Below are 71,617 nucleotides of genomic sequence, written 5' to 3'. Positions count from 1 at the left end.
AGATGGAGGAGGAATCTGCAGATGAAGAGAGGTTTTAAAACATATCAACCCATTTTAGTACAGATCTCATTTGGATCCTGACTCAAATAAATAATATGTAAAATATGAAATGATAAGATAGTTGACCCTTTCAACACAGATTAGTTATTTGGTGACCATAAAGGATTGTTGACTTTTCTAGGTGTGGTCAGGGAACTGTAGAAATGTTTTTGAACTCTCCTAGTATTTTAGGAATCAATACGGAAGAGTTTTTAAGTGAAGTGATACAAAGTCTAGGATTCGCTTCCCATTAATAAGGAAGGGGGAAGTAGTAGGGGTGTGAGTGGGGCAGGAGCTCCTGATTATTGGGGTTCGGTGCTGAGTGTATGGAGACAGTCATTATCCTGTCAACTGCAGTGCGCGGTTTAAATGTTCTGTAGTTGGAGTTTTTAATAGTCTAAGCTTCCCTGTGCTTCTGAAAGCCCACTGCTGTCACAGAGCAAGCCACCCATCTCCAAGTTCCCATATATCTCCTGTACCATCAACCATTTACACGTGTGTAGAATACATGTTCCTGGGGTAACACCAGCCTCAAGAATGACAGCTACCAAAGTGAGTTTGTTTGCTCTGCCTCTGCCTGTTCTGCGGGACCTCCAGCCCCTCCAGTGCCTGCTGACCTCTGACCTAGGATGATGGCTGTGTTGCCAGCTCTGTTTGGTTGGAGTGATGTGGATGTATGTTACAACCTGTTATGGCCTTCCCCACTGTGCCACCACTACTCTGCCTATAGACTGCCTTTCTCCATAACCACAGAGGAGAGCAGTGCCAGCCACCACTGCCAAAACCCTAGCAGGCTTCCATGTTTCCTAGGCCTGTCTTGATTACACCACACAATCTTCTCTAGATGGGTCCATGGCCATAGTGCTGCTGCAGCACAACCCTTCCACTTGGACACAGATTAGTAGCCCAGGGTAGGTCCCAGAGCTCACCTGAGCCCAAGATGTCCAAGCAAATGTAGGATTGGGCAAAAGACAGTCAGTGAGGCTGGATTCATACCATACAACCTCAGCTACATGGAGGGAGTGGCAGAAATATCCAGTTTTCTGAGAAACAGTGCTGACAGCTGAGAGGAGAGAAGGACAGACAGCACTCTTGGACTCCCGCTAGATCTGCAATCCTATGTAGATCATCCTGATCTGCAGCTGCATTCTTAGCCTTAGGTGCTGAGAGTCAAAGGCTATCCTTAAACTAAGTCTTCATTTCTTGTTTAACCAACGTCAGCTGGTTTCTGTTACTTGCAACCAAAGAATTCTAATGTGGGAAAACTCTCTTAATCACATTTTTTAAATATTTCATTTATTTATTTGAGAGGTAGTGTTATAGACAGAGAGAGGGAGAGACAGAGAGAAAGGTCTTCCATCTGTTGGTTTACTCCTCAAATGGCTGCAATGGCTGCAATGGCTGGAGCCGGGCCAGTCTAAAGCCAGGAGCCAGGAGCTTCTTCCAGGTCTCTTCCAGGGGCCCAAGGACTTGGGGCATCTTCTTCTGTTTTCCCAGGCCGTAAGAAGAGTGCTAGATTGGAAAAGGAACAGCCAGGACTTGAAGCAGTGCCCTATATATGCCAGCGCCATAGGCAGAGGTTTCACCTACTATGCCACAGCTCTGACCTCAATTACTTCTTTATTTTTATTTTTTTTTAAATGAGAGGGAGAGCAAGAGCAACAGAGAGTGAGAGTCTCTCACCCATTGGTTCATTCCCCCAAGTGCTCACAATAGCCAGGGCTGGACCCAGCCAAAGCCAGGAGCCCAGAATTCCATTTGAAGTTTCCCGTGTGGGTGGCAGGGATCCAGCTATGAGCCATCGCCTGCTGTCTCCCAGGGTGCTCATTAACAGGAAGCTGGATTGGAAGTGGAGCTATAACTCAAATATGTTGGCATCCCAAGAAGCATCTTAGCTACTTGGCCAAACCCCGCTTCCTCCTTTAAGTTATACCTTTCTTCCTCTTGCAGTCCCCCTGCCCAGGCATCTGAGTGGGTTCGCCCCATAAAAGGAATTAGATGGTGGAACCAGGCTGGGCTCACAATTACTCACCAACCCTTCCAGCACCAATGTGGCTCTCTGTCCCTGAGAGCACTGACTCACTCTATATTTTGGGTGGATTATTTCCCAGGAGGCACCCCAGGGCCCTCACATAAACGTGCACCTGCTGGGTACAGCACGGCTATATTGCTGACAAATTTCAGGAAAAATCTGAGCCTATTTTAGGATAGAGGTGTGGCCCTTCCAGTTCCTGTCTCCTGAGTTCTACGTAACCCCCGGATGTACAGGGCTGAGCCAACCTGTGCCTAACCTCTCCGAGGGCCCAGCCTAGAGGAAATGCTTACACCTGTGCTTAGAGACTGATGGGATGATTGACAACCTCCCATTTGAGATTTCTCATGGCACTATGTTCCTTTACAAAGCGGATCCCTTGACATGATACATTATATTAGTTTAAAGTAATTGCTTGCATTGTTCAAATTGCACTGCTTAATTGCTTCTAAAAGTGAGTAGAACCCAAGATGAGCAGAGTCGTAAAATCCGAGTCTGTTCTGCAGTGGATTCGTATTATGTGCAGATAGGAGTGGCTTCTAGTTTACAGGCATATGCTGGAGCCCGTCAGGGACCCCAAGGTGATGGGGAAAGGGAGACATCTGTTCTGAACCAAAGACAAACTCCTGTTGCTCAATCCCTTGTGATGAAACCAAGCCAGGGAACACACTAGGCACCCTCCTCCCCTGGAAACAAAAGTCCGACTTGTGTTTCACCCACCCTGTTCTGCTGTTTCTTTACATTTGCCCAGAGCTGGAGTCGAAGCAAAACTGGTCCTGGTGAAAGTCCTCTCTCCCTCTCTTCTCTTGTTCTTTTCTCTCTCATCATCTACCTGTGCGTCTATCCATCCAGGATGTGTGGATATGAGTGGGTGTGCCTGCATGTATGGCTCTGTCTGTGTATCTATACTTACCTATCCATCCATCATCTTTGGTGTTTGATCAGCGGAAGTGAATTGAGCATTTCCACTAAGTGGATGAGGCATGGGGCTCTCTAGACGGGGGCAGGTATGCATGGTAGGAAAAGAATCTGGTGAATTTTTGTTTGTTGAATCCGATAAGTCTTGATTTCGAGATGTGATCAAGGGGAGTGGTGTATTTAGGAACGGATGAGGAAACAGTGATTACCTGCCTTGAACTGCCAGGAGGGAGCTGGGGCAGACGCAAGATCCCCCAGAGAGCACCTCTATGGCTTTTTGATGTCATATTAGGAAAATAGGAGGAAGCTGGGGGAGTGCTGGGGGAGGGGGAGGGAAGTCACGCTTCAGAGGTGCATTAGGACGGAGAGGACTATTTGCAGGCTTTGCCGTGTGGTTGGAACAGCACCTCACATTTTCTCTGCAAAATGATCAAAGACAAGATTCAAGACAGAAAAGGCCGAAAGCTCCATCAGCTCCAGCAAGGGCTCTGGGCTGGGGAAAAAGGACCCCACGGAGGGAGGTGGCTGTGCCTGCCCCAGTCCTCCTCAAAGCCACCGCACAGACACACCACAGAGGAGGAGAGGGCCCCACCGCGGGTCATGGAGGTGCTTCCCCACTCAGAGAGGGCCCAGGTGGGGGTGGTCACCAGCAGGCCTCCCTTCTCCTCGGCTGATGGGACGGCCGCAGAGCACCTGCAGCCGCACGTGCAGAGGGTCCAGTGGGTTTGTAGTTCAGGGGGTCCCTAACACATGTACAGGTGCCAGTGGACAAACCAAGTGGGACAACAGGAGGAGAGCTTGATGGGTGGGGAGGGGGACAGGTGAGGTTTATCTGTCTCCCCAGAGCTAGAATCACTGGAGAAGAGCAACCATTGCTACCGTCCCTTACTGAGACCCACTGGAGGAAATGTGAGACACCCAGAATTCTGCACTCCCCTCCCACCTGCTTTCCTCTAGTGTCTCCCAGTGCCTGCCCTCCCGGCAGAGCATGATGGGATGCGTAGTTCTCTGCCGGGAGGGAGACATGCAGGAGCCCAGCATCTTCATGAAGCTGAGCTCCTCCGAGGGTGGTGGGTTTGCTCTTCAGTCTTCCCAGCCTTTACCACCTGGGGTCTGCCCTCCACCGAGTACTGCCTGCTCATCTCGCCCACTCAAGCCTGCTCTCAGAGAAGTCTTCCCTCTCCGGGGTCACTGGTTGGCAGAGTTTCAGGCGCTGCCTCCTGGGGCATTCAGGCCACGGCCTGGGCCAAGCCCACGAGGTAAGGGAAGACGTTCTGGCAGTGACAGGTCACATCTCAGGCTCTGGATGCCTGGGGGTTGGTGTGCACGTGGGGACCTTCCTTCCCGACAGCTACAACACAGCAGCGCTGGTTTTATCAACATGTGGTTCCACTTGTCATCACAACCCCACGAGGCAGAGGGAATGGGACTGCCGTCCCCCTGGCTAAGAGCGAGCGCTGAAGACACGTGCTCAGCATGGCATGGCCTCCGGTTTCTGTGACTCCGAAAGCCGGGCCCTTCTCTCACTGTGCGTTATGGCTTTCTCGGGGGAGAAAGGACGGGTTCCGGGACAAGGTTGTTCATTGGCGTGATTCCCTCTCTCTGCAGTGAAAAACCTCTTCCTCACACAGGAAGCACCTCCACGCACATGGAGTCTGTTTAGGAAACATTTTATCCTTCTCAATTTAACCAATGTATCTAGTTCTACCTGAATTTTATGCTGTTTTAATTTAGCTTTAATGTCTATATTAATATATGTTACAGTCTGTTCACTCTCCCTTCTATTTTTCCTTAGTTTTACTCTTTTCCCCAAGATTTTCTTGGTTTTTCTCATATATTTTCTTTTCCATAATAAACTTGGAGTCTACTTATACAATTCGAGGAAGGATCTGCTGGCCTCCTGATTGGGACTGCACTGCATAGCAAATTAATTTGAGAATTCTCATCTTTGCAATACTGAATCTCTCTATGTAACAATGTGGGGTATCTTTTCATTTATTCAATTACTTTTTATGTCTTTGATAAAGTTTTATGGCTTTATTCAAGCAGGTTGTGCACATTTCTTTGAGATTTCTTCCCAGACTTATTATAGTTTTGGTTGCAAATATGTACAAGGTATTGCCTCCCATGGCACCTTGTAATTGGCTGCCGTGATGTGGAGCGAACTCGTGATTCCCGCCTGCTCCGGTATCCAATCACCTGCCCAGACTCACTTGTTGGCTTAATAGCTCTTCAGTGCACTGGCCTGAGTTGTCTAGGTGAGGAACCAGATTGCCTTACCTACCATATTTAAGCTGTTTTCCCTTTTATGCCTTTATTCCCTCACAAGCACTCTAAGATTTTATCTCACTGCCTTCACACCCTGTCTTGAATTTAGTCACGTCTGCATTTCATTGCCTTTAGTAGATTGTCTGAGAGCAGAAATCATCTTGTTTATCATTGTACCATCTCTCCTTACTGACCAAGACCCCAGGATATTACATGGCATAGAGCATATAGTAGGTGTTCAATAATTGTTTCTGCAATAATTAGTCATACCCTTTAGTGCACTGAATTTTGCATATTAAACCCAGAATAGGCTGTGCAGTAAAAATACTATTTTGCTTTAACTAATATACTCCAAGCTGTCTTTCTTGTATCCTGAGACTTTTCCCCAGACTAAGCAAATAAATTGGAACACATTGCCCTGGGGTACAACAGGGAACAAAGATGTTAAATTCTTGGCTTTGAAAATAAAATTTCAGGCCAAGACAAAAAGGCAAACTTTGTGGTTCAAGGGAATTTCGCTTTTCTTCCCATCCAACCCACTGTGTACATGCATGAGCGTGCACACACACACACACACACACACATCCCCAGACAACACAAAGATTCCATGGGAGTAACAGGAGGTCCTGGGGTGCAGGACCCAAGCCAGCAGGAGAAGTCCCAGGCCGGGAGTTCTGCACAGGGCCCGCTAGTGACTCCACGGATGCTGTCAGTCTTTCTGTGTGTGAACAGAGGACGCAGCATCAGCTAAAGATCCTGGTATATATGTATGATTTATTGAAAGGCTGTGTGGGGGGGAGCAGAGAGAGTGAGAGAGAGAGAGAACCCATGCAATGGTTTGTCCCTCAAATGCCTACAACAGTGGGGGCTGGGCCATGCTGAAGCCAGGAGCTCCAACTGGGCCTCCCAATGGGTGGCAGGGACCCAAGTACTTGAGCGTCACCCACGATCTCCCAGGCACATTAGCAGGAAGCTAGATCAGAAGCTGAGGAGCCCGGACTTGAAGTGGTGCTGTGATTCAGAATGCCAGTATCTGAGTGGCAGCTTAACCTGCGGCTCCACAACGCTGGCCCCTGTTAGTTATGTGTTACGATGCAACTGATAGTGGATCCAAAAGGCTTCTACAGCTGAGGCAGCTCATGTCAAGAGCCTCAGGTGATCCTGACATCATACATTAGAGTGTTCATTGTTAAATAAACAACAGAAGTCACTGTGCACCAGCTTCCCACGCAGGACCCCTGTCCCCAAAGAGTTGGATTATGAGACTTGCTAGTAAAACTTGTTTTCAAGAATCCCTTCCTGGACGGCGCCGCCATAGCTCAATAAGCTAATCCTCTGCCTGCAGCGCCGGCACCCTGGGTTCTAGTCCCGGTCGGGGCGCCAGATTCTGTCCTGGTGGCCCCTCTTCCAGGCCAGCTCTCTGCTGTGGCCCGGTAGTGCAGTGGAGGATGGCCCAAGTGCTTGGGCCCTGCACCCCATGGGAGACCAGGAGAAGCACCTGGCTTCGGATCAGCACGGTGCGCTGGCCGCAGCAGCCATTGGGGGTTGAACCAACGGAAAAAGAAGACCTTTCTCTCTGTCTCTCTCTCTCTGCCTGTCAAAAAATTAAAAAAAAAAAAAAGAATCCCTTCCTTTTAGTGTATTAAATGGAGGGTATTATCATGTTATGTCCAAGAGCCCACAAAAGATGTATCATCCATGGGTTCTTCTCCAAAGACAATTAAGTTTCTAAAAGGAAAGAAGTGGGGGAGGAAGGAAGGGAAAGAAGTGAAATCACCTTCGAGAAGCAATAACAGAACAGCCCTTGACTAGACTGTTGAGGAACAGTCCTCTTAGGTTTTTTATTTCCATTCTTTTATTTTCTTTCTTTTTCTTTTTCGGGCTCAACAGGAGAGGGAGGAAGAAGGGGGGAGGAGAGGGTGGGGAGAATGACTGTGTTCCTAATGTTGGATTTATGAGACACATACAAATAATAATAAAACAAAGATGCAGCTGAAGAGGATTCCTCAGGCTTGCCAGTCGGCGGGTGGATGTGGACGTGCTGGCAGCAGTCGGGGTCCCGGCTCTGAAGCCTTGCTAAGTGCCCTCCCCTGGCACAGGCCAACACTGCTCTCCCCAGGCCGGGGAGTCCCCCTGACGCCTCTGAGTGTTGGTGGTGGCCTCCCTCCTGGCACCCACCTGACCCCGGGCATGGGCATGGGCAGCCGAGAAGGACCCTGCTGCAGGCCCCCCATTGCTGGAGGTAGAGGAGCCACCTGTTCACAACACACCCACTGAGAGCAGGCTTGGCTGAGACGATAGCAACTCTTGCTCTGGGCCCCTTACCTCCCCTGTGGCCTGGGGAAGGGCCTGGCATGGGGGAGACCTGCAGTCGATGGAGTCTGCCAGATAAAGGGGTGGACTCAGCCCTGGGCTGCCCTGGGCTGCTCCAGAGGCGCAGATGGGGGACTGCTGGGAGCAGCGGGACTGGAGGAGGTGCCTTCCTCTCCTTCAGAGTGGCCCCCAGCCCACCTCTCCCAGCCACGAGGAACAGCCGGGGATGGAGGCTGCCTGCTGGTTCCAGAAGCTCAGGCTGCTCAGCTCCTCCCACAATGAAAGTGCTTCCAGTCTGAGTTCCGACGGCCATGGAGCAGCCACATCAGGACTCAGAAGCAGGGGAAACACAGCACTGTTCAGTGAGTAGGAGTAGAGCACCATTAGGGTGTTTCAGGCTGATCCAAAGAGTGTCTACACTGGCAGGGCTCCAGGGATGCTAAGTCCAACTTGATTCTTGCAGTGCTGGGGCCCTGAGAGGTGCGTGGCAGGAGCATGGTGGGCCTGGGGTCTGACAGCCCATCAACGTGGCCCCTTGTGCCACACCCAGGCACTAAAGGCATTCTCCCCTCTGAGGACAAAGCAGTTTGAGCCACCTTGAGCCATCCCTGAGACAGGGATGTTTATGCTTACATTTGCAAGGCTGCCTTCCCTGGCATTCAGGACAGCAGGGATGTTTCTCTCTCTCTTTCTCCCCCCCACCCCACTGTAAGCTGGTGAACAGCAGGCAGCTCACATGCATTTGTTGAGTGACTACATGCACACTACTCCCGCCCTGCTGTATCCAAACAGGGGGCTGGAGGATGAAAACGGCCACCCCCCCCCCACCCTGCACAGTCGTGAGCCCAGCAGCCAGCCAGGTGGTCTCCCCGCTTCCTTTACAAAATGGGAGGGACCGTGGTGCTGCAAGGGCCGGAGCATCCCAGGTGGTGGAGGTGTTGCAGGATCGGTTAAGTCGTCCATGCTGTCGTCACTGCTCTCCCTGCCCCTGAAGTGCTTGGCTCTCTCAGATCCTGCAGGCTCGCTGAGGTCAACAGTGGCAAGCACCACCCACTGGAGCAGCGTTGGTACCTCCTGGGGGCTCTTCTGTCTCTAGCGGTTTCCAACCATCTTCTAGGTTCCTGGCTCTGGGTCCCTCATCCCAGTCTCTGCCTCCATGGTCATGTCGGCTTCCTCTCTGGGTCTCTGTGTGTCTTTTTCTTTCTCTGATAAAGACATTGGCTTTGTCTGCTTTATGCCAGTGCCCAGAGCCGCCAGGAGGCCCTCGATTTATTTAATCTTCCCAGCAGCCCTCGGGCCTCAGCAGAACACCACAGACTGGGTCATCTGTTTTGGGTCACAGTTCTGGAGGCTGGGACATCCAAGAGCCTGGTGTGGCCTGCAGTGAGGGCCTTTGGGTTGTATCATCCCATGGCGGAAGGTGGAAAGGCAAGAGAGTACCAAGACCCCTTGTGTGGTAACTACCCCACCCATGCCATCAGCCCCTCGTTAAATGCATTGCCCCAAGTGGACATTGATCAGCCTTTCGTTAGGCCCCACCTCCCTTTGCTGTTGCCCTGGGCACTAAGTTGCTGACAAATCAACTTCGGGGTCATGTTCAAACCCCTGCAGATACTCTGCACTACACGCTCACCCTATTCGAATACAGTATCATTTTGTGTCGCTCCCCCTCTTCATGGAGGAACGACACTAAACCCTGCCTAGGCTTCATATCCGAGTCACGGCACCATTATGTTGTTCCCCCTCTTCGTGGAGGAACGACACAGGACCCTGCGCTGTTCTTTCGTCTGCTCGGCCCTCCCCGGGTTTGCTGCTGGTTCTTCCTGGGTTGGCTACCGACCCTTCCACCTCCGTGGAAGGGCGGTTCCCCCTAGCCACATTCCCCACTTCCGCGGGGGAGCGGCACACCGCCGGCTGGCTCTCTCGGGGGCTGCACAGGCGTTCCTTCGGATAGATGTTCCCCTTAGATGTTCCTGGTACATGTTGTCTCTCTCCTCCTTTATAGTCCTCTTCCACCAATCCCAACTCTGCTACCCACACGCCGAGTACGCTGCTCTCCTCCAATCAGGAGCAGGTCCTACAGTTTATTGGTTGAACTGGAGGCAGCTGTGTAGAAGCTGTTTCTCCCTTCTCAGCGCCATATTGTGGGAGAGCAGATGCATAGAATAAGTCTTAATTCCAGTAACTTAGTCTAGTCCGAGTTGCTCCCAGTTGCTCCCCACAATTTGAGCCTTTAGTTACATCTGCAGAGACCCTATTCCCAAATAAGATCACATTCTGAGGTTCCACGTGGACTTGAATTTTAGTAGGACACTGTTCCATCCGTTATACCGCTGTGATGCCATTCACCACATTGCATTCTCTGCTCCAGTTCATAAAGGCATCTTCTGGTGATAACTTGGTTTGCAGATCCCATGTCCTACAAAGGAGGAGGGGGGAGAGAAGGAGAGAGGGCAGCTTGGGCAACAGCAATGAAATAGGCCACACAAGGCGCGCCTCGAGTTCAGGTGGGGAGACAGGCAATCACTCAGGGATTGTCGTAGGACATCATGAGTGCTCTGACGACAGCGGAGTGGGGTGAGAGGCAGGAGCTCAACAAGAGCGCTGTTCAGCACAGACCTCTGGGGAGAGACTCCTGAAATAGACTCTGCATCAGGAAGGAGCCAGCCACGGGTGCAGCCCAGCAGGGGGAGTGGGAAGCGCAAAGGCTCAGAGATGAGAATGAACTTCGCAAGATGAAAAGAACGGGAAAATTCCGAGTGGGGCTGGGCTGAGATGCAGGTGGAGGGTGCTGTGAGATGAGAGGGGGCCGGGGCCGGATAAAGCAAGGCCTTGTAAGCAGGGACTGGGGTGAACTGGAAGCCTTGGGAAGGCTTCGACCAGGAGGTGGCAGGTGCTTTAACTTGGGTCACCTGCACAGCTGTGTAGAGTAGCAGTTACTCCAGGTCGGGGGAAGGAGAAGGGTTCGGCCATTATTCATGAGTTGTCCAGGTGAGGATGAGAGATGGTGGAGGCCTGGATCAGGGGGAGGGGTGAATATGGAGAGAAGGCTGCAGGGTGAGGCAGTTTAGGGACAGAGCCAGGTTGGGTGATAGAGTAGCTGTCGGCTATGATTTGAAGACAGATGTAGGACGGTTCCTCGGCTTTGCCTTGAGTAACTGGGTGGGAAGAGGCGCTGGGTCCCCAGAAGGGGTATCTGGTGAAGGTGAGAACTTACTGGGCGGGTGTCAGGGTGGGGGAGGGGTAGGGACCGAATTAGGAGCCCTCCTACCATCCCTCCCTTCTTCCCCACTTCACTCCAGGGAGCATGAGAAGCTGCGAGCCATCACCCAACTCCTGAGCTGAGCTTCACAGTCACAGGGCCGCCCTTTGCCAGTGGCCCATGGGTAGAGCGGACGGGATCCCCAAGGTGGTGTGGGTGGTGTCAGGGGGGGGGGGTGAAGAGAGAATCTGGAGCTGGACGCAGCTCGGAAGGGCAGGTAGTGGTGGGTGGGGCGGCACTGCTGGGGCTTCTATGGGCAGAAAAACTGCAGGCATAGAGGAGAGGGGCCAGGACAGGGAAACTCAGATGGGGAGAGCAAAGGTCACGCAGCCCCCAGTGGCAGGAAAGGCAGCCTGTGCAGTGAGGTCAGATGCTGGGCAGGGCAGGAGCAGGCAGGAGGAGCTGCTGGAGGAAGAGCTGGGAGCTGACACTGAGGCTGGGAGAGAAGCAAGCTGGCGCCCCACACAGCCCTCCCGGTGGCCCCATCCCTGTCTGCTGTGCCCCCGCGAAAGCTGTGGATTAAGAAGGGGCACCGAGATGGCCATGTCTGAAACCAGCCAACTGGACACTACCTCGTTTCCGCCTCCACGTTTCCTGAGGGGGCTCAAGGAGAAGAGGGAGTGATGACCTTCAGCTGCAGGGTGAAACGCGCAGTGTGGTAATCAGGTGTCAGCCTGGGGGACAGCTTCATCTCAGGTGCACCAGGCTCCCGTGCTCCCCTCAGAGCACACTGCGTGCGCTGCCAGCTTCCCACTCCACCTGTGAACGGAGCCCGCCCGTCTCTCCAGCTGGCAGGACGCTGGTAATCAGAACTCCTCACCCACCCACCCACCCGAGCCCACGTGTGTACCAGGGGGCCTTGCAGACACCAAGTTGAAATGCAAATGTTTCAAAATCAGTGTTCACTCTCCCGCTATTCCGAAAAGGATCTGAGACCCCTTGCCCAGGAATTAGAGGAGATAAGACAGAGATTTTTTTTTTCTAAAAGAGCTTTGCTGAGAGCCCACAAAAGAGGAGAAGGGGAAATTGCATCAGGAAATCAGGAGAAGAGGTAGTGATCTCTAAATTTAGCTCGCAGCTCATCGCGTCTCTAGAAAAAAAAGGCCAGTGCGCACTTGTGCTTAGTCCTCCATGCTTGCGAGAGGCAGGCAGCGCCGAGGCAAACATTGGCAAGGTGAGTGCTGTGTCGTGCCGTCCTGGAGGGGAGCAAAGCACCCTGGAGGCAGGCAGCGGTGACACCGGGCCAGACATCAAGCTCTTTGAGCACAAGATGTCTTTTCTGCGCAGTGAAGCAATTATTGTAAGCAGGGTGCCTTGTAGGCACGAGGCAGAGATGTGTCATGGGGACCTTACATAAGAGGAGACACAATGCCATCTGGCCACATCCGCCTCCTCTCTGGCCTCACGGCCAAACTGCCTCTTGAAAGAGCACTCTCACCCAAAGGGAAGAACAACAGCCCATGCCCTCGGCTCGGGACCGACCCTGCAGGCACCCCGCGCCTGCTGAACTGGGCTACTCTTGTCTGGGTGTGCAGCGTGTCTTGGAGCAAAGAGCTGGCAGCGCTGAGGCTGCTGGAGGGCCCAGACACGACTGCACACTTCTGAGCCGGCCAAGCTTGGGCTGGCCCCGGCCCTCTGTCGCCGTGGAATCTGCTGCTTCTGCTGCTGCCTTTACAGGAACCGTGTCCTCATGGGACCCCTCTCCCCTCCCCACTCTCACAGCAGGCGTCCTGGGGCAGAAACTCAGATTGCAAAATTATTCCCACCTGCTTGCCCTCTCCTGTCCTGACCCCAGCAAGGCCCTGTTCTCTGCTAGGGACAGTGAGGGACAGAACATAAACCAGCTCTCGAGAAGGGAACACAGGTGAGTTGTGTTGTGGCACCATGGGTTGAGGTGTCTCCTGTGATGCTGCCATCCCGTATCAGGGTGCCAGCAGGAGTTTCAGCTACTCTACTTCTCACCCAGGTCCCTGCTGTTATGCCTGGGAAAGCAGTGGAAGATGGTCCAAGTGCTTGGGCCCCTGCCACCCACATGGGAGATCCAGATCGCTTTCTGGGAGCCTGGCTTCGGCCTGGCCCAGTCCTTGTCTTTGTGACTACCTGTGGAGACAACAGATAGATTCTCTCTCTGCCTCTCCCCCTCTTCCTCTCTCCCTCTCTCCCCCTCTCCCCCTCTCTCCCTCTCTCCCTCTCTCCCTCTCCCCCCCTCCCCCTCTCCCTCTCTCTCCCTCTCCCCCCCCCTCTCTCCCTCTCTCTTCCTCTCCTCTCCTCTCCCTCTCTCTCCCTCTCTCCCTCTCTCTGTAGCTCTGCCTTTCATTAAAAAAAAATGGACTTTTATTAAAGAAGGTTGCACCAAGAATCATAGCAATGACCTTGGCCCTCATGGCCTAACCCTGCTCCCGGCTTGGGTCCACAAGCTCGTCTGATTGTAGCTTCCCCCTGCCCAGAGCTGGGCTCACCTGGGGTCCTAGCCCCCCTGAGACTTCCTCCTGGCAACCCTGGCACTCGAATCCATTTATAAGTGGATCACGGGTTTCTGCAGAGCAGTAGCCCCGTGACAAGCGCTGGGTAGCACAGGGCTTCAGAAGAGCTTTGGGAGGTGGGGGCTGCGGTAGCTGCCGCCTTCTCAGGAACTAAAACATCAGAGAAAACTGCAAAAATGCAGGGTCATTCACTGGGCATGGATTGGAATACGCCCTGCTTTTCAGATGCTGCTAATTAACCTCATTAGGGAGATGGGTCCAGCACAAGCAGCCCGGCACCAGCTCCCGTGTTCCTCGACCCGGAAAGTGCTGAGTACCCCAGACCACCAAGCCCTGTGCTGGGGCCTAGGCTGTGCAGGAAAATCACGGGGGCCCTGAACCTGAGCCGGGGCAGCTGAGAACCAAAGAAGGGGAGTTAGTGGGGAGATGGCCGCCAAGCCGCCAAGGGAAGACAGCACACGTGGCTGGCTCTGCACGGGATCTGGCTTGAGTGGACTGGGAGCCAAGTGCAAATAGTAGCTGTGTGGCCTCGGTGGGCGAGGCGGCTTCTCCAAGCCCCAGGGGCTCCCCTGTGAATCAGAGCTAGCGATGCTCCAGCCACAGCCCACGGCGAGGATCACGCCCGGCGATGTAGGCAGAGTGGCCGACTGCAACATCCCAGCAGACCTGCGGCCAGGCGACCATTCCGCGTATTCTTTAAGTGGCTGCCGCATTTCAGTTGCCGTTTTTCTTACGATTATGATCATTAAGATGATTAGGATGGAAGTAGCTCCGATTAAGAAAATTCTATTGGCAGGAAGATGATGGAGAAGAGGCAAAACTTGGCAGGGCTTGAAGGAGGAAATGATGGCCGCCCAGCTGTGCAGAGAGAGGGAATGCAGTGCGGGCAGAGGGACCGGCAAGTGCCAAGTGCCAGAAGCGTGGGGTAGGGCTCGGCCTGGAGTGTTCCAAGAGGCAGAGTGGTCGTACCCTGGCATAGAAGGTGGAGTACCCAAGTGACATCTCCCTTTCTCCAGCCCTGTGCAATGGGAACGTGGAGGCAGCTTCCTCTCCCCTTCCTACAGGGGGCGCCAACCTCCATCCACTCAGTGCTACCCCAGCTCCCGCACAGGAGGCTTTTGGGTCACTGTGCCAGCGACCTTTCTATTTGGTCCAAGGCTCCAGCTTGCATTCAGCCGGCAAGGGGACAGCTAACTGGGCAGATGAGGCATCGTAGGGGGCTCAACGCCCTCGGCCCTGACTGGCCGCGGCAGATGGCCTGCCTCCCCCAGCCCTCCAGGGCCGCCCCCTCACAATTACGGCCCCACAGCTGCCACCCGCGCAGGTGAGTGTGGTGCTTCAAACGTGTGCTTGGAAGATTATGCAACCCACTGGCAGGAGGAAGCCGCCACACTTGGTGAGTTTAGCAAGATTAAATGTGTCAACAGTCGGCTTTGAATATGAAATAATGCAAATGTCTCCTTTGTTCCATCGGAGTGTTCTTTAAAGAGCCGAGATTGGGCATGTTCTTTCTAAAATGCTAGAGGTTGAGAGTGTGTTTAACTCATTCATTCATTCATCAAGTCTATATGGAGGGTTTACCGTGTCCCAGGCAAACAGGATCCCTTGGGAAGAAAACGCAGTCATGACACTCTTCCCCCAAGGAGCTGACACTCTCCTAGGGCAAGACAGACGGTAGGTGACACCAGCAGTCATGGTGCTCGGTACAGAGCCACACAGAACCCATGAAGGTCATGGAGTGGATTTGAAAACCAGAGGAAAGCAGAGTGGGTGTTCTCGGGATGACTGCACATTAAGCCGGTCTGCGAGGCAGACTTTCTCTGGGGAAGTGGACTGGCCTGGGTTTGGGTGCCTTTTCACTCTCCTGGTGGACGGAGGATGAGTCCGTGGGGTGTCTTTGATGTGTTCCCTGCTCCCTGTGGAAGACCTCCCTAGGGAAGAGTGCAGAGGGCACCCTCCCCGCCAGGGGGCCCAGCTGTGCCAGTTTGGCTCAGAAGAGCACTGAGGACAAGGACAGTGCAGAGCAAATAACCAGGAAGTGCAGGAAATCAGGGACAGGGAGTCACCCTATCCCCCGTGCCAGTGCCTTCAAAGACTGACTTCTAATCTGGCCCCCGTGAGCCATGAGCCTAGCCTGAGTGGGCCCTGACTGACCACGCCCTGAGCCCTGTCCCACTCATCTAAATCCCCCAGCGCCCTCGTCTCACTGCTTCTGGTCTTAAACTGAAGGCCTGGCAGTGGGGCTTTCTCCTCTCCTGCACATTTTCGACTTGCTTTGGGCCCCTGGAAAGAGAAGGAGGACCCATTTCCAGTATGCCCTTGGAAGTCTCCAGGGGATTTTTCTTGGGGACAGCATAAAACTGGAAATGTTTGCCTCAAGTGAGGTTTGAACATTCCCCAAAGATTCCCCCAGTCGAGGCGCCTCTGGAATCACCGGTGTTTGAAAGCTGATTGACGTAAGGGCTTGCCTTGGTCCGCGTGGGCTCGTGGCACCAGGCCAAGGACCTTGGTCCTGAGAGGGTGTTGTTCTCGCCTTTGGGGTAGGCACTTCAAACTCGATCTATGCAGAACTCAAATTAACAATCTCCAACTCCCTCACCCACACCCAAACTTGCTTTTGTTCCCAAGTTCCCACTTCAGTGAATGGCCCACCATCCTCTGATGACCCAAGCCAGAAGCCTCTCTCTCAACACCACAGCCCATCAATCATCTGGTGCAATGAGGGATTGGCATGTGCTATCCTCCAGGCGTGCCTTCTCGTGGTCTTCCCCATGGCTACTGCTCTAGTCCAGGCTCCCATTACCTGGCATGTGGATGACACCCAAGCCATCTCATTGGTCTCTGAATTTGCCCAGTCTTTTTTAACATTAATCAGGGAACTTCTAAAAATACTCAGCTGATGTAACTTGCTTCCTGGGGCATCCATTGTAAACTTGGATATTTCCCAATGGGAAATGATCATAAATGACAATAAATGTATGGTTTCAAAAAAATACTCATTTGATTCTATCATTCTCTACCTTAAAAGATCAGCCATGGTTTTCCATTATTTACTGGAAAAAGTCTCTGAGTTTGCTAGCACAGCATATTAGGTCCTCTGGAATCTTGTCCCTGAACACAGCCCTGACTCTTACGACCCCATGCTCCGGTTGGATTCTGGAATTGCATTCCTTAGCTGGCTGTGCCGCTCTGTTGTTACTCACATCCTGCCTCTGGGGGACTCTCCCCAGCCTATCTTATTCCAAACGCAGCTGCCATCTCCCTTCTGGAGTCTTTCCTGAGCGCTCCAGGTGGGACTGGGGTGCTGTGGTAGCTGCTGGCTGCTGTACGCCACACCCTCCCTGGCTTGCTAAGCTTGCCCTTGTGTCACAGAGGCTGGGGACCTGGAAACTACTAGGTTACCCTGAATCCTCAGCCAGCAGAGCGTGGAGTGGTAGAAAGTGAGGATTTGGCTGAGAGATGCTCCTGGGCTCCGGTAGCCACCTCCTGCTCAGTGTCTTCAAGCAGGCTTTGGACTGTTCTTTGCAATATGATAGCTGACGTGCTGGCATATTCAGTAAGCTGAAATGTGAGGTGGTTTCACCAAAGAAGTGGCAGGTGTTTTGTTTTATTTTAAAAGACTTATTTATTTGAAAGGTAGAGTGACATGGAGGGAGGGGGAGAGAGAGAGAGAGAGAGAGAGAGAGAGAGAGGGCTTTTTCATCTGCTGATTCCCTCCCCAGATGGCTTGGTTGGGACTGGGCCAGGCTGAAACCAGGAGCCTAGAATTGCATCCAGGTTGCCCACGTGAGGGGCAGGGGTCCAAGAAGTTGGACCATCTTCCATTATTTTCCCAGGTGTGTCAGCAGGGAACAGGATTAGAAGTGGAGCATCTGAGGCAGGGTGGGGTTGGGGGGGGGCTGTAGTGCAGCAGGTAAAGCTACTGCCTGTGGCACTAACATTCCATATGGAAGCCGGTTCGAGTCCTGGCTGCTCCACTTCCAATCCAGCTCCATGTTAATGCACCTGGAAAGACAGTGGAGAATGGCCCAAGGACCTGGGCCCTTTTGCCAATGTGGAGGACCCAGAGGAAGCTCCTGGCTCCTGGCTTCAGATTGATTCAGCTCTAACCATTGTGGCCATTTAAGGAGTGAGCCAGCAGATGGAAAATCTCTCTCTCTCTCTCTAACTCTGTTTCAAATAAAATAAATAAATCTTAACAACAACACCGAAAGAAGGAAGTGGAACAGCCGGGACTTGAACCAGTGCTCTGATATTGGATGCCAGTGGCGGAGATGGTTGCTTAACCTGCTGCGCCACAACTCTGGCCCCAGAGTGGTAGATTTTAACCTGTGTGTAGACAAAGAGACATGAAAATTCTGGTCATCCGAGGTGTATGAGAGTTTCCCACATCAAGGCGCCAGAAGTTTAGGTGGGATGATTGTAGATTCTGTGGCTAGGAAAGGAGTTAGAGACACGTTCGCTGGATTGAGGCCATGATGAAAGCAGCTGGAGACGCTGGCAAGGCACACAAGGTATCCTGCCTCGAGAGAAAGCCTCCAGCACATTCAGGCAAATTTCCAGGAAAGACAAGGATCAAGGGTAAGAAGGCAGGATGGGGACAGGTGAGCGAAATGTGGCAGGCAAACGTGTGGCATTCGGACAGGAGGGAAAGCGAAGCAAGTCGAGGGGAGAATCACAGCTGAGGGAAGGGCAGGGTGGCCGTCAGGGTGGTCCTGTCCTGAGAACAGGGCCAGGGAGGGCAAGGCCTGTGCCTTCCTCGCTGCTGTTTCCTGCCCACCAGCACCCTCCCATAGATGCTTGTCGGGAGCATGACAGGTGCACCGGAAGTCCCCTCGTCCCAGCGGCAGAGGCGGGCAGGGTGTGTTTGGGTAATGGATTCTTTAGCCTCTCACTCTGGCTTATTCTTTTGCTATGGGCGACCAGGCCTGACACGCGCAGAGGGCTAGGACCACAAACATCTATGTCCAAAACAATGAAACAGGAAAATCACGCCAGGCCCCGGGATCCTGAATCAGTACTGGCCCCACACACAGTGGAGAAGGCGTGTGGGGAGCTTAAGGAGCAGCTGATTCACTTTTTTTTTTTTTCTTTTGACAGGCAGAGTGGACAGTGAGAGAGAGAGAGAGAGAGAGAGAGAGAGAAAGGTCTTCCTTTTGCTGTTGGTTCACCCTCCAACACGCACCATGCTGATCCGATGGCAGGAGCCAGGTACTTCTCCTGGTCTCCCATGGGGTGCAGGGCCCAAGCACTTGGGCCATCCTCCACTGCACTCCCTGGCCACAGCAGAGAGCTGGCCTGGAAGAGGGGCAACTGGGACAGAATCTGGCGCCCCGACCGGGACTAGAACCCGGTGTGCCAGCACCGCAAGGCGGAGGATTAGCCTAGTGAGCCGCGGCACTGGCCCCGATACGCTTTTAACAGGGCCGGAAGGAGTCAAGGAGGGGCGTGGACTCCAGCCGGCTCTCTCACCGCCACGGGGAAGGAGGCTGCAGAAAGACAGACTCAGAGGACGCGAGCAGAGGGAGGGATTGGAAAGGAGCCCACCGCTCGGAAAGACGGGCTTCTCGTGAGTCACGAGCGCGGCGCCAGTTCCTGGCATTCCTGCAGCCGAGAAGAACAGGCCCCAGCAGGCGGTTAGCACCAGGCCTGAGCACCAGGTGGAGCAGCCGTGGGCTCGGCACAGGCTGGGATGTTCCCGGGGCTGCCCGTGGAAGGGAGATCGAGCCCGTGGACGTGCCGTGAGGGTGCAGACACATGAGGCCCTGGGAAGAAAGAAGTGGGAGACGGAGGCTCAGGGAAAGGCGTGCGTGGTCGCACTGCTTCACCCAAGATGTCACCCAGCATGTGCTACAGAAACATGGGCGCTCAGCTAAATTTGGCAGCTTTGGGGTTGGGGCCGGGATAGTCTCGGGCACCCTCTTGCCTTTCATCTGTGCAGAGCGGGATACACGAGGACCTTGGGCCTGGCGAAATCCAACCTCCTCTGTTGCTTTGGGAGCCACACCCAGTGACAGGGACAGCAGCTGCTTGTGGGGGAGACATTCAGGCTCCAGCTGGGGGCTCCCCTGCCTGAGCCTCGGGGGAGTGAAACCGGGTGTGGGAAGAGCTGTCTGTCATGTCCTTGGGCTTTGATGGGCCAAAGAATGAGTGCTTCCGTTTTGAACTTTGGTTTCTGGCCTGGAATTGAATGGCAGAGTGGAGCCGGTGGATCCCAAGTCCGGGGTATTTTAAGCTGCTGGTGTTGTGCTCCTGGAGTATTTTTGTGCTGCCATGTGGTGTTTGCAGCACAGCTTCCTCTGCGGAGCTATATCGGACAGTGCGGCTGGAAACTTGAGATGGGAAATACAATCGAGATGCATTTCTGGCCCCGGGCGCAGTGAAGACGTGGAGCAACTCTTCTGAGCACCTTGTCCTGGCCATTTCAGGGGCTTCCGGTGGTGACAGCTGAACGGGCCCATCCCCCAGGCCCCTGGCTGGAGCCCCTCTGCAGGCCTCTACCTGTGGAAGGCTGATGTCCGCTGGCTGGGCATGGGCTTGGCAGGTGAGCCCCGGTAGATAAGTAGGCTCCTAGGGGGGCTCCGGGTCTACCTGCCTTCTGTTCCCCAGAGACGAAGCCTCTCCTCCGCTATGTGCTCATGGATCCTTCCTGCCCAGGACGGGGGCATTGCTGACAGTCAGCAGGCCAGCGGTGACCAGGAAGTGGGGTGGACACTACTCACAGACAGCGAGCTCACCCTGTGAACTTGGGAAGGGTGCCCCTTCTAGGCACTCGTGGCCATATTAGGGTTGGTGAGTATACATGTGTGGATGCATAAGTGTACCCCTTTGTTTTCAGAGGCCACCTGCTATGTGGAGCTGGGGTTACACTCCACTTCCTGCCTGTTCCCTCTAGGGATACTTTATTTTGCAGTGCACAAACCGCACAGCCTTACGCAGCAACCCCGGACACTCTTTCTCGGTCTCCACTCAGCAGGGAAGCACGAGGCGAGGCCTGCCTCCACACTCTCTGTTCAGCCTCCCAGGGCCTGTGGTCTCCAGGCTGCGGGAAGGAAGCAGGAGAGTGTTCTCTTCAGTCCAGTTTGCTGGGGTTTGCTGGGGAATGAGAGGTCTGCTGGGACCTGGAGCTCCAGAGCTAAAACCGAGAGCGTTCCGGGCAACCTGGGATGTGCTGGCTGCCCGGCTGCGCGCTCCGATTCTCACCATTCAGGGGCTATGCGCTCTGTACCTGACGGGAGTTTGCTGCCTGCTCTCCGAGGCTGCCCGTCTTGCCTTCCCCACCAGCCGGCCGTGCGCCATGGGACGGAACTTCTGCAGGAGTCAGTGTGAGCCTGATGTACAGGACAGGGTTAGACTGACATCCTTCCTCCCAGAAGGCTCCTGTCACAGGTGACCTCTGCTGTCTCCAGGTCCTGCCAGAAAGGCTAATGGAGAGCTCCCTGGAGCAGCCGCTGGTCCCACCACGCTCAGAAGTTTCACTGCATCTCTCTGGGTCAATGCAGCACCTCCGCCTGCCCAACACAAGACTGGCATTTACCTCCCCTCTAAGATTTTGTTAGTGGTGCACGTTTGGAGAAGGGTCTGGGAGCTCTGTCTCTTTCCTCAGCTTCTCTTGTTCGATCCTGGGTTGGTTTTGCTTATTGTTACTGTCCGGTCTGTGGCCACAATGCTTGCTGCCTGGTAGAGCATGGAGCCGTCCAGTGGTAACCACGTGACTCAAAAAAAAAATAGCCAAAATGCGCTTTGTCAGATCTGCTGGGAGAGGCAGGTAGCAAAGCCGCGCCTAGGGGTCTGGCCTGGGAGGGAAATGTGCTGATGCCATCAACCACAGGACAGAGGTAATCTGCTTGCAATTCCAAACTCATTATTTCTCTATTTGCATTCAGTATCGCACAGCCATTCATGAGAAACACAGTTTTAAAGCGTCATTACTATAAAATTTGTTAAAGTGAGTGTAAACCTTTTATAAGCAATATGTTCTGAAGAGTTTTCTTTTCTCCCTTTCTCTCTCCTCTTTTTTTTTTTTCTTTTTTAACTGAAACATTATTTCACAGCTGCCTGGCTCCTAGCTTGGGTCGCGAGTTAATAATGCCCCTGCCTTGGAATGCAATCGGGCTGGAGCTGCCTGTCTTGCGAATGAGCCCAGGCGCTTTTCTCATTCCTTACAGCCCCGGCAGTGAGCAGTGCATCATCATTACGAAGCTTTCTTTTTTACTTTATCTTCTACCATCAAGCGCAGTCAGAGGAACAGGAGGCCCTGTGTTCCTTGCAAGGAGATTCCAGCCACAAAAACATTTGGTTTATTGGGCTCAGGGGAGCCCTGGCGGCTCGCACACAAGGGAGCCGGCCGGGCACAAATGTGATGCAGACGGCAGACGCCCTTGCAACGAAAGACCTTTGCAACAGGAGAAGCAGAGCCTGCGTGGGCTGACGGCACCCTTGAGTTAAAGTGGCTTTGACCTTGGAACTTTCCTGATGTCCCAACTTTTTAAGCTTGGCTTTACAAGTTCAGGATTCGAAGGTGTGTTTGCGTCTTCCCTGGTGCGTTGGTCCCCAGTGGAGTGCAGATCATTTCGCGTTATTTCCAGGGATGCAGACCTTGGGAAGGAGCAGCCTGTGTCCAACCAGCAGATTCCCCTGTGTCTGAAGGCCGGCTGCCTGCAGCTGTGGGTTCCTGGACAGGTCCCTTGGCCCCTGGCTTTGTGTCCCTTATCTCCAAAATGGCAGAACAGGGCTCACGTACAGTGAACTCGGAGACTGAAAGGGAGGCCTGTGTAAAAGTCTCAGCCACACTACTGATTAACATTAGGAAGCCATCAGCTGTTTTTTAAAAAAATATTTTTATTTATTTATTTGAAATTCAGAGTTAGAAAGAGAGAAGGAGAGGCAGAGAGGCAGAAAGAGAGAGGGAGGCCTTCCTTTCTGCTGGTTCACTCCCCAAATGACGGCAACGGCCAGAGCTGAGCTGATCCAAAGCCAGGAGCTTCTTCCGGGTCTCCCACATGGGTGCAGGGGCCCAAGGACTTGGGCCATCTTCTACTGCTTTCCCAGGCCACAGCAGAGAGCTGGATTGGAAGTGGAGCAGCCTGGACTTCAACCGGCGCCCATATGGGATCCCAGTGCTGCAGGCTGGGGCTTTAACCCACTGAACCACAGTGCCGGCTCCCCTCAGCTGTTTCTTTTAAAAAAAATCATTTTATTTGTTAGAAAAGCAGAGCAACAGTTGAGGGGGGAGGGAAAAAAAGAGGAGAGAGAGAGAGATCTTCCATTCACTGATTCACTTCCCAAATAGCTGCAAAGACTGGGGCCCAGAACTCCATCTGGTCTCCCATGTGGGTGGCACGGGCCCGAGACCTTGAGCCATGGTTAGCAGGGAGCTGGATGGAAGTGAGCAGCCAGGACTCAAAGCAGCGTTCTCCGTGGGAGGCAAGTGGAGGCTTAACCTGCTGTGCCACAGTGCCTGCCCCATCTTCCAGCTCTTTCCAAAGCTGCCCCTCTGAGCGGACACACAGGGGACACGTGCTGTGCGGGGGGCTTCACAGGGTGGTGGAGCGGGAAGGCTCAGGCCCGAGGGCCTTTGCAGATTTTCTGATGATGCGAGGATGTCTTGTCTCTCCTGGTCTGTGCGACAACCATGAAAACCAGACCTTCCTCCTGTTTGCAGAAGCATTGCAGACGAGATCGGCCTTCCAACGGCAGGTGCGGTGGGAGCGCCTCCTCCCTGAGCCACTGGGAAGAAAGGCCGCTCTGGGGCAGCACGTTGACTTTACAGCTCATCTGGGAAACAGCGTGGCCCGAGAACAGCCGGCATTACCCTCGGCCTGCAGTTTCCAGAAAGGCCCCTGGGGAGCACGGTCCTCACACTTGTGCCCTTCATGGGGTTTGGGACAAGGACACCGGTGTTTATGCTGGCCTTGGGCTGGCGAGATCTCCAGAGGCTCGCGCTTGGCCATACTTAGCAGCCTTCCGTGCACCCGCGTGGGAGGAGGCCTGCACCAGCAGCCCCGGAGTCAGTCCTCGGGCTGAGGATGTGCTAAATCCCTTTTTAAAACAATGCTAAGTTTCTGTTCCCTGGACGCAACGCCTGCTCCCAGTCCCCAGCCCCTAGACCCAGGGCTCACAGTTGCATCGCTGTGTCCACCTCAGGGAGATCGCGGTCCTTGATGTCAGCTCGGTCGTGAGCTGGTGTGGGAGACACACATGCAGACGTACGGCTTCCGTTAGCACGACAGAGGCTCTGGTGGACGGTGAGTTGCGCCAGGAGGAAACCAGTGGAGGTTCCTGTGGATCAGAGAGAGCCTTGCGAAGACAATGTTTGCAGGGCTAGGCAGGCATTTGCCACGTGAAGACAGTGAAGGGCTCACGAAAGGGAGACAGTGTAGGGAAACACAGGAGACGGAGAAAGCCTCCTGTGTTTCAGTAGCTGAAATGAATCTTTTTTAAAGATTTATTATTGGAAAGAGTGAAACAGAGAGGGAGACATATATACACCGAAAGAGAAAGAGAGGGATGGAGAGGAGAGGAGGGAAGAGAAAAGAGAAAGAGAGAAAGAGAGAGAGATCTTCCATCCACTGGTTGACCTGCAAATGGCCCCATTGGCCAGGGCTGGGCCAGGCCAAAGCCAGGAACCTAGAACTCTATTTATTTTTTTATTTTTATTTTTGACAGTCAGAGTGGACAGTGAGAGAGAGAGACAGAGAGAAAGGTCTTCCTTTGCCGTTGGTTCACCCTCCAATGGCCGCCGCACCGGCGCGCTGCGGCCAACGCACCGCGCTGATCCGATGGCAGGAGCCAGGTGCTTCTCCTGGTCTCCCATGGGGTGCAGGGCCCAAGCACTTGGGCCATCCTCCACTGCACTCCCGGGCCACAGCAGAGAGCTGGCCTGGAAGAGGGGCAACCGGGACAGAATCCGGCGCCCCGACGGGGACTAGAATCCTGTGTGCCGGCGCTGCAAGGCGGAGGATTAGCCTAGTGAGCTGCAGCGCTGGCTTATTTTCTTTTGGATTTTAATGACCTGATTTTGTTTCCTGGTATGTCTGGTAATATAGGACTTGCACACCAGGTCTAAAACGATTTAGAAACTTTGGATAATGTTTTCTTTCTCCAGAGAGGAAGAGAAGAGTAAGTCTCCATAGCTGCCTTCCTTTTTTTTTTTTTTCTTTTTGACAGGCAGAGTGGACAGTGAGAGAGAGAGAGAGACAGAGAGAAAGGTCTTCCTTTGCTGTTGGTTCACCCTCCAATGGCCGCCGCAGCTGGTGCATCGTGCTGATCTGAAACCAGGAGCCAGGTGCTTATCCTGGTCTCCCATGCAGGTGCAGGGCCCAAGCACTTGAGCCATCCTCCACTGCACTCCCGGGCCACAGCAGAGAGCTGGCCTGGAAGAGGGGCAACCAGGACAGAATCTGGCGCCCCGACCGGGACTAGGACCTGGGGTGCCGGCGCTGCAAGGCGGAGGATTAGCCTATTGAGTCTGCCTTCTTTTGCAGTTCAGATGAGAATACATAACATTGAGCTCCAGAACACCATGGGTTTGGCACGTCCTGGGGTTCAGGGCCAGAGATGCACAGGGTAGAGCCAGCAAATAGGATGTACACAAACAAAGGCACACACAGCCCCAGGAGGAAGGCCTGGTGCCAGGCATGGCCACAACTCAGCTTTCTCATGACTCAGCAGCACGGCAGGGATCCCGTGACTGACGGAAAACAGCTTCCAGGCACTGCAGGTTGCCCCCCAGCGTATCCACTTCCTGTCACTTGCAGTGCATTTTCCTGTGCACCTGTGCCCATGGGGTGGATTTGCATGTCTCAGTAAGAGGCTAGGGATCAGTTGCCTCCAAAGAACTGCCCACCCACCTTGGCTGCCAAATGTGGCGCCAAGTCCGGGCTGATGTGCACCTCAGCAGCCCAGAGGCCCAGGGGGCAGTCTCAGCGCCCCCTCCAAGCCCCCACCCACCCAGGTGCTCAGCAGGCAGTGGCTGAACAGCTTCCTGTCCCCATAGCCCCTTCTCTCTCTAGGCCAGAACCAGAAAGAGAGCAAACCTCCTTCTTTCAAGCGGGTGGGCCGTGGCACGACCGCTGGGACTCGGCGGAGGCTCCTGCATTTCTGCTCTGCTCTTACCCCACCACACAGCCCTGCCGGGGTCTCAGCAGGAACCCTGGGTGTGTGTCAGAGCCTCACACTGGAGCGCCCCACACTCCAGTCTTTATCTTCCTACCGCTGTGAGGCTACAGATCTCTGCTGTCCTGAGAGCTTTCCACTTGGCTTCTCTGTGTTTCACCCAACGCGCAGCTTGGAAATCATAAAACGACTCAAGAGAAAATTGTGTATCAGCTCGCTCTCTCTCTCTCTCTCTCTCTCTCTCTCCCTCTCCCCACCCCTTCTTCTGACTTCCTGGTCCCCAAGCCCTGTTTCTTTGTGGCCTGGGCTCCAGTTTTTTCCCATCCCGCCCGAGGAGGCTGCTGCAGGCTCTACACCACTGCCTCCCTCCCGGCATGCTCCACGTCACTCATGGAGAAAACTGTTGAAGGCAGGGCTCCTCACAAACCATTTCTCTGCTGGTTAAGCTTTGTCCCCTCAAGTCTGGAATGCTTTGGTTCCTCTGCGATGTCACAGAGCTGTTGTTGGATTATTATTCCGCTCTTACTGTCTTCCTTAGCCAGAGAGTTCATCCAATACTATTTATCTTCTCTAGAGGCGTAAGTCTGGACCTAATATGTCTCTTAAACATACATAAAATAAACTAGATTTCAGTTTCTATATTTATAGGCTTATGCAAATAAAAACCAAAACCAATTAATAGATTCAAACCCACATAACAAGTAGGATTCAAACAATTTTAGAACTTGGCTAAAAACAAAACAGTCACATTGAAATTGTTATTAATTTAATGTGGTGATGGAAGGGTTACAACATGTGATCAGCTCCTCATTTTGGGTTTTCATTGTGTTGTGTCAGTGCTGTGGTTTAATTCTCACATATCTTCTCTTTATTCATGCAAGTAAACAACTTCAATTCATACCATGTGCTGTGGCATTATTTGGTTGTCATGTGGCATAAACATTATATTTATGCATACAATTCAAATATGTTCTTTTCTCTTTGGTAAAGAGAACTTAAAATAGCATTCTTTGGCACCAACAGAGACAGTAAGGAACACACATGTAGCACCGAGATGCCCAGCGGCCGTGGCCTCTGAATGGTCATCCTGATATTTCAGGGTGTATTTATGTCATTGTTCTCGGGTGATCATTGGAATGAATACAAAAAAAATCAGTTACTTTTATTGAGGCTTTGGAGAGCCTACAGGTATGACAGTGGACCCCAGTTCTTAACACAGCTCGGCCAGGTGGGCAGGGGAGAGTGGACCTGCTTGGACTGCAGCTCTGCAGCCTGTTCTTAGCCTTCCACGTGCACTGGGGGAAGCTCACTCTCCCAGAGAGCTCTGGGTCCTGCACGAACTCCACAATCACGGAGTCCTTGCCCTCCCCAGCCCCAGGACAGCCTCCACCTTCCTTCTCATTAACGAGGAGCAGGTGGAGGAGTTTGTCTTCCTGAGAAAATCAGACAGGAGTGATCAGAGGCAACCTCAGCTTCAACCCAGCATTTCTCTTTGTCTTTCAGTGTGTGTGTGTGTGTGTGTGTGTGTGTGTGTGAGAGAGAGAGAGAGAGAGAGAGAGAGAGAGAGAGAGAATGTGTTATGGGCCAAATTGTGTCCCCCTAAGGTTCTAATGTCTAAATCCTAACCCCAAATACCTTGAAAAAATGATTGTATTTGGAAAGGGGGTCTTTAAAGAGGCACCTCAGTTAAATGGCATCATTAAGGTGAACTCTAAAGCAATATGATGTGTTAGAATCTTGTAGGAAGAGAAAATTAGGACCCAGACTGACAGAGGGGAAGCCTGTGTGGAGTCCCTGAGTTATGTGCAAGGCAGAGGGAGAGGCTTAGAAGGAATCACACCTCCTGACACCTTGCCCTTGGATGTACTGCCCCCGGATCTGCAAGAAAATAAATTTCTGCTGCTTAAGCCACTCAGCCTGTAGCCTTTGTGGTGGGGCCTAGGAACTAGAGAAGAGGGATGAAGGGAAATAGTGGAGAGGAGAAGAGGGGTGAGGAGTGGAAGGAAGGAGAGGGCCGGGCAGGCTGTGGCAGGTGCACAGACACGATGGGTGCAGGCAGCAGAGGACAAGGCTAAGGGTGAAGCCAGGCCCACTGCTCCCACTCAAGAAAGGTTCTGTGGTTTCAGGGAAGACAAGTCACTGCCGGACATAAGGACTCTTCTCCCAGGAGCCGTTCGGTTACAAAAGAGCACCCGGGCACAGCGACACCTTGCTGGTCCTGAGCTCCTGCTCCCCTTGCTGGCCCCAGCTGAGCATGGGAGCGGATGGAAGGATGGAAGAGCCGCGGACTCCTAGCCGAGGGTGAGAAAATGCGGGGAGGGACCCGGAGGCGAGAGGCCAGCAGAACTGATCCAGATCTAGGCGCCATTGAACCAATCAAAATCACACACACACACACACACACACACACACAGTCCTCAGCATTAAAGCACGTTTCCCATAAGCTGGAATCTAGTGCCGAGTACTGGAAGAGATAATCAACTCGGAGTTAAACAGACTTGGATTTAAATCCCTGCTCTGCCACTGTTTTGTGTAGAACCTTGGACAAGACACTTAAACTCTCCGAGCTGGTGTTTTTGAATTTCTAAAATGAAGATACTGACATCTGTTTCACCACATTGTTGTCTAATTAAGTGGAAAAGGAATAAGGGGATGGGACGTTCCTCCTCTGAGGAAAAATGAGGTTTTCCTTGCGTTCCAAAGGCAGCGTCCTCAAGAGTCACCAGTCACTGTAAGGTGTAAATTTCACGCCTGAGGATTTCCCGAGACGGGGTGAGATGGGAACACTGGGTGAGACACCCACCGAAGCTGTCGGAAGCAGGGGTGAGGGGGAGGGCAAGGGACACAGGGGAGGCCGACTTTGTCGTCAGACCAGCCCACCAGAGGGGTCTGCTACCCGGCCAGGGAAACGTTTGTGGATCGCAGCAATGCCATAAACCTGGAGGTAGAGGGCGCTGAGCTGAGCCAGCAGTCTGTACGTGGGCAGCTAGAGGAAGGAGGGCTACAGAGCCTTGCAGCAGGAACTGCCCACCAGCAGGAGAGCCTGACCTGGGGGGTGCAGGCTATGCCCCTCCTGGAGACTTTGAAACTAAGGGAGCCAGCCGGGAGCAGGCACCAGGCCACCTTCCTCTGCCAGGGTCCCTGTTTCTCCCCAGAGGATGCAAGCCACAAGCAGGAGAATCCATGGGGAAACCTATAGTTGTAGAAACAACCAAGAGCCAGTGCAAGAGAAAGCTCATAGTACTTGGGGCATGATAGCCACTTGTGGAAATTTATTATGTTCTTTAGATGCTTGCTTTACAGGGAGAAGGCTGAAAGAGATGCAGCTACCTGAGCGAGGAGCCAGGTTGCTGATTCTAAAGTTGTGAATGTAACACACACACAAACACACACACACACTCAGCCAGGGGCAGCATTGGAAGACCCCTCCCTTAGAGGTGGGCACAGGCTTGAGATGAAATGTGCATCTGTCTGCATGCATGCTGTCCCTGTCCTGCTGGCTTCAAAGGAAGTAGGCATGGCACTATCCTTCACTGGAACTGTTTCTAGGGTGGGCTTGGGGAGGAGATGCACTGAGTGTGGCGCTGCAGGGGGCCAGTGGCAAAAAGGGACCAACCAGGTGCTTCTAACTGTATGATTTGTATTGGTGACCTCTCCAGCATGTTTCTTAGGGCTCAGCACTTAGTCAACGTTCAATAGGTGCTTGTTTAAGAAAGGAAGAGCAAGAGAGAGAGAGAGAGAGAGATTCTATCCTTCTCTGGGGGATCACTGATGCCTGTCATGGCCTCTTTGGCTGGGACCAAAGCTCTGGCCAGGAATGCAACACTCCACCCCGTCTCCCAGGTGGGTGGCAGGAACCCAGCTGGTTGAGCCATCACGGCTGCCTCTCAGGGTCTGTATTAGTAGGGAGCAGGAGTCGGGAGCCAGAGCTGAGAATCAAATCCAGGCACTCCCATGGGGGCCACCGAGTGCCTGCCCCAACAATGAATAAGTATGTCCTGAATATTGCATGAAAGTATTTATATTGAAAAAGTCTTTGGTTCCTATACTCAAATTTAATTGGGTTACTTGCTAAATCTGACAAGCGTGGTGAATTGACAAGCCATGCAAGGATTAAGCCCAGGCTCTCTGCTCTTAACTACTGTGTTAGGTGTTGTATGTGTGTCAAGTATGTTTTCAGGGGTGACAGCTTTGATGACTTGATTTTTTCTCTGGTTCTTACTCCTCTTAGGTCTTTTTTTTTAGATTTGTATTTATTTATTTGAGAGGTAAAGTTACAGACGGAGGGAGACGCAGAGAAAGAGACAGATCTTCATTGTCTGGTTCACTACCAAATGGCTGGAGCTGAGTCAATCCGAAGCCAGGAGCTTCTTCCAGGTCTCCCACACAGATGCAGGGTCCCAAGCACTTGGGCCATCCTCTACTGCTTTCCCAGGCCATTAGCAGAGAGCTGGATCAGAAGAGGAGCAGGTGGGACTCGAACTGGCACCAATCTGGGATGCTGGCACTGCAGGAGGCTTAGCCTACTGTGCCACAGAGCCGGCCCACAGGTCTTCTTCCTTTTGAGTCAGTTTGATAGTATTTTCCTAGAAAAAGCACTCACTGAGTCTAGGTTTTGAAAGTAATTGGCATGGTACATTGAATCTTGTAATACCCTTAGGGTTTGTAATTCTTTTTGTCATTCTTGATAGAGTTCACTTTCTTTTCTTTTGTCAAAGACAGAGTCTTTCCATTGCTTCAAACTTCTTCCAAAGAATGAGCTTTCAATGTTTTTGTCCATGAGCAGTTTTCTTTATTTCAATCATTTGTTTTTGCTATTATTTTCCTATCTCTTTTCATTTTATTCTGTACTGTATCTTCTTGAATGGAAAGCTTTGTCATTCTTTAAAATCTCCCTTTTTTCTTAACACAAACATGAAGGCTACAGATTTTCTATTATCATTTCACTAATTCTCATAGGTTTTATTATGTAATCTCAATTTTTTTTTTTTTGACAGGCAGAGTGGACAGTGAGAGAGACAGACAGACAGAGAGAAAGGTCTTCCTTTTAACGTTGGTTCACCCTCCAATGGCCGCCGCGGCAGGCACACCGCGCTGATCCAATGGCAGGAGCCAGGTGCTTCTCCTGGTCTCCCATGCAGGGGCAGGGCCCAAGCACTTGGGCCATCCTCCCCTGCACTCCCGGGCCACAGCAGAGAGCTGGACTGGAAGAGGGGCAACTGGGACAGAATCCGGCACCCTGACCAGGACTAGAACCCGGTGTGCCGGCGCCGCAAGGTGGAGGATTAGCCTATTGAGCTGCAGCACCAGCCTCAATGTTTATTTCTAATTAAAATTTCAGCTTTGATTTTTTTCTTTAATTCACAATTATTTAGGAGAATTTTACTTTTTATGGGCTAAGTTTTTTGTTGACATTTTCTGGTTTTATTCGATGATTTATGTGTTTTGGAAATAATTGATGTTTTCTTTTTGCCCTAATTCAAAGTTCTAAGCATGGTTTTAATTTTTGAAGATTATTTTATTTATTTAAAAGACAGAGTTACACATAGAGAGAGGGAGAAATAGCGAAAGATATCTTCCATCTGCTGGTTCACTGCCCAGATGGCCACAATAGCCAGGGCTGGGCCAGGTTGAAACCAGGAGCCAGGAGCTTCTTCTGGGTCTCCCACATGGGTGCAGGGGCCCTATCACTCAGACCATTTTCTACTGCTTTTCCCAGCCATTAGCAGGGAGCTGGATCAGAAATAGAGCCGCCGGGACTTGAACCGGTGCTCATATGAGATGCTAACATTGGAAGCAGCAGCTTAACCCATTATGCCACAATGCCAGCCCTATCTAAGTGTGTTTGAAAAAGATGTCCATTTCTTATATGTTGAGTATAAAGTTACATATATGTGTGTATGAAGTAAGTGGTTAATTACTATTAAAGTTCTTAATTGTTTTGCTTTATATCTTAATCACTAGATTTGACTATTTTTGAGAGAAGTATATTAAGGTATATTAGTTTCTTAAATGATTGTGGATTTGTCTCAGGATGTATTTCTAGTAGTTATCATTCTGTATATTCTAATTAATTTTGCTGATTTGAAAGGCCGAAGGAGAATGACAGAGACAGAGACAGACAGACACAGAGAGATTAGACAGAGACTCTCATCCACTGGTTTACTCCCTAAATGCTTGCAGTAGCCAGGACCTGGCTGGGCCAAAGCCAGACGCTTGGAACTTAATTCTGGTCTGCCTTGGGGGTTGCAGGGACCCAAGTATTCAAGCCATCACCTGCTGCCTCCCAGGCTGCACATAGGCAGGAAACTGGATCAGACGCAGAGCCAGGACTCCAACCAAGTCACCCTGACACGGGATGCAAGTGGCCATGCAGTTTTTTAACTATTGCACCAAAGGTTCAATTCAAATATTTTAAAAAATGTTTGTGCATTAAAAGTTTTTGACTCTTAGAACATCATGGTGGAGTTTAGCTTTTATCATTAGAAAATTTCTAACACTTTCAGCTTGCCTATGCTGTAAATCTTGCCATTCCTGTTTTCTGTTTGTTGGTGCTCGCCATCCCTCTTTTGAAGATTTGTTTGTGATTTTTAGGTATGTGCTTAGGGCATAAAATCAGAGGTTGCTTTTTCCCAGTCTTAGTCTTTGTTCTTTTGTCTTTAAAACAGCTTCAAAGAAATATGATTGAGGTACAATAAGCTACATCTGTTAAGGTACACAATTGTATGCCCATTAAAAAATTCATAACAGTGATTGCTTTTAATGACTTCATCATTATTTATAATAAGGACATTAAATACAGTTGTCATAACTGAAATTTAGGACAGGTTTCATCATATTCTATTTTATTTTCCTGCATTATGTATTATATGTTCCTGTTTTTCCCCTTATCCAAGTTTTACTGCACTGAAAGTTTTCTTAATTATTTAAAAATGTTATTTGAGAAGCAAAGAGAGAATGCCTATCTGCTTGTTCATTCCTTAAATCCCCACAACAGGCAGATCTGGGCCTGAGGCCAGAGCCAGGGACTCGGAACACAAGCCGGGCCTCCCACCTGGCTGGCAGGAGCCCAAGCACCGGAGCCGTCGCTGCCACCTCCCAGGGTTTGCACTGACAGCAGCCTGGACTCAGGAGCCAGAACCGGGAATCAAACCCAGGCTCTCCGACAGGGGACATGGGTGTCAGGGTTCCTAATTTTAGTGACTATCTGTCTCTGGGGATTTGGAAGTTTTTTCTAGATGTTTCTAATTTGGGCTGGGTGCTTATATTTTGCAGGGTACACTCAAGTCTGTATTTCTCTATCAGCGTGTTAAACGCCCCGGGGTCCCAGGAGAGACTTTGGAGTGAGGCTGTGAGGGCGTTCGGTCCCAAGCCACATCCCCTACGCAGAGCAACTCTGGGGAGGCTTTCACTTCTTCACTCCCGCTGCTCCTCCACCACCAACTCTCGGGTTACTGGTCTGTGTGTCTGGAATCCTTTGAACTTTGGTCCTCGGCTTTTTTTGGACAGGCAGAGTTTAGACAGTGAGAGAGAGAGAGAGACAGAGAGAAAGGTCTTCCTTCCATTGGTTCACCCCAAAAATGGCTGCCATGGCCGATGCTCTCTGTGCCGATCCAAAGCCAGGAGCCAGGTGCTTCCTCCTGGTCTCCCATGCGGGTGCAGGGCCCAAGCACTTGGGCCATCCTTCACTGCCTTCCTGGGCCACAGCAGAGAGCTGGCCTGGAAGAGGAGCAACCAGGACTAGAACCCGGCACCCCAACTGGGACTAAAACCCGGAGTGCTGGCGCTGCAGGCAGAGGATTAGCCTAATGAGCCGTGGCGCCGGTGGTCCTTGACTTTTAAAAATACTTCTAGAATAACTTATCTTTCTGAATCTCTGTATTGTAGTTGCCCATCCCTGTTGTGTTCATCGATTCTGATGTAGCCATGGCTTTCGCCTGCTCAGATCCTCGAGCTGCTGTCCTGACCCCTTTCTCCCTTGCATCTGATTCACTGTCTCTCCTTTACCAGGCCTGCTGTCTGTCACCCAAGGGCCTCATCACCATGTCAGTGACCCAGGCAATACCCACTCTCTGAACCCCCTCTCTGACCTCACCACAGTCATCCACCCAGTATGAGTCCCGGCTGCTCCACTTTTGAGCCAGCTCCCTCCTAATGCACCTAGGGAAAGCATCTGAAAATGACTCAAGTGCTTGGGCCCCTGCACCCACGTGGGAGACGTGGTCATCAGTAACTGACCTCTATCAGCCATTGTGACAACCCCTCTCCTCCTCCCCGTGTCCCCAGGTCCCTCGCTCAGCCGCTCTCTAACCTGGTCGCACCGTTCTCCACTTCCCATCACCCTCCCCTGGGCTGCTTTCTCTCCTCGCTCGGTTTGTAGTTCATCCAGCACTGGAGCCTCCCTTGTAAATCTCTTAACTCACTTGCCTCTCCCGGAAGTGGGGTACACCTCCCCCCCACCCCCACCACCACCACCAGAAAAGGGATAAGCTGACATTAAATCTGTAAATGTGAGCTCATTTGGAAAAATGGATCTTTGCAGATACAGTCAGTTGAGGACTCAAGATGTGATCAGCCAGGTTAGGGAGGGTCCTAAATCCAACGATAAGTCCTTAGACGAGAAGAGAAAGGGAAACAGAGAGACACAGGAGAAGGCCCTGTGCAGATGCGGGCAGAGGCAGGCATGATGCAGCCACAGCCAAAGGGCGCCGAGGGCTGCTGGCAGCACCAGAAACCAGAAGAGAGGCACGGAACAGATCCCCTCTCGCAGCCTCCAGGACGGCCCAGTGCTGCGCTGTGAGAACCCATTGCGACTGTTTTAAATCACCATTTGTCATGGCAGCACTGGGAACATAGTACACTCCCACTGACGCACTAGACTGGAAAAGCCTGGAACTGTTTCAAACCAGCTCTCTGCAATTCTTCACTTATGCCCAAGGCGCCCACCACTGCCCGGGAAAATCCAGCTCGCTCCTGGGACTCTGCACTTCCCAGCCTTGGTTCTGGGTCCAGGTGGCCTTCCTCCATCGCCACGGCCAGCTTCTCACCACCCAGAGTGCACGAGTGCAGGAGAGCCGTGGGGCTCTACCGTCTGTCTTCTCTACCGGACCGCCCTGCCGAGAATGCCCACCTAGTCCCCTTCAGAAACGTACATGAGGGCCCTCCAAACAGAAAATACTTGTGGGGAAACGGAATCCGAAGATAAGCGTATTTTGTTGCTACAATTTGTGAAATCCACAAGGATGATGTGTGCGTGTGTGGGTGTGCTTCTCCTTGCTCTTCCTTCAACCTCGACTTCCTGTTTGAAACGGCAGATTCACAGCTCTCACGTCTCCCCTTGGAGGCCTCATTGAAGTCTTGGGTGTGGCGGGAACACATCTGGGCTTCCCATCAGACAGTTTGCTTTCTGTCGCAGTGGTCCACATCTTGAGAAATTACCACTAGATCCTGTCTCAGTTCAGTTTTTTCACATTTCATTTCTTTATTTGAGAGACAGATGACCAACTCTCTCTCTCTCCCTCTCTCTCTGTGTCACTCTCTCCTTTTCTCTCTCTCTCTCTCTCTCTCTCTCTCTCTCACACACACACACACACACACACACACAGTGAGAGTATGTCCACCCATCCATTTTTTCACTCTCCAAATGCCTGGAGAGGCAGGGACTGGCTCAGGCCACGGCCAGGAGATGGGAACGCAATCCAAGGGGTCCCACAGAGGTGATAGGAGCCCGATTACTTGAGACGTCCCTGCTGCCACCCAGGTTACACAGTGGCAAGAAGCCAGAGTCCGGAGTCAGAGCCAGGAACTGAACCCAGATGGCTCAACCACCGGGCTGACCCCTGGCCGCTCGCGAATCCCCCTTAATTCCCCTTTCACACATCCCGTTTCCTGCTTGTCAGCTCTGCCTCCAGAGTTTCTCCAAGTTCAATCACTTCACAGCCTCTCAGTGTCAAAAGCTTCAGTCCGCTCCTACAGCGACCTCTCTCCAAGACCACGACCATGGCGCTTGCATGATCACAAGCCCTGCCCTAGATCCTAGAGCATAAATCACATGATCACATCACCTCCTTCCTGAACCTCCTCAGGCCCCGGCCCCTCCCACACCTGGCCCTTCCTGTTACACTTGGAAACTCAAACTCTGTGACAAGGTCCCACAGGACCCTGCCACACTTAGGATCAGAGGGAGCTAACTGCTGTCATAAATTTCCCCAATGGTGCAAGCCACTTAGATGTTTGTTTCTTCTTTTTTTTAATTTTTTTTTTATTTTATTTTTTTTGACAGGCAGAGTGGACAGTGAGAGAGAGAGACAGAGAGAAAGGTCTTCCTTTGCCGTTGGTTCACCCTCCAATGGCCGCCGCGGCCGGCGCACTGCGCTGATCCGATGGCAGGAGCCAGGAGCCAGGTGCTTTTCCTGGTCTCCCATGGGGTGCAGGGCCCAAGCACCTGGGCCATCCTCCACTGCACTCCCTGGCCACAGCAGAGAGCTGGCCTGGAAGAGGGGCAACCGGGACAGAATCCGGCGCCCCAACCGGGACTAGAACCCGGCGTGCCGGCGCCGCTAGGTGGAGGATTAGCCTAGTGAGCCGCGGCGCCGGCAGATATTTGTTTCTTGCTTGCATTATCACACTGGGACAGGTGGACACGCTGGCAAAGTTGTTCTTCCCCAGTCACTTGGGGATGCAGGCCGACTGTCTTCTTCAACAAAAGGCTTCCTCTCAAAGTCACCCTGGCCATCTTGTCCATCTCAACCAGCCGGAGGGGAGAACATGCAGGCAGAAGCACATGCCGGGGGGTTTTATGGGCACAACTAAACATCGTTTCTGTTTATGTTGTCCTGGCTGCAAAGCTCACGGCCACAGCCAGCTGCCAGGGAGACTGGAAATGTGGCCTAGCTGTGCCCTGGACTTAGCAGCGAGAGTCCAGCGCTGGTGAGTGGACAATGGGCTCGGCCATACTACCTCCCTGACCCCACCTTCCTCTTCCTGCCCAAGTCTTCTAGGCCCGTGCACTGTAGCTGGTTGTTTTTTTTTTCTTCTTCTTCATGACACCTTGTGCATGCCCACGTGCCATCTTCACGACACTTGGTGCCTGCCTGCAATCCCTCTTTGTGACACCCGCCAGGGGCCCGCACACATGTCTTGTGGACCACTGTCCACTGGCACAGAACAGGGGCTTGGCAAATATCTTTCTGACTGACTCCAGGGACTCTGTGAACATTCCGCCCTACCTTGAAACTTTTTCGCTGCTCCTATTCCGTTTGTCATAGGACTCTCTTAAGTAATTGACTTAGAAAGTCTGCTTGGGTGGCATTTATGAGTCTTTTGTGGTGAAAAAGCATCGTTCCCGTCTCACATGAATATTTCATTGCGTAGTGTAAGATTCTTGGATCACGATGCTCTTCTCTCAAAGCTAAATATATTTTATCCCCCGTCTTCAACTTTCCAGAGCTGCAGATGAGAGATTTGTTGCTGATCTGATTCTCTTGCCTTTGAAACTAGCCCCTTCTCAGCACTGGGAAGCCTGGAAGCAAACCCCTTTGTTCTGGTGTGTATGTTTCCTTCATTGTTCCATCTGACCCTACTGTGCCTTTTCAACTGGAAAGTTTCTCTCTTTTTCTGCTCCGGGTGTTTCCTCCTTCTTTTTACTTTTGTGCTTCTCTCGGATCTGTTTGTTTGCTTCCATCTAAAATGACAGCGTTTTACATATTTCTTCTGCACAGCCCTTCACCACTCTTAATCTCTTCATTTCTTTATTTGTATTTTTTTGCTACTGTATAGTAAGATAGTGCTTTTACTCGATGTTTTACTCATTTGGTTTTCATTCAAAACAATTCTATTTTTTCAGTTATGTAACTGAATTTCTCAAGTCAGGTTTTTTTTTTTTTTTTAATTTACCTGAACTCCAGTTGCATAGACTTGTGCATTTTCTATGGCCTTTGATGTAACTTTTCCTGCATTTCTTTTACTAAGATGTCCTCATTAGGAAGAAGCCGGGCTCTTTGCTTGATCTCCCTCCATGCTGTAAGTCTCTCACCTTGTGATCAGCCATGCCATGCTGACGGCAGCAGGTCTGCTTCCTAAGCTGTGCTCAGTTGGGTTGGCAGCCAGAAGGAGGAAATGAAGGTGATGGCTTGGCCGGCGCCGCAGCTCACTAGGCTAATTCTCCGCCTTGTGGTGCCGGCACACCGGGTTCTAGTCCCGGTCTGGGCGCCGGACTCTGTCCCGGTTGCCCCTCTTCCAGGCCAGCTCTCTGTTGTGGCCAGGGAGTGCAGTGGAGGATGGCCCAAGTACTTGGGCCCTGCACCCCATGGGAGACCAGGAGAAGCACCTGGCTCCTGCCATCGGATCAGCGCGGTGCGCTGGCCGCAGCGCGCCAGCCGAGGCGGCCATTGGAGGGTGAACCAACGGCAAAGAAAGACCTTTCCCTCTGTCTCTCTCTCACTGTCCACTCTGCCTGTCCACTGCTGAGTGCAGTGGCTGGACAGCAGGCACAGGTCTGTGGGTCTGGTTGCTGGCGGCTCAGTGTATGAGGTCAGCCTACGCAGCTGGGTGCTCAGAAGTCTTCACCCCACACCTCGCCAGGGAGAGCCCCTTCTCCCTTGTCACTGGGCCCTGGGTCCTCCAGGTGACAGAGGCGAGTCCCGTAGAACAGATGTCACCCGATGCACTCACCGCCCAGTCTGCTTGTATTCTGAAGCCGTGGGTGCTAGCTGTCTCCTCTAAAATACAGAATCGGGGGACCCCCCCATCTCCACTGTCTTCTTCCCTTTCTCAAGGAGTCACTGCTGCAGAGAATCAGAAATGTGGGCTCCCGGAGGGGCCAGCACATTCTCCCGGTGTGTGTGGGGGTGTGTAGAGATATGGGGCCTAGGAAAAGGCAGGGAAAGGATGGGCAGCATCCAGGGTTTACCCCTTAGGGCCCCTGTGGTCAGAAAGGCGTGGGGCTGCCTCCTGCTCAGTGGACATTATCCTCGCAGAAACAGAGAGGGAGCTGGGGCAGGAACAGGTCACCGATTGGCTTGCTGGTATAGGCTTTATATTAAGGGGTGGGAGGGCCCCCAGGTGGCTCCCATTCTCTAGCCCACTCCCCAGGCCAGGGAGAGAGGAGGTTGTTGGTGAGAGGGTTTTTCTCAAGTGAGTTTTCCTGGCATGACCATTCTGCTATTCCACATTGGGGTGAGCAGGCATACGCAGCAAGTAGACTGACTAGAGATCTGAGGATCCCAATCTTGCTCATCTCTCATCTCAAGAAACACAGCTAGCAGGGCTTTGAGGTTGCTGGATGGGCCCCCAGAAAGGTAACATATTTGGAAAAAAGATCTGAGTTCAGCTGGAGGGATAAATGCCTTCTTCTCTACGGTTCACAAGTCTTCAAGGCTTAGTGATCTCAAAAGCTTATCAGAGAAGAGGGCCAGAGTTTCTTTCTACACCACTGCTAAAAACCGTAAGTGGAGGAGCCATGTGTGCAGCAGAAGCCAAAGCCAGCACGGGTGCCCTCCAAGATCTGTCCCCGGGGTGGGGGGGCTGCTCGGTCCCACCGCTCACAACTGAGCTGCAGGTGTGCTGTTGCCGAGGTTGTAGCAAGAGGAGCAGCAGGAGGAGGCACACCACGTGTGCAGCAGCGTGGCCAGGAAAGCGGCTGGCACTGGCAAGCGGGGAGAGACAGGCTGGGTGGAAGACGCAGCGACAACGCCAAGGCACAGCAAGGAGCCAGGCCCAGGCACCCACGCTTTCCTAGCTTCAGTTTTTGAAAGTTCTTCAAATGGCCTGAAAGTCCTTGTGTATTCTCAAGTTTCTAATAAGAATTTACAAATGTGAGAAAATATTCCCCTGCTTGGGGAATTTTGCTGGTGTCCCGGAGAGCCACTGCGCACAGGTGTCCTCCTCCACCTCCTCCACTTCCAACTCCCGCGGCCCTACTTGCAGCAGAAGGACCTCTATACATTCACTTCCATTTCCTAGAGCTTGGTAAACATAGAGTCTTATGTGAAGTACTCTTTGGCCAGGCCCCTTTGACTCAGCATAATTATTTCGAGATTCTTCCACGTGAGTAGCGATCGTTCCGTGTGTTTTATTGCTGAGTCGGATTCTATTGGAGGGATAACTACAACTTATAATACATTCACGTCTTAGTGGACCCTGGGCCATTTCTAGTCTGGGGCAATGAGAAATACAGCAGCTATGAAATTTCGAGCACAAGTCTTTGTGCAAACACAGGCCTTCTTCCTTCTTGGATAAAGACTGGAAGCTCCATGGCTGGGCCATGAGGTGGGTGTGGGTGACGTTTTAAGGAACTTTGTCAAACTGTTGTCCAAAGCAGTTCTTCCATTTGACATTCACGCCAGCAGTGGATAAGAATTCTGGTTCCTCGCCAACACTTGCTACAGTGAAGGTTTTTAACGTTATTCATTTTAATAGGCCTGTGGTAGTATTTCACTGTTTTTACAGTACATTTCCTTAATGACAAATTGTGTTGAGTTCCTTTTTCCGAGTTTCTTGGTGATCTGTATATCACCTGTGAAGTTCTTTTTGAAACCTTCCATCCTATGTGGATGGGTGGGTTTTCTGCGTGTTGACACAGAATTATTTCTGTTGTATACGTATGGACATTGATATGTGATTTGCAAATACTTCCAGCAAGTGTTTGACTTATCTTTCGTTTTTTACTCCTATCAGTAGAGGCTTCTAATCTTAATGAAGTCCAGCTTATCAACATTCTTGGTTTATAGATTTTATGTCATGTTTAATGACTGATGTCATAATTAAAAAGTATTTGCCTACCTCTTGGCATTAGTCTAATTTTAAGGAGTTTTTTTGGCATAAAAATTGGAGCTCAAGTGCATTATTCAGCTAAAATTCCAAATCTCTGATTTACTTTTATTTCCTTTGAAACAAATATATTTTATGGAGTCTATATGAGCCTGGGGAGCTGTTACTCAGAATTACTGCCTCCCGGGGGCTCAGTACTACTCCAGGTTACCAAGGAAAAATGTTCTCTTCTGGGGGCTAGAACTGGGTCCTTCCTGGACACCACCGGTCCTTTTCCTCTGCTTCCGGCCGCTGCCCTGCCCACTGCCCAGATCAGTAGGGAGATGCAGCATGGAGCAGAGGGTGCCCACGTCTGATGGGCTGTGTCATCAGTCTTCCTGGCAAGCACTTTCTTCAGCTTCCAGGGACAGGAGGATGCAAACTGGGCTTCCTGCAACACTCGGGCCTGGTTCCAACTTCCTGCTAATGTGTGCTCTGGGAGGCAGCAGGTGATGGCTCAAGTACTTGGGTCCCTGCCACCCCATGGGAGACTAAGATTAAGTTCTTGGTCCCAGCTGTTGTGGACACTTAAGGGGTAAACCAGCAGATGAGAGATCTCCGACCATATTTCTGCTTTTCAACTAAAGAAATAAAAATTTAAAAAAGAAAATCACTAAACTTAAAAACCTTTATGAATCAAGGACACCACTAAAAAAAAAAATGAAAAGGCAGCCCACTGAAAGGAGGGAAATTTTTCCAATCATGTCAGGTAAGAAACTTCTATCCAGCATATGCAAAAAACCTGCTACAACTCCACAAATACAAAAACGAACTGTTTAAAAAGTAGCCAAAGGATGCCAACAGATATTTATCCAAAGAAGGTATACAAATGCCTACAGGGACATGAAGAGATACTGAGCAACATGAGCCATCCGGGAAATGCAAATCAAAGCCACAGAGCTAACTCCCCCTACCCACAAAGCTGGTATAATGAAAAGACACAGTGTTGCAGGTGTTGATGAGAATGTGGAGAAACCCGGGTCCTCATCAGGGCTCATGGAATTGTAAAATGGAGAACAGTCCAGCAGGTCCTGGACAGGCTGGACACAGAGTTGCATAGCATCTAGAACTTCCACTCGTGGGCCCATGCTCTAGAAATACGAAAGCATACCGTGGTCCTTCGACTGATGAAGGGAGAAGGTGTGGTATATCCATGTAACAGAATATCATTTGGCAATGAAAAGGAATGGGGACTGACACGGACTACAGCGTCAATGAACTATGTGCTAAGTGAAAGGAATCAGTCATAAAAGATCCCCCCACATTGTGTGGTTCCATTCATAAGTAAGGCGCTGGAGAGGCCAATCCATACAGTCGGGAGGTAGATTTGGGTTGCCTGGGACCACAGTGAAAGGTCAAGGAGAAAAGAAGGGTGATTGCTAACAGGCATGGAGTTTCTCCCGGGGGGTGGAGGGGGGCATGAAATGTAAAATACATGGCAGTGATGGTGCACGACTCCACGAATACCTCCAAAAGCATTGACTTGTGTACTTTGTGCGGGTGAATTGTGCTGTTACATGAACTGTATTTTAGTTTTTCAATTTAAAAGTATAAGAAAGCAGCTGGTACCACTGCTCAATACATTAATCCTCCGCCTGCGATGCCGGCACACCAGGTTCTAGTCCCGGTCAGGGTGCCGGATTCTATCCTGGTTGCTCCTCTTCCAGGCCAGCTCTCTGCTGTGGCCAGGGAGTGCAGTGGAGGATGGCCCAAGTGCTTGGGCCCTGTACCCGCATGGGAGACCAGGAGAAGCACCTGGCTCCTGGCTTCAGATCAGCGCAGTGCTCCGGCCATAGTGGCCATTGGGGGGTGAACCAACGGAAATGGAAGACCTTTCTCTCTGTCTCTCACTGTCCACTCTGCCTGTCAAAAAAAAAGTATAAGAAAGCTAGAAAAGTCATATAAAAATTAGTCTACAGCTTACAAACCAGTTAAGGAGAGAAAGGAAAGAAAAAAATAAAGCATTATTAATTCAACAGATGGCAAGAAAGGAAGTTAAAAGAAGCAAACAGGCAAATAAATCAAAAATTGCCTGGTAATAATTAAATCTAAATATATCACTATTCATTAGTTTAAAATATCAACTAAAATACAGACAATAATAACCAATATTGTTACAATTAATAAAAATCAAGTTCTTCATTCATTAATGATATGTGTAATACAAAGTCACAGAAAATAGTTGCAAATGAAGAGGTATGTAAGCTATACCTATAAATACAAATAAAAAGAAGGAAAGCTGTGAGGTATTTCCAAGAAAATTGAGTGTTAATGGAGAGGGTTTTATTAGAAGTAAAAAGGGGCACATTGATCAATATTTCATGATGAAAATATAGCAATTAGAAATACATAAGACATGATACAGTCGTACAACAGAATGCATCACAGCAATTAAATGAAACCTGGATCTTAAATGCACCAACATTGATAAACCTGAAAAGTGAATTATTGAGAGAAAATAGCTAGATGTATCTCAAAACATCAAGAATGACATTTCATGTAACTTTTATGTGAGTTCTAGAACACAGAACAGCATGTATTATATATGGTAACTATGTAATCCATGAGTTTTTTTATTTTGTAAAATATTTGAAAAATGCTCGAATCCTTTTTTCGGCTCCTTTAATATAGGAATATCAGAGATAGAAGCCGGTGGCTTTTTCTCTGCCATGAAATCTGAGTGATTCTAATGCTAGAAAACACACAGTTCTCATAGCTCCCCTGGTCTGCCGTTCCGGACGGCGAGAGCAGAGTGAATGAGACCCAGCCCTTGCACTCAGTGGCCTCCCGGCCATCACGCTGAGAGAAAGGAAAACGGTAGCACATTGTAACAGATGGAGGGAGGCAGAGGTCCTAGGGAAGCTCGCCCATTCCTGTCTGCGGGTCTTCTGCGGGAGATGCCTCCCGCCGGACATTTTAAAGGCTGGGTGTTGCCCTCAGCCGGAGGTGGGTGAGGCAAGTACACAGTGAGAGCAGCACAGAGTTGTGAGAGCCCCGTGTGCTTGGGTGCCTTGGGTATGGGCACAGGTTTGGGTGCCGTTAGCAGAGGTGAGGCATACACCTTGCCAGAGAGCTGGGCAGTGGCAGATCACCAAGGACCACGTTGGCAGGCACACCAAAGCCCAGGAGCTTGAGCCTAGGGACAAGAAGAGCCAGCACGGGGCTTCCAGGCAGGACTGGAGCAGGGGCATGCTTGTGTGTTGGAGAACTTCCTTGGGGAGCCAGAGGTGGTCGCACCCCGAGACAGGAAGTGTCTTCCAGGGGTGGGGAGCATCGGAAACAGAATCTAGGGTTGGAGACATGGCCCAACCTGATGGGAGGAGGACCCTGGAAATGCAGCCAGCTTGGGATGGGGGTGATGATGAAGTGGGATGAGTGACACAGTTTGAGAGTGGGTGGGTGCTGAGGGAAGACCATCGCGGTGCACTGGCTGATGTTTCCCAGCCCCAAAAGCCAGGAGGTTTGCTCAACTGCTCCCGCATTCTCATGGCTGTGGACTGTGCAGTGAATTCAGGTCGGTGACGGGAAGCACGAAGAGATGTGGTTTGCGAATTATTTCGGCTTGTGGCTTTTGGATGTTTCCTTGTGGTAATTCTCTTGAGTTCACATCATCTGCTTCCTGGTAAGGAACGCTGTCACAAGGATTGCGATGCCAAGGTAAGCACCACCGAACTGCATCGCAATAAGCGGCTTGCTAATGGGCGTTCCTGACATGTTAGCGGTATCGAATCTGATTTTGTCACATTTACAAGGTACCGTGAGTTGTGATCCAGAGGCAGCATCATCATCGCCTAACATAGAGTTCCTTAATTATCAGCACTCTCGCACTTGCTGCTTTGGCAGATTGGAAGTGCTAGAAATAGCACAAACTTGAAAATTAGCGTTTTTCTCTTAAATAATCAGGATGCTATATTTATAGTGCTAATGTCTCAACGAAGGTAAACTCATTTCATCCTCAAAGGTGAGGTAGCTCTCTCCCCACCTCACCCCAGTCCTAACCTCTGTTTTCTTCAGCCTCTCACCATTTCCATAGCATGAGAAGTCTCCCCATCTCCCCCATCCCCCACGGGGTGTTTCTGCACTTGGCTTGCCCTTGTGATAATTCGCTGTGTTGGCCGGGAACCTGTGATGGAATGGAAGATTTTGCTTTTCTTTAGTTACTCACCAGCCTGTGACATTAGCAGCAACGTGATCACACGCATTGCACAATTTTCAAACTCTGGCGAAAGTCTAAGGGACTCGTCTAGGTCGCTGAGTTCTAAATCACATGTAACCTACTTCCCATCAGCCGGCAATTGAGTGAAAGAGGGAACGAGAGGAGGAGGGAAATTAAGAGATGGCTACGACGTGCATACAATCCTAAAGGGTCTTTGGCACAGAAGTGAAGGAGGTGGAATCAATGCGGGGCCTCACCTTCCTCTGTACCCCCCTTAGCCTGCTTCACAGGCAAACAATGACCCCTGGGGAGCCCCGAGCACACCCCCCTATAGATCCCTGCTCTGGGACTGCCCACCCCACCACCACATTAAATCTGCCATCTTGCTTTTAGGTTGATCCTGCCCTGTCTTAACAAGAAAGCAAACCTTCAGAGCTAATTCATCCCCTCTGCGTGCCTGCTGTCGGGCATACTAGACATTCTCAAGTTAGGGGAATTTCAGGGCGCAAGGACAGGGGAGGTCGGCATTTGACATCTTGGGCAGAGCAAGGTCCTCGGGGGCTTAGCTGAGTCCGCGGTAGCTTCCGGCTGTGTTGTCTGTGCACCGGGCCAGCCTTGGGAGACGGTACCTCCTGTGCTGTCAGTGTCACTCTGGATGAGCTCGCTTGTTGTAGCTCGGTGCTGGGCTTTGCAGTGAACCATGGGTTCTTCCTGGCTATACATCCTCAATTGGAGAAAAAGGGTGTTGCTAATTCATCAGTTCATCTTTGTTTCCTAACACTGTAGCTGTGCACGGTGCCTGAATATTGTGGGCATTTGATAAACAGACACTGAGAAAAGAAAGAAAGAGAGAGAGAGAGAGAGAGAGAGAGAGAACAAGAGTAAGAAGGAGACAGGGAATGACAGAAACAGAGAGAACAGGAAAGTCTTTAGGACCAGAAGGCCCCGAGGAATGGTAAAGTAGAACTTTGCTGAAAAGGAACAAGAGACTTCATGGCACATGACCAAGGAAAATGTAAAACAGGAGAGAAACTTAGAATTCTAGGTGCTGAGGTCTAGGACAGGAGGAGGCCTCAGAGCGCGCATCAGCCTGGCATTGTCCGAAGCTTGATCCTGTGCCTCTGACTCACGGCTTGGTTTGTCTGGCATGGTTAGGAGGTAACAAGGCATGGTCTCTCTGGACGTGGGCGACACTGCAGGTATTGGTCACAGACCCATGGCATCAGGGACTCACACAGGGAATCACGCCGCTGGTGTGAATACTGCATGGTTTTCCCTCCTGATATCATTCTCTCTTTGAAGGAAAAGTGCTGCTGTCCGCTTCTGAGGAGTAGCCCTCCTCTCTCCCCGCCCCCACCACCGAGGCTGGGTGCTGTTGAGTGGCAGCAGTCACCCCTTCATCTCTGGGAATTGGCAGGAGGCTCAGGCTTGTCCAATCACAGCACTGCATTCCCCTGGCCAGGGTGAGGGGTTCAAGGACAGGCACTTGATCCACTCCCAGTCTGAGACATTAGCAAGACACAACCTCACTCCCAGTTGTCATAGAGAGAAAGGGGATGCCTGTCGAGTCCAAGTATGGTGGAGAGAAGAGCCTGGTGAGTCCTGTGTTCCAAACACAGACACATGCGTACACACACACACACACACACTGGAAGGTGTTGTCAGAGGTCTGGGAACTTATCAAAGGCAGACCTCTTACTGGGAACTGGCCATTCATGCAAAACTGCTGGGCTTCAGGTAAGAAAGCCGGAAACACTAGGAGTCTTGCCTGGGACTGCTCTTATTCCTCATTTGCTCAGATGCCAAGATGAGGTACACTGTGAACACCAGCATCTCGGACACAACTGGGAAAAAATTAGCAAATTTTATATTTGTGAAGGATTTGTACCCAAAATATACGAGGGACCCTAACAAGTCAGTAATAAGAGAAGCAAAACGGTCTGAAAACAGGCAAAGGATCTGAGCATAAATTTTACCAAAGGAGCTATTCGAACGGCTAATACACACAGAGAAAGAGGCTCCACATCATTTGTCATTAGAGCAAAGCAATTTTGAGCCACAATGAGATTCCATTACACAATCGCTAGAGTGGCTCTAATTAAAATGACAAAGTCAAGTGCTGGAGAAGATGTGGAGAAACAGAAGCCTTCAGACATTGCTGATGGAAAAGTAGATTAGTAGAGCCACTTTGGAAAACAGTTTAGCATCAGAAAAATTAAACGCGAATTTGCCAGATGACCCAGCAATTCCATTGTGATATCTCTACCCAAGAGATGAAAATTCGTGTGCACATGAAGATGAGGACACACATTTCCATAGCAACATTATCTGTAATAGCCCAAAGTAGAAGCAACCCAGATGGTCATCAACTGATAAACAGATAAACAAACCACAGTTTATCCATACGATGAAAGATTATTTCACCAGTAAGAAACAATGACATCCTGGGGTTGGCATTCCATAGGGGCACCGGTTCAAGTCCCAGCTGCTCCACTTCCAATCCAGCTCCCTGCTAATGTGCCTGAGAAAAGCAGCGGAAGTTGCCCCAATTGTTTGGGCCCCCATGCCCATGTGGGAGGCCTGGAAGAAGCTCCTGGCTCCTGGCTTTCACCTGGCCTAGGCCTGGCCATTGCAGCCATCTGAGGAGTGAACCAGTGGATGGAAAATCTCTCTCTCTCTCTCTCTCTCTTTCTCTCTTTCTCTCTTTCCATCCCTCCTTCACTCTCTATAACTCTGACTTTCAAATAATAAATCTTTTTTAAAAAATGATGTCCTGACAGGCTACAGCTTGGATGATTCTTAAAAACGTGATGCTATGTGAAAGAAGTCAGATGCAAAAGACTGTGTCACATGATCTATTTCTGGAAAATGGCCGAAAGGGAAAGTCTGTGGCTCACGATTGGTGGTTGTCTAAAACTGGAATGAAAAGGAATTGATTCCAACCAGGCACTGAGAAACTTTGGAGAGAGCAACAAGTTCTAAAATTGGATTTGTGGTTATATGTTTCCTGAGATCATCCAGTTGTATAGATACAATAAGTGCATTTGAGTATTTGTAACTATTCCTCATTCAAGTTGCAAAACCAGAGATTCCTAGCTTCACCAGTGGTGAGAGACATGCAAATCAAAGGACAAATAAATACTGCGTCACCTATCAAATTGGCAAAAATATCACAAAGCTAAATTATGAATCACTGGTAGACACGCAGGAAAAAATGGGAACAATAATTGCTCTAGTTTTCTTCTAAGGAAATATGTTAATCAATATTAAAGGTGAAAATCGCTTTAGTCTCTGGCTCCCTACCTGAGCAGGGGCTCTCCCATACCTTGGGAGAGTTAAGCAAATATTTTAAAGGATTTTTGTTGCAGCATTGTATTTAGTGGCAAGATAAAGCAATCTGCAAACAAAACAAAACCCTGTCAATATGGAGTGGAGAAACTGTTCTGCCTCCGTAGGCTAGCTGCAGAATTCAGTTACAGGGAACTTAGGTTGGTGTGGGGATAGGGAAGGGACTCAGTCCTTGGGAGGGCTTGATGAGCAGGGTCTGTGCTGGGTCTCCAGGAATGACTAGATAGCGCTTCCAAGACACTAGCCCCTGAGCACCTGCTGCTCTCCTTGTGGTACAATCAGATAGCAGTGGTGGCAGACTGTTGTCTTGTTCTCAGTAATCAGCTCCCCTAATTTGTAAGAGGATTATGTGTCTCCACCCCATTCATGTAGTTTGGCCACGCGACTTGCCCTGGTCAATGAAATGTCAGTGGGATGATGTGTGCCAGCTGCAAATACAATAAAAGCTGCCCGTGCCTTGGCAAGGCTGTGTTGTCTTTTCGACCTATTCCGATGGTGGTATGTCCTGGACAAGGGCTGCTGTCTCAGCCTGGGCTCCAGATTAATGAAGACACAGGAGTGGAGGCCAATCTCATCAACAGCCAAAGTACAGCATCGGGGGTGGGGGGGGGGAAGACTGTCCTTTGTCTGTTTGTTTCAAAGCAGCATCACCTAGCAAGTGCTGACCAAAAACGCTGGAGATGCAGGAAGCTGCAGCCCCACAGGCTGGCTGGCAGCAGCCCTGCCATCGGCACGATCTAAGGCCGCAAGCAACCATGCTGCCTCTGCCTCTCACTGCCCGTGAAGCTGGGCACCGGGCCCTGGGGTTCCCTGGGCAGCCTGCCTTCCTGAAGCAGCATCTGTGACTGCCGCTGAGATAAAAAGCCGCAGCTCAAGTGCAATTCTTTATACTTCTGGGTTCCAGAGCCCTGCATTACCTATCTGTGCCTGCCAGATGAGGCTTACAGGCCAGGGGAGGCAGAAGGTAGTCAGTAAGGTGCTCTCCAGCAAGATCAGAATGCGCTGGGGGAGCCCACCTGCAGTATCTGCTACCCGAATCCAGCGGTCTGCTTTAGGTTGTAAGAGGGAGCTGGCCCTCCTCACTTAGGCTGTGCTCTCCGCCTCGCGTGGCAGGCTAGGAAGAGGCCATCACATGTTGATGGGGCATGTCAAAAGAGCACAGCTGGGTTAAAGGCCTGGCCTGAAGTGCCAGCATCCCATATGGGCGTCGGTTTGAGTCCCGGTTGCTCCTCTTCCGATCCAGCTCTCTGCCTTGGCCTGGGAAAGCAGTAGAAGATGGCCCAAGTCCTTGGGCCCCCGCACCCATGTGGGAGACCCAGAAGAAAGTCCTGGCTCCTGGCTTTGGATAGGCGCAGCTCCAGCCATTGCGGCCATCTGGGGAGAGAACCAGTGGATGGAAGACCTCTCTCTGTCTCTACCTCTCTCTGTAACTCTGTCTTTCAAATAAATAAAATAAATCTTAAAAAAAAAATAGAACTCAAGGTGGTGTGAGATGCTGTGGCTAGTTTAAAAAAGAAAGAGCACAGCTGTCCGACACGGGGACTTTATTGGCTAAAGCTGGGAAAATATAAGTATTAAAAAGAATAGTTACGGGGCCAGCGCTGTGGCACAGTGGGTTAACGGCCTGGTCTGAAGTGCCAGAATCCCACATGGGTGCCAGTTCAAGACCTGGCTGCTCCACTTCCGATCCAGCTCTCTGCTATGGCCTGGGAAAGCAGTAGAAGATGGCCCAAGTCCTTGGACCCCTGCACCCGCATGGGAGACCTGGAAGAAGTACCTGGCTCCTGGCTTCGGATCAGGTCAGCTCTGGCCATTGCAGCCAATTGGGGAGTGAACCACCGAAAGGAAGACTGCTCTCTCTCTGCCTCTCCTCTCTCTGTGTAACTCTGACTTGCAAATAAATAAATAAATCTTTAAAAAAAAAAAAAGAATAGTTGCAAGAGTTTAAAACGCACACATATATGCAAATCAGCTTGAGTGATAATCAAACAATGTTCATGAGTTAATGGATTTGGGCCATTGGTTTCCAGTATCATTGGGTGAAAGGCTTTGGATGCACAGGTTAACACCTGAACCACCAGTCTACCACCATGACACTGACGCAACAGGGAGTCTTTAGAGTTCAACCTCAACTGTCGAGCCTCTAGCTCTAACTGCCTACAGGAAATACAGGCTATATACGTTTGTAGAAAATGGAATTAGAAGATGTTGATTCTTTGTGCAAAAAACTTGATATGGGCCGGTGCCGCGGCTCAATAGGCTAATCCTCCGCCTTGCAGCGCCGGCACACCAGGTTCTAGTCCCGGTCGGGGCGCCGGATTCTGTCCCGGTTGCCCCTCTTCCAGGCCAGCTCTCTGCTGTGGCCAGGGAGTGCAGTGGAGGATGGCCCAAGTGCTTGGGCCCTGCACCCCATGGGAGACCAGGATAAGTACCTGGCTCCTGCCATCCGATCAGCGCGGTGCGTTGGCCGCAGCCTCCGGCCACGGCGGCCATTGGAGGGTGAACCAATGGCAAAGGAAGACCTTTCTCTCTGTCTCTCTCTCTCTCTCACTGTCCACTCTGCCTGTAAAAAAAAAAAAAAAAAAAAAAAAAAAAAGGCGAGGAGAGGAAACTGTTAGGAATTAAAAGTGACTTGAGAGGAAGTCATCAAATACAATTAAGGACCTTCTTTAGAACCTGATTAAACTGAGTATAAAAAGAGATGTTTTTTGGACAATAGGAACATTTTTGGACACATTGAATTGCATGATATTAAACAATTGTTCATTTCCGAAGATATCATAGGTATTATGATTCTTCTTAAACTTGTCCTTCGTGAAAAAAATATATGGTGAAATATGTATGGAGAAACAGTATGGTATCTGTAATTTGCTGTAAAGATGCTAGCTCCTACAGGAAATGAAGGAGAGAGAGATCTGTTTTTCATGTCACTGTAACAGATCATCACAAACTTAGTAACCTAAAAACACACACTTGTTATCTTGCAGCTCTGCATGTGAGAAGTCTGACATGAGTCTCACTGAGTAACATCAAGGAGCTGCCTGCCCTGTGTTCTTTTCTGAGGGTCTAGGGAAGAATCCATCTCCCTGTCTTTTCCAGCTTCCAGAGGCCTTGGCTCATGGCTCTCTTCTTCTATCGTCCAAACTAGCAAGGTTTTATTTCACCGTGCCAAAGTTCTGTCGCTTGCCTTACTAAGTGCAGCAGGAAAGGGCCTGCGGCTTTCGGGGTTCAGGCGGTTGGGCTGGGGGGCCCTCATGCTATGTAAAGTAACCATGGCAGAGGATTTGGAGGCAGACAGCTCAGGAGGGCAGCATTCTGCTTACATGGGGGAGTTAAGGGAACAAGAGTGATCAAATGTAACTATTGGTCATTGTTAAAGCTGGGTGGTGAGTACTTGGGAATCCACTGTACTTCTCACTTCTTCCACTTTTGAAATTTTCAGAATAAAAATCTACAAAGAATGAGTTAGGTCTATTTCAACTGACTGCACAGTAACACAGTGGGAAAAGCTAACTTGAGAGAAGTCTAACATAATAATATAATCCCTTTTATAAAATAAACAGCTGAACCCTATTGATTTGTCTGCATGCCCTCTGCTTATTCCTTCTCCTCCCTGCCCATTCTCTCTGTTTCCATCTTGCTTATCTACTTAGGACGAAATTAACCTGGAGAAAGCCAGGATAGAATGTTCAGGTAAACTGTTAACATGTGGGTTATGTAAGATGTGAATATTGGGACTGGTTTGTGGCTGTTCCACTTCCAGTCCAGCTCCCTGCTAATGCACCTGGGAAAGCAGCAGAGGATGACCCAAGTGCTTTTGCCCCTGCACCCACATAGGAGACCGGGAAGACACTCCTGGCTCCTGGCTCCTGGCTCCTGGCTTCAGATTGGTCCAGCTCTGGCCATTGCAGCCATTTGGGGAGTGAACCAGCAGATGGAAGATCTCTCTCTCTGTCTCTGTGTGTGTGTGTGTCTTCCTCTGGAACTCTGACTTTCAATTTTCAAATAAATAAATAAGTTTGTGAGTGTTTGTGTGTGTGTATCGGGGCAGGTGTTGTGGTACAGTGAATTAATATACATGTTGGAGAGCCTATAGCCCATATGGAAATGCCGAGTTGAGTCCCCACTCATCTGCTTCTGATCCAGCTTCGTGCCAATGCACCTGGGAGGCAGATGATGGCACAAGTATTTGGATTCTTGCCACTCACATGGGAGATCCTGGCTTCTGACCATGGGCTGGCCCAGTCCTGGCTGTTGCAGACATCTGGAGAGTGAACCAGCAGATGGAGGTTTCTCTCTTTATCTCTCCCTCTCTCTGTGTGTCACTCTACCTTTCAAATAAATAAATAAATAAATAAATAAATCTTAAAATATACAGGGATTTAGCATTTGCTGAAGCAGTTCCAGACTCTGCCGGGGATGCGTACGTGGGAGTGTGTAGGTTCGAGTCCCAATTCCAATCCCGATTCCAACTTCCTCCTTATGTGCACTTGGGGAGACATCAGGTGATGCCTCAAGTAATTGGATCCCTGCCACCATGTGGGAGACCCATGTCGGAATTTCCAGCTCCTGGCTTAGGCATGGCCCAAGAGGGTAAACCAGCAAATGGGAGATTTCTCTGTCTCTTAAATGAATGAATAGAAATTTTAAATATATGTGCTAAAATTTATGAGCAACCCTAAAATAATAGAAATAAAAGTGTAATCATCAAATTAGCAAAAGAAAAGAAAGGAGAGAAGTGAAGAGAAGCAAAACATAAATCAGTAAAAAAAAAAAAGCAGAAGTTTAGAAAAGGGAAAAAATTGATGGGAAAACTATGACAAAGAATAGACTCCAAATATAAAGTAACAGCAAGGAGATAGAAATGAGAAATATGCTGAGGTGGTCAGTGCACATTATATATGCTTAGAAATATCACACTGTATCTCATAAATATGTACAATTGTTATGTGTTAATCAAAGATTTTAAAAAGTAAGTAAAAGCATTTACAATATATGAAGCAAAAATATGTGTTAATAATAACATATGTAAACACATTCAGCTAACCTACTAAATACACGGCGTAGCACGTTGACTAAAAATCAACGCAAAGTGTAAAAATCCACTTATGTGCTGCTTGTAAGAGTCATAAAATTAATGTAGCAAGGGTAAAGCTAGAGGGTGAGAACAGCCTCTCTGGCCAGTGGCAGCCAAAGTGCGGCTGCTGCATCAGACAAGAGACAACAGAAGATGCAAAGCGTTCAGTCACTGCATGATGAGTGGTGTAATTCACGGAGATGAGCTCGCTGTGAGTTCATGCTACCAGCAACGTGGCCTGGAAAGACAGGACTGCAAGGAGAAGGGACACTCCCCAGTCCTGGTGGCACTGATGGAGCAAGAAGACAAGACCCAGGCGGGACTGCCAGGGGCAGTCATGTGCCATGCAGAAAGGCACAGAAACAGAGTCAGCGTGAGGTGGGTGAGGGAGGGAGGAGAGAGGGTTACAAGGCAGGTAGTGCATGTTTTTTTGACAGGCAGAGTGGACAGAGAGAGAGACAAAGAGAAAGGTCTTCCTTTTCCGTTGGTTCACCTTCCAATGGCCGCTGCGGCCAGCGCAACGCACTGATCCGAAGGCAGGAGCCAGGTGCTTATCCTGGTCTCCCATGTGGGTGCAGGGCCCAAGGACTTGGGTCATCCTCCACTGCACTCCCTGACCACAGCAGAGAGCTGGCCTGGAAGAGGAGCGACCTGGACAGAATCTGGCGCCCTGACTGGGGCTAGAACCTAGGGTGCCGGGGCTGCAGGCAGAGGATTAGCCTAGTGAGCCGCGGCACCGGCCAGATAGTGCATTTCCATTGGCCGCCAGGCACCTGTCGGTAGAGATCAGGGGAGCCTCTCATTTGACTTTTGCCCTGAGCTCATTCTCCCGTGTTTCCGAAAGAATCTGTCACCTGCAGCCATGTCTTTAAGGCCAAATCAAAGCCAATGTAGATGATGGAACACAAATTGAAAACTCATCATTTGCTAACCAGACACCTTTTGTTGTTGTTGTTTGTTTCAGGCGTGCATGTAAAGTTTTGGACCAGGGACCGATGAGGAATGTTTCATTCTGAAACTGAAGGATGGAAAAACACAATATTAACATGAATGATGTTTACAGTGTGCTGTTAACAACCCTTGTGAATGAAACGCAGACACTGGAGTGATTACTCCCTCTGCAAACAGCTTGCAAGCTCTGCAAAATGGCTTGCCACAGGGCGCCTTTGAGTAATGAGCTCCTGGGTGCGTTCTGTGCATGGCACCTGTTTCCAAGGAGCAGCTGGCCTAAGTTGGGCCGGGGATCCTTTAGAAGGTGCTCCTGCCTGGTGCACTTACCAGACTTCTCATTAGGTTCCTAGTGCTGGGAATGAAACCACAGCCGAGGTTAAGGGTACACCAGGTTGCACCCTGCAGGTGGCGCTAGAAAGTCAACTGACGTTCCAGGGTCCTAAACGCACTGCTGTGACATAGCTAAATGAACAACACAGCCCACTGTAGAAGATGAGAAGCTGTAGCTGAACGATGAGGAAATCCCATAATTCCATATATATATAGGGAGTTGGCCCTCATATCCAACTATATCCATGGATTCCACCAATTGTGGATTGACAATATTTGGAATAGAAATTGTGTCTGTGCTGAGTGTGTACGGATGTTTTTCTTTGTTATCATCCCCGAAACAATGCAGTGTGACAACTGTTTGCATACGTCGTCACCGCGTTGTGTGCATAGTAATCTGGAGATGATTGACAGTGCATGGGAGGGTGCCTGTGGGCTCTCTGCCAATGCTGTGCCATTCTGCACACTGGGCTCGAGAACGGCGGACTTGGGGATCAGTGGCTAGAGAAACTGAGGCCCCTTGGAGACTGAGGGATAAATGAACACACACACACATGCACACACACACTCATACAAGGGTGCTTTAAAAAGTTCATGGAAATGGAATTAAAAGATATGTTTATTTTGATGCAAATTTTTTTGACCAATTTCCGTATGAAACACTGTGCAGGAAAAAGGAGAGATGACTGAGAGACACCAACACAGGCAGAACAATTTCTGCTTGGACCACTTAGTAAGGCTAAGCTCAGGCAGTGGGGAAGCGTTCCAGGCCCAGGGAGAGGGGGCGAGCGACGACCCTGGTGGAGGAGGCACCTGGCATGGAGGTGGGATGGGAGGGAGGTCAGTGTTCTGACGGACAGGCCCGAGCCCTGCTCTGAGTCTTACTAGCTTGTGATCTTGGATTCTTGGAGCCTTACTTTCCTTGTGTATGAAACAGAATAACAAAGGTTCATGAGTTTCAGGATGCCTGGGAATCTGTTGGGGCCCAGCACTGTGGCACAGCAGGTTCTGCTGTTGCCTGTGATGCCAGCATCCCATGTTGGAGCACCTGTTAGAGTCTCGGCTGCTCTGCTTCTGATCCAGCTCCCTGCTAATACACCTAGGAAGGCAGCAGGTGATGGCCCAAGGACTTGGCTCCCTGCCACGCTCATGGGAGAGCAGGATGGATTCCTGGCTCCTGGCTTCAGTCTGGCCCAGCCCTGGCCATTGTGGCCATTTGGGAAATGAACAAGCAGAGAGAAGATTCTCTCTCTTTCTCTCTCTCTCTCTCTCTCTCTCTCTCTCTCTCCCCTCTCTCATCACTCTGCCTGTCTAATGATAAAATAAGTCTTTTTTAAAAGTTACTATTTATAAAAGCACTTAAAGCTGTATATAGAAAAAATAGTCAACATGCAGGTGTTTGTTAAATAAAATAGCTGTGAGCAGAGCTTGCAGGATCTCGGTATAGGCCATTCATCCGATCCTCGCAGCAGCCTTGTGTGGGAGGAGTTAGCATTGTCCCTTCAGAGACACAGCAGCTGCAGCTCCCAGGACCCAATTTGTCAACCACAAACAGCCTCCCACGAGGGGATGGACCTGGAAGTGTGGGCGGGGCAGGGCGGGGAGCCCCACAGGACCAACCAAGGCAAGGCCAAGGGCGGAGAGAGGAGTTTTAGGACTGTAGATGAGTTCAGAGCCCAGGGTCATACCGAGGATTCTTCAGTGAGCTACCCTGCGAGCCCAGAGCAGCTGAGACAACTCTCTTGGGAAACAAAGCCCTCCGCCCCTCTCCGGTTCCTGGAGTGCATTTTGACTGAAAACGAAACATGATCCAAGAACAGCCTCTCCAAGAACTCAACCCTGAGTCAGGAATGAAAAGCTGGTTTGTAACTTTTTTTTTTAAATATTATTTTACTTGTATTTGAGAGGCAAAGAGGCAGAGAGAGAGAGAGAGACCCCATTCTGTGGCTCACTCCCCAAATACCCACAGCCTTGCCCAGGTCCCCACATGAGTGACAGGAACCCAGCAACTTGAACCATCGCCTGCTGCCTCTCTGGGTGAGCGTTAGCAGGAAGCTGGATTCAGGAGTGCAGCTGGGACTTGAACCCAGGCACTTCAAGATGGCATGCAGGCCCCCGCAGTAGCATCTTAACTGCTAGGCCGAGTGCCCACCGCTGAAGCCAGTTTTCCAAATGAGCTGCCATCCCCAACGCAGAACTCTAACCCAGCCTCCGTCTCTTCCCCAAGTGCCTTCGGTCAGGGCTTGTGCTCAGGTCCAGGGGCTGAGCGTGGCCACCTCTGGGCTTCAGGTGAGAAAGACTTGGCCAAGTGCAGCGAAGAAGACACAGGAGAGAGGCAGGGCCAGGCCCAGCTGCCCCGGGAGGGACTCTGCACCTTAAGGCTCAGCTGTGTTTCTCTCTGCATTGAGCCACGACCCCGGGCCAGGGCCTGAGGCTACAGGTAACACAGAGCTCTTGAAAGTGGCGCCTTCTCGCTCAGGGTTTCCTGGCTCTAGGTGTGGTGTCAGACTCTTCCATTTTTGCTTACGTAAGAATATAAATTGGGGGCTCACAATAAACAATTATTTGAGTCGATCCAATAATGAGGATAATTTGGTTTCTCGTTCTTCTGGTCTCGTGGTCTTAGGAGACAGTTGCGCAGCCCTAGCAATTTCCCTGCCATGGCCTGCCCCCACTCCTCCTAGGACCCCTATCAGACGTGTTCTTTTTTCCTGTGTTCTACCCCACCAGGTCACCAAAGGGTCACATGTGACTGTGTGACGTTCACGCTCCAGGAGCAGGAAGCCTTGAACGTGGAGGTGAGTGGGTGCCAGTGGAAAACCTGGCATGAGCTGATGGCGCCTAGACTGTTGCACGATTCAGGAGCCCCGCCAGAGCGCCTTCAGATGGGGCCTGCAGATCCACCCTCACCCCCGTAGTTTTTAATTTAGCGGATCTGCCATGGGCAGCGGTAACTGGCAGGTCTTACAAGTTCCCAGGTGGAGTTGCTGCTCCTGGCCCACGGGTCACATTTTGAGAACACCTGGCCTAGAGCTGGTCCTTGCCTGTGGGTTGACCCAGGGGCATCGGCTGCCCTCAGTGGTGGAAGGGTATGAAGGTGTAGATGAAATCTGTTTTGGATGTTGGAACCTGAAGTCCTGGACCCGCTTCCTGGCCAGCTATCCGCTACAGCATAACAGTCGCTGTGGAGGGAAGGGATTTGGGGCAAGGTGGCAAATAAGAGGGGGGCTTGTCAACAGCAGGTGCAGCCTCCCCCACGGTCAGTTGCTTTCTCGGTACCTCCGCCCCTTCATGCTACTTCATATCCTCCTGCTGTGTGTGTATTTTTCTGTCTTCCTGCTCCACGTTTCGTATCTCATCCTAGTTCACTGAGGACAGAAGTTGGCTTGATCGTTTATCCACCCACAGACATAGTGACTGAACGCTTGTCCCAGCTGCTGCGTCTGAGATTGCCTACCCTCCCCCAGCTTGCACTCTCACGGGCAGCCCGCAGCACGTTCAGGCAGCCTCCACTCTCTGGCTGGAGACGTGGATGCCAAAAGCCTGGATTTACGTCCTCACAATTTCCAGTGGCATAAAAGGAAGATTTTAGACATGCATGTCTGCTAACGGCAGACTGACTTTGTCCCAGAATGACTGTTTCGCCAAGAACAAGTTCAAAGCTGAACCAAAGACCTATTTTGCAAACGCTGGTTTGAAGATATTGTGAATTAGTGAGTTGGGGAGGACCTGAGGAGCCAAGGCTACAGCGAGATGGTTACCCCAGAAAGGGAAACCTGATTTTTATCTCCTAGAGGTGGTTGCCAGTGTGAGAGACCGGGCAGATGCCGAGAGGAAGAGCAGAGCTTTAACTGCTCTCCTGAGCATGGCTGTGGGGGCCATGATCTGAGTTCAGAGCTCACGGCTGGGGAAAGCCCAGTGAATACTCAGGCTTTGAGTTACTACTGCTGAAAGTATACAAATGTAAAATAGCCCCTCACTCACGAAGACATAGGCCCAGCTGAGAACCACCTCAGTCCCCCTGTGTATTTATTTCATCTGTGACTTCTGAAATGTCTGATATAATAAAGAATTAATTTTTTATGAAGTGATAGAGCATTACCCAGTGTCCCAAACTTTCATCAATTCATACACAATATCTGGCATGTGGCAAAATTAACCAGCATGCAGAAAGACAGCGAAAGACTTATGATCAGGATAAAAACATTGACAACACAAAGGACCTGTAGGATATCCTGTTATTGAAGACCTTAAACTATTATTAGCATGTTTTAGAAAATGCGAGAGAAGATGAATAATTATAGCAGAAAACTATACAAGCATGTAGGAAAGCATCAGATGGAAACTGTGGAACAGAGAAAGTATAACTAAAGAACTCAGTGACTCATTTTAGCATTAGACTAGTTCAGGCAAAAAGAGAAAATGAATGCAGTAGGAAACGGCAGAAGAAGATAGCCAGACTGAAGTGTGGAGGGAGGAATGAAAATACGCCACAGGGGCTGGTGGTGGGGCATGGCGGGTTAAGTCCTGTCTTGCAGTGCTGGCATTCCATACCAGTGTCAGCTGGAGTCGCAGCTGCTCTGCTTCCAACCTAGCTTCCTGCTAATGCATCTGGAAGACAGCTGAACATGGCCCAAGTGCTTGGGCTGCTACCACCCTTGTAGGAAGCCCAGATCTTTTCTCCTGAGTTTGGCCTGACACAGACCTGGCTGTAGTAACCATTTGGGGAGTGAACCAGAATATTGAAGACCTCTCTCTCTCTCTCTCTCTCTCTCTCCCCACCCCCATGTGTGTGTATAACTCTGCCTTTCAAATAAATAAATCTTTAAAAAAAGAATTATTCAATCTGAAGATTATACATTAGTGCTTCTCAATCTGTGATGGAGTTATGACCAAGCCCCTCATCAGTTGAAAAGATTTTAAGTTTAAAATGCATGTAATAGGGGCTGGCACTATGGTGTAGTAGATTAAGCCTCCGCCTGCAGTGCCAGCATCCCATATGGGCATCAGTTTGAGTCCTGGCTATTCCACTTCCAATACAGTTCCCTGCTATAGCCTGGGGAAGCAGTAGAAGATGGCCCAGGTACTTGGGCCCCTGCACCCATGTGGGAGACCTGGAAGAAGCTCCTGGCTCCTGGCTTCAGATCAGCCTAGCTCCAGCCATTGTGGCCATTTGGGGAGTGAATCAGCGGAAGGAAAACCTTTCTCTCTCTTTCTCTCTCTCTCTCTCTCTCTCTCTCTCTCTGCCTCTGTCTGTAACTCTGCTTCTCAAGTAAAATAATCTTTTAAAAATGCATTTAATATACCTAATGTACCAGACATCACAGCTTATCAGTACCGTACACTGGAGAGTGTTGATTGTTTATCTTAGAGATTGTGTAGCTTCCTGGGAGCTGCAGCTTGCTGCCACTACCTAGCATCTCAAAAGGGTATCACACTGGGAGAAAGATCAAAAACTCAACACTCACAGTGCAGTTCCTACTGAATGCACATCACTTTTGCACCATTGTAAAGCAGAAAAGCCCACGTCAAAGCATTGAAAGTTGGGGACCATCTATGTGTGAGTAAATGTAAAAGATTAATTGCATCAAATAATAATGCTGACTTGTGGGTTGACAACATAAAAGAGTAAAATAACAATACAATGTTAGCACAACAGCAGGAGGGGATGAATGGAGTTACAGTGCTCAAAGATCTTTATACCGTGGAGAGGTGGCAGACATATAAATGAGTATTTAACTAAAATATGTCATATGTCATGGACACGTCCTGTCTTCTTGTAGTGATAACAACAGAAATAACTGAACAGAAGTCCCACGTGCGTCTTTCACTTAAGCAATAGCTGAAGCACTAGCTGTGGCTAAGGTGAGAGTGGACCAAGGTCATCCTGGCAAGTCCTGAGTTACAGGTGTATAAATTTGTCCCAGTTTAACTTTCAACTAGACCGTGGGACCTGCTTCTGCTCGCTCACCAGAGAGACGCAGAAGTGATGGTGTGTTATTTCTGAGCCTTTCTGGGTCTTGGCATGCTCGCTTGCACCTCTGCCGCTCACATGAGAACACATTCAGGCATATGACAGATACATGGAACTGAGTCAAATCAACCCAGTTGCCTTAACAGAGGCCAACTTGGATTAGCAGACAACCAAATGGCCCCCAGAAATGTGGACAAGCCCAGACAGGATCAGCTCACAGCTGATCCCCGTCATGTGAGCCCTGGATGCCTGTGTCTGTAAACATGAAGGGTTTGTGATGGTTTGTTATGCACCACTATCACAGAGAAAGCGAATTAATAAGACTGATGATAGTACAATAAAATCAGGATCTACGTGGTGGGGGGTGGGGTAGAGATACCAGAAGAGGGACAACTGAATTCACTCAGCCAAGGCAACAAATGCCCACTGCTCTGTGCCATGAAGGATTTGTGTCTTTCATCTGCAGCTGTTGACATTTTAGACAGAGAGTCCAAAGGGGCTAACGCTTGACTCAAAGGAATGGACCCATGAGGCCGGGATTCTCCGTGGTGCTGGTGGGAGAGCAGACCCACCTCCTTCAGCTGGCCAGCGAGGGTTTTGTGGTCTAGGGCTGCTCCAGGTCTGCTAATAGCACCATTTAGTGGGAGTGAAAATAAAGAGGGGATGTGCTTCTAGCAGAAGGCTAATGCATTGTTTGAGAAAAGATTTGCTCTGCTTCCCACCGAGGAATCTCTCTGCTTAAAGACCTTCGCAACAGTGTCTCTTCGGGAGACACAATTTATGGCAGCTGATTGCTGAGCTCGGTCCCAAGAGCTGAATCCTGAGAGCTAGCTGGGATTAACAAGAGAGGCGGCATTACAAGCCAGGGGGAAATCTCCTATCTGAGTTGTGTAAATGTGTCGTATTTCCATAGCACTTTCCTCCCCTATTTAGTTCTCGACTATCCAGTACCTTTCTTGGAGAATACAGTTTCAGCAAGAGAAATGCAGGCCGACCGCGAGGATGGATTTCTTACTGTGATGGTCATTCTGCTGGGGAAGGGGTTTTCAGGCAATGGTGAGGTCTCCCTCCTCCAAGGCTTGTGGCCCATCTGGGGGTGGGGGAACTGGTGGGTCAGTCTGGCTTCCATCTTTTTTGGAGGCAGAAGCAGAGAAGTCGAGAGAGCTTTGATTCTAAAGCCTTCGTGCCGGCTGGTCCTCCTCCTGCTGGCGGTTTGCTCAGCCCCATCAGCTGCTGGGAACCCCTGTCTCTGACCTGTGCACCTGCTTCCTGGACAAGGGCCACATCTGACCTTCACTGATGTCCCCCCGCTCCCCACACTCCCTTCCCCCCACCCAGTTCTGTCTGGGAGGACACAGGGAAATGGCCGTGGGTCCTGGGCTCAGCCACATACAGCGAACGAGGTTTCCTCCTGAGTTCTGCATTGAGCACACAGGTGGGAGCAGGGCCTTGCCCTTCACCTAATGCAGAAGACAAAAATAACCCAACCTAAATAAATACAGGTGACATGCTGCCAGGTAAGGATAAGTGGCAGAGACAAAGCCGGCGGCAGGGGGTTGGGGGAGGCATTAAATAAAGACAGATGCGAAGGGCAGTGCATTAGAGGGCAGGGGGTCAGGGCCGGCCTTTCTTTGGAGGGAACATTTGAGCAGAGACCTGAATGCGAGGATGCAGAAATCAGGCGAAAATGGGAGGAAAAGGCTGGTGCCAAGGCCCTGAGGCTTGAACGTCTGGGAGTGTTTGAGAAACAGCAAGAAGTTCAACATGGCTGAGCTGTCAGAGCCAGATGGAGTGTGAGAGAGTGGGAGCCGAAGCTGGGCCACCTGGGGGCTTGCAGGGTACATAGCGCTTTGGATTTCCTTGTGAATGATGTGAGGCCGGGACAGTCTTGAGGCATGGGGGCTGGGAAGTGAAGTGACATGATCTGACTTACCCTGCTTGGGGCTGCTCTCGCTGCTGGGTGGCAGGCACTGTGGGGAGCCCCCGGTGGGAGAGGGAGGCCTGCCTGAGCAGGCTGCGCCGACAATCCAGGTGAGAGACTGGGCTGGACCGGGGCGGGAGCTGTCGAGCGATGACTCATTTTGATACCGAGTCTGACTTCTGGCACTGCCGCTCACACACTGTAACCTTGGACAAGTTGTTTAGCTTCTCTAGACTTCGCTTTGTTCTTTTCAGAACATCCAGGGCTGAATGTACTTCCTCTGTCGTCACTTGGTGCACCGTGGACTCGTCATAACCTGGTGGCTGCACAGCCCACGTCCACGTCCTCCCTCCTTCCGTCCCCAGGTGTGGGGAGCAATCCGGACTAGACTAAGTTACTGGAATTAAGACTTATTCTATGCATCTACTCTCCCACAATATGGCGCTGGGAGAGGAGTAAACAGCTTCTACCCAGCTGCCTCTCACCAACTTGACAAGCTGCAGGAGCTGCTCCTGATTGGAGGAGAGCGGCGTGCTCGGCGTGTGGGCAGCCGAGTTAGGATTGGTGGAGGAGGACTATAAAGGAGGAGAGAGACGGCATGCACCAGGAACATCTAAGAGGAACATCTAAGGGGAACATCTAAGGGGAACACCTGTGCAGGCCCCGAGAGAGCCGGCCGGCGGTGTGCCGCTCCCCTGCGGAAGTGGGGAATGTGGCCAGGGGGAACTGCCCTTCCACGGAGGTGGAAGGGATAGTAGCCAACCCGGGAAGAACCAGCAGCAAACCCGGGGAGGGCCGAGCAGACAAAAGAACAGCGCAGGGTTTAGTGTCGTTCCTCCACGAAGAGGGGGAGCGACACCCAGGAAGGAGTTGCTCCAACCAGGTCTTCCGTCTTCGGTGCAGAAGTTGAGTGGGCCCTTCTCATGGTGCGTGGCTCTTGGTGGCCACTGGCCCATGCAAGCTGCCTGTCTTGTTTTATTTACTTCCTTAATCTCCCTTCCTACCCCTTTAGCTTCCATCCTCAGCCAGTCATGGTGAGGTGTGAAGTGTGCACCCTTTTGCAAGCAACATGTTGTCCTGTGACTTGTACTTTGAATTTGTCTAAGTGATGTTGCATCATATACTTCCTTCTCTTACTTTTCTGAGCTCTGTATTTTCCTCATGCTTCCTCATTGCTGTGCATAATTTTTGAAGATTTATTTGTTTGAAAAGCAGAGTGACACAGAGAGAGGGAGAGACAGTGGGGATGGTAGAGAGAGAGAGAGAGAGAGGGAGAGAGACAGAGAGACAGAGAGGGTTTTTCATCTGCTGGTTCATTCCCCAAATGGCTGCAACAGCTAGGGACGGGCCAGGCCAAAGCCAGGAGCTAGGGACCAGGTCTCCCACATGGGTGCAGGGGCCCAAGGACTTGGCCCATCCTCTGCTGCTTCCCCAGGTGCATTGGCAGGGAGCTGGACCAGAAGGGGAGCAGCTGGGACTGAAACCAGCATTCTGGTATTGGATGCCAGTTTTACAAGCTGGTAGCTTAAGCTGCTGAGCCACAAGGCTGGCCCTGCTCTATGCAGGTTTGATCTGTCACTGCTGCTTAGTGCACACACCATGTGAGCACCTACCATGATTTACATGGTCACTCACTCTTCCTGCCCCCCTGCAGGCTGAGATAGCCCAACATCCTCAGATACGTGACCGGACCTGTGTGAGAATTTCCCAGGAGTAGATCCCAGGAGTAGATCACCTGGGTCACACATACCTGCAAACTGATCAGACTAAGCACCCCCAGAGGTTTCCAGCATGTGTGCACCACGTCCCAGCAGCACACGGAGACGTCCATGCCCCCCATCCCCTCCAGCACTTGGCATGATCCAGCTTTCCAATTTTCCCAGTCAAATAAGTGCTAAGCTCTTTGTTATTTAATCAGCGTGTTTCTGATTACTAATGAGCTTAAGCACCCTTCCCATGCTTATTAGCCCTTTGAATTTTCTTTTCTAGAAATTGCTAAGTCAGATCCTTTGAACGTTTTAAATTTGCAGTGGCTGTCTATTTGCCTTTTTCACTCTGGGAGTCTCTTTGTACATTCTAAATAATTAATTCCTTGTTGATATTAAATGCGACAAATATATATTTTAATTCTGTTTTCTATTAACACTTTCTAAATATCTTTCATTGGACTGAAACTATTTAATTATTTTGACAAGCTCAAATCCACCTACTGTCTGCAATGTGGTTTGTGCTTTTAGGAAATGCTGTCCTCCCTTGGTGTCACAACAGTGCTTTGCATCTTATTCTGATCATTCTAGATGCTCCTCTGATGTGTTTAGCTCTTTCACCTATTTGGAACACGATGATATTCAGTATGGATCTGGCTTTACTTTTCTTGGGTTCCAGTTTTTCCGACACTGTGATTAAACAACATTTTCTTTGATTTGCAGTCATTTTATCTCATCAGAAGTATGATAATGTGTGTTTCTTGACATTCTATTCTGTTTTATCAGTGTGTATTCTGTTTGTAGACTAATACTGGAGTTTATTACTATGGCTTCATAGTATATTTTATTAGTTGATAAAGTAAGTTTTCCCTTTTCATTCTTTTTAAGGCTGTTTTATTTCACTATGAATTTTTATTCTTCCATAGAAATGATGGAGCTCAAACTTGCATACATCAAAAGTTATACATAATTTTCAAATTCATTAAATTGAATATTTATAATCTTCATGTTTCTTATGCATAGAATTATAAATTAATAATTTATATGAAAGGAACAGATCTACAATTACCTTAGGCAGTCCTAAGACGTAGAATATTTTGGTCATTCCTGGCATTTTCTTTCTGACTGTCTGCCAATCTCTCCCCCAAGTCATGGCACTTTCTGTTTACTATGGCTACAGGTTGGTTTGGCTGATTTCTAATTTCCCATGAATCGAGTTAGACCGTCCTTACTCTCTCAGGAATGCCATCTTTCCACTCACCTCTGTTGTTGCAGGTGTTAGTGTTCCTCCCTTTTACTGTTGCCCAGATTCTTCTATCTGCCTGCTGGTACACATTTGCATTGCACCCAGTTTTTTATGGCATCCAAAAGGAGATTGTTGAAGTCTCTGTGTGGACATGCGTTTCATTTCTTTGTGTACACCTAGGAGAAGGGTTGCTGGTCTTGGGGTAAGTACTGTCAAAAGAGTCTTTAAAATTACTGTAGCAGTTTTACTTGCCTAGTCTGAGAGTTCCAGTTGCTCCACATTCTCATCGACAGTTGGCAGTACCATGCTTTTTGCTAGAAGCGAGTCTAGTGGTGAGAATGTATCTCATTCTGCTTCAAGTCACGTTTCCTGATGACTGTTGATGTTGAGTGCATTCCCACATGCTTATTAGCTCATCTTTATGAAGCGTCTCTTTGTGTCTCTTGTCCTTGCTTTTGTGGGAATATTTATCTTTTCATTGTTGGCTCAGAGGAGTTCCCAGCACTTCCTCCCCTCTCCAACCTGCTAGATGTGGTCTTTTGCAAGATGAAAATATTGTGAATTTATTTTTTGTTTGTGCCTTGCCATTTCATTTTCTTAATGGGATATTTTGATCAGGAGAAAATTTTTAATTTTTCAGAAGCCTAATCGTTCCATTATTTTTCTTTTAAGTTGATTTCTACCTGAGTTGCACTTAAGAAATCTCTGCCCAAGAGGCATTTTTCTATGTTTCAAGAGAGTTTGGGGTTCCATTTTTTTACATCCAGGTCTACATTTACTCTCAAATTAAATTCTTCTGTGTCTGGATTGAGATAGATGTCTATGCTCAATTCTCTGACCCCCTCTCCCAACTATATTAAGTTGATTAACATTCCATTAAAATATTTTCTGTGCCCCTTGAATTATCTGATGACTTAGTCAGAAAAAAATCAAATATGTGTGTGGGTATATTTTGGGATTTTTCTATTCTGTTACATTGATCTCTGATTTATGCCAATAATACATTATATTGATTACTATAACTTTATAGTAGGTTTTGAAATCCAGTAGCATAAGCCCTCTAACTTTGTTCATATTTTTACAAATGGCCTTGGCTAGTCAAGATCCTTTATAACTCCATATCCATTTTATTTTAATGTTTACTTATTTAGGTTTTGTTGTTGTTGTTGTTGTTAGAAAGGCAGAGAGAGACAGAAATCTTTCATTTGCGGTTTCACTCCTCAAATTCCTGTAACAACTAGAGCTGGATCAGGCTGAAGCCAGGAGCTTGTAACTCAGTCTCAATCCTGGTCTTTCATATGAATGGCAGGGACCCAAGTACTTGATCCATCACTTGCTGCCTCCCAGGGTTCACATTATCAGGGAGCTGGCGTCAGAAGCAGAGCCAGGGAGTGGATCTAGGCACTCGAATATGGGATGTTCACATCCCAAGAGGAATTTTACCTGCTGAGCCAAATGCTCACCCATACACATTGTAGAATCACTTCTTAATTTCTTTTTGAAAATTCCCCTATATTTTGGTTAGGAGTATACCAGTTTGATGGATTGATGGATTATTGGCAATTTTCTCTTAACTATTCTAACCTATGAATATAACATCATTTTTCCAGTTATTTATTTTTAAAAATTTTTCCCATAAATATTCTGCAGTTTTCAGTGCAGAGGTCTTGCATACCTTCTGTTAGATTCATGCTACCTTTATGGTTTACTTGACACTGTTATGGATGGCTTAAAATTTCAATACCCAATTGCTAATGCTATTTTTAAAATATTGACCTCAGATGTTTCAAACTTTCTAAAGTCATTTACTAAATTTCAGAGATTCCCTATGTTTTTGTATGTATGAAATTATGTCATTTGTAAATAAACACTGTTTTTTTTTTCTTTCCACTTGTTATGCCTTATTTTTCTTGCCTTATTGTACTGAGTAGCATTTCCAGCACATTGTTACCTGGAAATGAAGACAGAGGAAATTCTAGAACTGCTTCCAGTTCAGGGAAAAGTGTTCAACGTTTTACCATTAGTTGTAATCTTAGCTATGTGTTTTCCACTAGTGCCTTATAGCAGATCAAGAAATTCCCTTTTGTGGTGGGCAAAATAACAGACTCCCTAAGCTGACTGCGTTAGCTCTAACAACTTGCAAGTATGCTAAGTTACATGGCAAAGGGGAATTAAGGTTGAAGACGAACTGACATTGCCAATCATCTGGCCTTCAAATGGCAGATCATTCCAGATGATCTCTATAGGCCCAACTTAATCACAGGGGTCCGTGAAAGTCAGAGAGGGAGGGAGAAGGGCACGGAGGGAGAAGTGACTACGGTGAAGATTATCAGGGAAGGTCACAGCTGACGACCTTGAAGACAGAGCAAGAGATCTGTGAGCTCAGAACGCCAGTGACCTCTGAAGGCAGGAAAGCACCAGGGGACAAATTCTCCCCAAGGGCCCCCAGGCAGGAGCACGGCCCTGCCAACACCGACTGCTGTCCAGTGGGACCGTTTGGATCTCTGATCCCCAGAACTATAAGATAACCAATCTGCGGTGTTTCAAGTCATTGAATTTGTCCTCATTTGTAGTTCATTATAGCTCTAATTATAGTAGCAGGAAGAAACGCATGCACCTTCCATTTCTGCTTTGTTGAGAGGGTTTTTTTTTTTTTAAATAAATGAGTGCTTTGCTCTTTTCTCTTTTAACAGTAAATCATATGTTCCTGATTGCTCTTGGGTCTCATAATTTGTAAAATCGTCTTTCAGATATTGTGTGAAAAAGAGCAGTAGAGAATGAGGTCATTTTATCTTCTGCAAGAAGGTGTGGTCCTTCTCTCCAGCTGCTAGCATAGGACATAATCCAGTCTCTGGTTGAGTTTGGGGCTTTCTCACACATTTAATTTGGTCCAATTCATGATTAGCTCCAAGTGTTTTGAGGTTAGAATCAAGACTTCCTCCTTTGGCAGGGTTGGGAATCTGGGGACCCACGGCTCTGAGTGTCTCCTTATGCCTTACTGTCCAACGTCCAGCTTTTTGAGCTATGGGGGCTGTCTCTGCTGTGGTCTCCATTCCACCCCTCTTCCTGTGTCCCAGGAGATCTCTCTCTCTGCCCTGTTGCTCTGTTCAGTTCCCACAGGGCCACTGCAGTGCACCTGCTGAGGCTCCACTCTCCGGTCCTGTCCTCAGCTGATGGTCGTCGCTGTGCAAGCCCCAGAGTGCCTCAGAGGGAATTCTTGCAGTCCTTTGCCTCCCTGTAAGTGGTACAGTACACTTACCGAGTGCCTTTAAACTCTACTTGGAAAATGCATGGAATTGTACTGAATTTGTGAGCAATTTGGGAAGAACTGAAATTCTTAATACTAGTAAGTTGTCTCATTTTTGACCTTAGACTGGATCTCCCTTCATTAAAATCATCATATAGACATGTATCTTTATTTACTAGAACTTAGATTTGCTCCTATATGTTTGTGGGTTTCGTGGCTGTGGTAAAATGTGTCTTTTTAAAACTTATATTCATTAGTTAATCAGTGCTCATGTAAAGAAATAACATGGATTTTTGAAATTGATCTTAAGTCTCAAAACTCAGCTACACTCTCTTATTTGGCTTGATTCTGCTATTTATAGGGAGATATTTATAATATTGCCAAATTGTAGACATTTTATTTTTTTTCTAAGTTCTTTCATCTCTCCCTCTTTTGTCTCCCCTTTTCTTTGCCAGTTGGCTGGGACCCCAGTGTTCTGGTGATCAGCAGCATGAACTCATTTTTAACCCCCTGACACTTCCCTGCCCTCACTTTGTGCTTTCCTGACTATACTTGAATTGAACCAGAAATAGACATCGGATCCAAGCTGGGCCAAGAAGTTCCTCTCCCTACAGGAATCCGGAATTGGGATTCAGAGTTGGTAGTCAGTCTCTGCTGGGCAGGTGAATTGGAAAATATTGTAAAGGTTGAATGGAAGCAGCCATATTTGGTCACTGACACACAAAGGAGAAAGAAAGAGAAGGAACCGATGTAAAAGGAAGCAGTTTAAGAGAGAGAACAGCCAGAGAGAGATGAGCCCAAGAGAAAGAGACACAAAGATATTGCTAAACATGCGAAGAAGCCAAAGGAAAGAAAAAGCCACGGAGCTGCAGGCGCAGGGAACGGCACCTACCCAACCACAAAGGAAAACATTCAGAGAGAAGAAGACAGACTGAGGAAAACAAAGACAAAGAGAGTAAAAGACAGGAAGAAATCTGACTCCACACTTGCCTGCAACCTCACAGTGCCTGGGGTAGTGCGACCCTTGCAGCAGAGACTGACCTACCAATTTCCGCATGAACACCATGCATGCTAGCGATGAAATCCAGATGACCTCAATTAGATTATCTGTGCATATACGCAGTAATGACATCCAAGAAACAGTGATTAATCTTAAAAATGCTCACTGTCCACACAGTGGATAATTATGAAAGCTGTCATTTTAACACAAACTCAGACAACCATGTCTTGTAAGTAGCAACTTTTGCTGACCCTTCTCTGCTCCAGAACCTTCAGTGGCTCCCATTGCTGACTGAATTTTAGCCAAAGATCTGTAGCAGGCATTTAAGACTCCTTAGAATATGGTCCCAAGTCCATTTCCATTCTGTCTCTTTTTTCCCACTCTAGTGCAAAAGGACCGTCTCTATCTCCTGCTCTCTCCTATTGGTTCAGATATCTGTTGCTGAGAATGCTCTGATTTCACCTTTTTTAAAAAGATTTATTTATTTATTTGAGAGGCAGTTACAGACAGAGAAGGGACAAAGAGAGAGGTCTCCCATCCCCCAGCTCACTCCCTAAATGGCTGCAGCAGCTGGAGCTGGACTGATCTGAAGCCAGGAGCCAGGAGCTTCTTCCAGGTCTCCCATGTGGGTGCAGGGGCCCAAGGACTTTGGCCATCTTCTACTGCTTTCCCAGGCCATAACAGAGAGCTGCATCAGAAGTGGAGCAGCCAGGACTTGAACTGGCGCCCATGTGGGATGCTGACACTGCGTGTGGAGGCTTAGCCTGCTACGCCACAGCACCGGCCCCTCTATTTTCATCTTTTTTTTTTTTTTAAGGTCTTCCTTTTTCCGTTGGTTCACCCCCCAAGTGGCCGCCACGGTTGGCATGTTGCGGCTGCACTGCGCCCATCTGAAGCCAGGAGCCAGGTGCTTCTTCCCGGTCTCCCATGCGGGTGCAGGGCCCAAGCACTTGGGCCATCCTCCACTGCACTCCTGGGCCACAGCAGAGAGCTGGACTGGAAGAGGAGCAACCGGGACAGAATCCGGCGCCCCAACTGGGTCCAGAACCCAGGGTGCCGGTGCGGCAGGTGGAGGATTAGTCTAGTGAGCCGCGGCGCTGGCCTGCTTTCATCTTTAACCTTAACCTCATTTTGGAGACCAGTTTAGAACTTTATATCTTTTCCCGGGTGATAGTGATTCACCTGCCATCTCTTCTTCTGGAAACTCTTGAAGCAGTGGACAAAGGGGCGCAGTAGAGAGGGACACACACTCAGGGACTTGGCCCAGGGCAAACGGTGACTCAGATCATCAGCTCAGTTCATCAGCCAATCTCTGCCAACAGATTCTTTGCAGGTGCTGAGGACACCAAGTACAGAGGTTTTCCTTCCCCTTCTAAGGGCCTGTTCCCCACAACTGTTGACATTTCCTCAATCCTTTGGAAAAGGACAAGAATCTAAGCTCCCAATAGCCCTACCCACCAGGTAAAGCCCAGGAACCATTCCTGTGGCAGAATTCTGAAGGCTTCAAAAATAACAGCTTCAAGAGTTTAAGCTGGATGCCAGCACTATGGCGCAGTAGGTTAAGCCTCTGCCTGCAGCGCCAGCAACCCATATGGGCAAAGGTTTGAGTCTCGGCTGCTCCACTTCTTTTTTTTTTTTTTTTTTTTTTTAAGATTCATTTATTTGAAAGAATTACACAGAGAGAGAAGGAGAGGGAGAGAGAGAGGTCTCCCATCTGCTGGTTCACTCCCCAGATGGCTGCAACAGCCGGACCTGGATCTGAAGTGGAGCAGCTGGGTCTCGAACCAGTGCCCATGTGGGATGCCAACACTGCAGGCAGCAACTTTACCTGCTACGCCACAGTGCCGGCCCCCTGGCTGGTTCACTTATGATTCAGTTCTCTGCTAATGGCCTGAAAAAGCAGTGGAAGATGGCCCAAGTGCTTGATCCCCTGCACCCACAAGGGAGACCTGGAGGAAGCGCCTGGCTCCTGGCTTCTGATCGGCTCAGCTCTGGTCGTTGTGGCCATTTGGGGAGTGAACTAGTGGATAGAAGACTGACCTCTCTCTCTGTCTTTCCCTCTCACTGTTTGTAACTCTGCTTCTCAAATAAATAAATAAATCTTTAAAAAAATTTAAGCTCTGGAGACGGCAGAAACATAAAGAAAAAGACACCCCCACCCCCATCTCTGCTGAACCTAGGGGTGTCAGGGAGGACTTCCTGGAGGAGGTAAGCTGAGTTAGGCTTGTTTCCCAGCAATCCATCTGCAGCTGGCTTTGTGGACTTCCCACCCCATCCTGGTTATCCCCAGAGGCTTGCAGACCTGGCTGGTGGTTCTTTACAACTCTTTATAGAAACTCAGTGGCACACTCATATTTGATCTTCCAGCACTTTATTCAAGAAGAACAGCATCGTCACCTCATTTATTTCTGGTGCTAATTC

The sequence above is a fragment of the Oryctolagus cuniculus genome, chromosome 4 (genome assembly GCF_964237555.1).
Source record: "Oryctolagus cuniculus chromosome 4, mOryCun1.1, whole genome shotgun sequence".
Classification (NCBI taxonomy): domain Eukaryota; kingdom Metazoa; phylum Chordata; class Mammalia; order Lagomorpha; family Leporidae; genus Oryctolagus; species Oryctolagus cuniculus.
Note: the sequence above shows the minus strand (reverse complement) of the source record.